The sequence below is a fragment of the Arachis stenosperma genome, chromosome 9 (genome assembly GCF_014773155.1).
Source record: "Arachis stenosperma cultivar V10309 chromosome 9, arast.V10309.gnm1.PFL2, whole genome shotgun sequence".
NCBI classification, from domain to species: domain Eukaryota; kingdom Viridiplantae; phylum Streptophyta; class Magnoliopsida; order Fabales; family Fabaceae; genus Arachis; species Arachis stenosperma.
In genome coordinates, this window is record NC_080385.1 from 62,463,234 (window position 1) to 62,535,322 (window position 72,089).

General features: G+C 39.4%; 2 non-coding genes across 2 annotated transcripts; one reads left to right on the forward strand and one right to left on the reverse strand.

Moving 5' to 3' along the window:
• Positions 1-41,996: 41,996 nt before the first annotated feature.
• LOC130952434 (small nucleolar RNA R71) lies at positions 41,997-42,104 on the reverse strand. Its single transcript, XR_009074614.1, has one exon. It is a non-coding gene; the product is annotated as a small nucleolar RNA R71 (small nucleolar RNA).
• A 19,656-nt stretch (positions 42,105-61,760) lies between these two features.
• Positions 61,761-61,868, forward strand: LOC130953117 (small nucleolar RNA R71). Its single transcript, XR_009075290.1, has one exon. It is a non-coding gene; the product is annotated as a small nucleolar RNA R71 (small nucleolar RNA).
• Positions 61,869-72,089: the final 10,221 nt, after the last annotated feature.

Genomic DNA, 72,089 nt, shown 5'->3' on the forward strand with positions numbered 1-72,089 from the left:
GAGAGGAAGCATGAAGAGCTTCTCTCAAAACAGAGTCAAACAGAGCCCCCACAGTCAAACTCTAAGTTTGGTGTTGGGAGACCACAACCAAATTCTAAGTTTGGTGTTGAACCCCCACATTCAAACTCTAAGTTTGGTGTTGGGAGGTTCCAACATTGCTCTGAGTATCTTTGAGGCTCCATGAGAGCCCTCTGTCAAGCTACTGACATTAAAGAAGCGCTTATTGGAAGGCAATCCAATGTTATATTTATCTATTTTCCTTTGTTATTTTATGTTTTCTGTAGGTTGATGATCATGGAAAGTCACAAAATCAATTAAAAAAGCAAAAACAGAATGAAAAACAGAAAGAAAAATAGCACACCCTAGAGGAAGACCTTGCTGGCGTTTAAACGCCAGTAAGGGTAGCAAATGGGCGTTTAACGCCCAGTCTGGCACCATTCTGGGCGTTTAACGCCAGAATGGGGCACCAGACTGGCGTTAAATGCCAGGAAAGGGCAAGAAGCTGGCATTAAACGCCAGAAATGGGCACCAGCCCGGCGTTTAACGCCAGAATTGGCATAGAGAGCATTTTTGCTCGCCACTTGGTGCAGGGATGACTTTTCCTTGACACCTTAGGATCTGTGGACCCCACAGGATCCCCACCTACCCACCACCCTCTCTCTTCTTCTTTAACCATTCACCAACCACCTCAACCACTCTTCCCCAAAAACCCCTCACCTATCAAATCCCATCTTTCTCTTCACCACTCACATCCATCCTTCATAAAATCACACTTACCTCACCATTCAAATTCAAACCACTTTCCCTCCCAAACCCACCCTCCCATAACCGAACGCTACCCCTCTCTCCACCCCTATATAAACCCATCTTCACTCCTTCATTTTCACACAACCTAAACACTACTTCTCCCCCTTTGGCCGAACCTAAAAGCCATCTCCATCTCCTCTATTTCTTCTTCTTCTACTCTCTTCTTTCTTCTTTTGCTCGAGGACGAGCAAACCTTTTAAGTTTGGTTGGTAAAAGCATTGCTTTTTGTTTTTTCATAACCATTTATGGCATCCAAGGCCGGAGAAACCTCTAGAAAGAGGAAAGGGAAGGCAAAAGCTTCCACCTCCGAGTCATAGGAGATGGAGAGATTCATCTCAAGGGTGCATCAAGACCACTTCTATGAAGTTGTGGCCTTGAGAAAGGTGATCCCCGAGGTCCCTTTCAAACTCAAAAAGAGTGAATATCCGAAGATCCGACATGAGATTCGAAGAAGAGGTTGGGAAGTTCTTACCAACCCCATTCAACAAGTTAGAATCTTAATGGTTCAAGAGTTCTATGCTAATGCATGGATCACCAAGAACCATGATCAAAGTGTGAACCCGGACCCAAAGAATAGGCTTACAATGGTTCGGGGGAAATACTTAGATTTTAGTTCAGAAAATGTAAGGTTGGCATTCAACTTGCCCATGATGCAAGGAGATGAACACCCTTACACTAGAAGGGTCAACTTTGATCAAAGGTTGGACCAAGTCCTCATAGACATTTGTGAAGAGGGCGCTCAATGGAAGAGAGATTCAAGAGGGAAGCCGGTTCAACTGAGAAGGCATGACCTCAAGCCCGTGGCTAGGGGATGGTTGGAGTTTATATTACGCTCAATCATTCCCACTAGCAACCAGTCCGAAGTTACTATAGACCGGGCCATCATGATCCATAGCATCATGATTGGAGAAGAAGTAGAAGTTCATGAGGTTATATCCCAAGAACTTTATAAGGTGGCGGACAAGTCCTCTACCTTGGCAAGGTTAGCCTTTCCTCATCTCATTTGTCACCTCTGTTATTCAGTTGGAGTTGACATAGAGGGAGACATCCCCATTGATGAGGACAAGCCCATCACTAAGAAAAGGATGGAGCAAACAAGAGATCCCACTCATCATGAAATCCCTGAGATACCTCAAGGGATGCACTTTCCTCCACAAAACTATTGGGAGCAAATCAACACCTCCCTAGGAGAATTGAGTTCCAACATGGGATAACTAAGGGTGGAGCACCAAGAACATTCCATCCTCCTCCATGAAATTAGAGAAGATCAAAGAATCATGAGAGAGGAGCAACAAAGGCAAAGAAGAGACATTGAGGAGCTCAAGCACTCCATAAGATCTTCAAGAGGAAGAACAAGCCGCCATCACTAAGGTGGACCCGTTCTTTAATTTCCTTGTTCTTTACTTTCTTGTTTTTCAAATATTATGCTTACGTTTATCTATGTTTGTGTCTTATGATCATTAGTATCTTAGTGTCTATGCTTTAAAGTTATGAATGTCCTATGAATCCATCACCATTCTTAAATAAAAAAATGTTCTTAATTGAAAAAGAGAAGAATTGCATGAATTTTGAATTTTATAACAGATTAATTATTTTGATGTGGTGTCAATATTTTTGTTTTCTGAATGTATGCTTGAACAGTGCGTATGTCTTTTGAATTTGTGGTTCATGAATGTTAGCTCTTGAAAGAATGATGAAAAAGGAGACATGTTACTGAGGATCTGAAAAATCATAAAAATGATTCTTGAAGCAAGAAAAAGCAGTGAATATTAAAAAAAAAAAAGAGAAAACGAAAAAAAAGAAAAAAGAAAAAAATAATGAAGTTGTGATCCAAGGCAAAAAGAGTGTGCTTAAGAACCCTGGACACCTCTAATTGGGGACTCTAGCAAAGCTGAGTCACAATCTGAAAAGGTTCACCCAATTATGTGTCTGTGGCATGTATGTATCCGGTGGTAATACTGGAAGACAGAGTGCTTTGGGCCACGGCCAAGATTCATAAAGTAGCTGTGTTCAAGAATCATCATACTTAACTAGGAGAATCATCTAATTAATACGGATCTTCATAGATGTTTTTGGAATTCATTGTATATTCTCTTCTTTTTATCCTATTTGATTTTCAGTTGCTTGGGGACAAGCAACAATTTAAGTTTGGTGTTGTGATGAGCGGATAATTTATACGCTTGTTGGAATTGTTTTTAGTATGTTTTTAGTATGTTTTAGTTAGTTTTTATTATATTTTAATTAGTTTTTATTTAAAATTCACTTTTTTGGACTTTACTATGATTTTGTGTGTTTTTCTGTGATTTCAGGTATTTTCTGGCTGAAATTGAGGGACCTGAGCAAAAATCTAATTCAGAGGCTGAAAAGGACTGCAGATGCTGTTGGATTCTGACCTCCCTAAACTTGAAGTGGATTTTCTGTAGCTACAGAAGCCTAATTGGCGCGCTCTCAATGGAGTTGGAAAGTAGACATCCTGGGCTTTCCAGCAATATATAATAGTCTATACTTTTCACGAGATTTGATGGCCCAAACTGGCGTTCCAAATCAGCTCAAGACTGTCCGGCGTTAAACGCCGGAACTAGCACAGAAGTGGGAGTTAAACGCCCAAACTGGCACAAAAGCTGGCATTTAACTCCAAGAAAAGTCTCTACACATGAAAGCTTCAATGCTCAGCCCAAGCACACACCAAGTGGGCCCGGAAGTGGATTTTTATGTCATTTATTCATTTTTGTAAACCCTAAGCTACTAGTTCTCTATAAATAGGACCTTTTGCTATTGTATTTTCATCTTGGTTCTTCTGGTTCCCTCTCTGGGGCCGAAGCCAATGATCACCATTATCACTTATGTATTTTCAACGGTGGAGTTTCTACACACCATAGATTAAGGTGTGGAGCTCTGCTGTACCTCGAGTATTAATGCAATTACTATTGTTCTTCTATTCAATTCAGCTCATTCTTGTTCTAAGATATTCATTTGCACCCAATAACATGATGAATGTGATGATTATGTGACGCTCATCATCATTCTCACTTATGAACGCGTGCCTGACAACCACTTCCGTTCTATATGCAAACAAGGCTTGAATGTGTATCTCTTGGATTCCTTAATCAGAATCTTCGTGGTATAAGTTAGAATTGATGGCGGCATTCTTGAGAATCCAGAAAGTCTAAACCTTGTCTGTGGTATTCCAAGTAGGATTCAAGGATTGAATGACTGTGACGAGCTTCAAACACGCGATTGTGGGGCGTTAGTGACAGACGCAAAAGAATCACTGGATTCTATTCCGACATGATCGATAACCGACAGATGAATTGCCGTGCTGTGACAGAGCGCGTTGAACATTTTCACTGAGAGGACGGGACTGTAGCCATTGACAATGGTGATGCCCAACATACAGCTTCCCATGGAAAGGAGTAAGAAGGATTGGATGAAGACAGTAGGAAAGCAGAGAGACGGAAGGGACAAAGCATCTCCATACGCTTATCTGAAATTCTCACCAATGAATTACATAAGTATCACTATCTTTATTTTATGTTTTATTTATCTTTTAATTATTAATCCTCCATAACCATTTGAATCCACCTGACTGAGATTTACAAGATGTCCATAGCTTGCTTCATACCAACAATCTCCGTGGGATCGACCCTTACTCGCGTAAGGTTTATTACTTGGACGACCCAGTGCACTTGCTGGTTAGTTGTGCGAAGTTGTGATAAAGAGTTGAGATTGCAATTGAGCGTACCATGTTGATGGCGCCATTGATGATCACAATTTCGCGCACTAGTGACCTTAATGATATCAGAGATGTTAGTGAGAAAAAAAGAGCTCTGTTGAAATAATTCCGCAAGGAAGATCATCAAGCACTAATATAAATACACTAGAGCACCCAGGTATAACTCATACTCCAATTCTACAAAAAACCTGCCTAGAGCCCATACTGACTTAAGCATCGGAGTCTCTTGTAGGTACCACCCCCTCTGGTGAATGAGGACCAGTAGCGCCTTCCACTCCAACAAATCGGATACGGCAGCTGTTCCGAGCGTTACCTGAAACTATTGGTCGATCTCGGACGAGATTTTCTGTGATGGTTGGAATGGTTGTGTTCGACTTGTTGGACTTGGTGGTGGTGCTGATTCCTTCGTCCCCGGAGGGTGGGGGGTACCTGCAAGGGACTCCGATGCTTAAGTTAGCAAGGGAATTAAGCAGGTATTGAGTAGAATCAGAGTATGAGTTATACCTGGGTGCTCCAATGTATTTATAATAGTGTAGAGAGACCTTCCTTAGATAAGATAAGTTAGTTATCTTATCTTATCTTTATCTTCGAGCGAGGTCATCTTATCTTTAAGAGAACCGCCTTTATCTCTACAGGCTTGGGCTGCCCTTGGATTCGGGTTGTGTTCCTCTGTTTGGGCCCTTTATTGGGCTTTCCTGGTAGTTTGGCCAAGCTCTTTGAGAAGTGGTCGGATTGTCATGACCTGAAGAGGTTGGTCGCTTTGTGGGTAGAACATCCCGGGTCGAACAGCTCAACCCAGGGTATGAACAGTGCCTCTGCTCGAGCTCAGTCTTCCTTTCGAGGTCGAGTCTTTAGTTTGTAAGAATTTGGACCTTCTCGGGTGAAGCCGAACTCGAGCATTTTGTCAATTTCTTCTTTGTAGAGTTCTCCTTTGAATGCGGAACGTTTCTTTTGAATTTTATTCTTTTGAAAACGCGCGTCTCCTTGCCTTGGGAATGTGCGAGGGTTTAATAACCTCATTAATTCTTTTAATGCTCCGTCTCTTCATTCGTTTTGAACTTTTTCACAAAAAACGGTTTCTCTTCTCTTGCTTCTTTGCTGTAACTTCCCCTTTTCTTTCTCCCTTTCTGTTTTAGTCTGATATTTGCATTTTTGCATTTCTCTTGTGACGTCTCTTGGTAACTGTTGATGCTTTTGCTTCGAGGAATGTCTTTCGTCGCTTCGTCTTTCAGCCTTTCCAAGCTTTTCTCCTTTTTCCAGGTTGGCTCTGCTTTCTGCTCCTTTATTCCTTTCGTTGCTTTACCTTCGATTTTTGATAAAGCTTTGATTTTTAAATACAGGCTGGAAAGTTTGATCTTTTTCGTATTATTGTGCGCCTGGTGATATTCAGAGAGCTCTCATGGAGCTTTTTTTATTTTTGACAGTGAGCTCTCATGGAGTTTCACAGATGTTCAGAGCATGATGAGGGCCTCCTAACACCAAACTTAGAGTTTGAATGTGGGGGCATCTCAACACCTAAATTAGAGTTTGGTTGTGGCCTCCCAACACCAAACTTATAGTTTGATTGTGGGGATTTTGTTTGACTCTGTATTGAGAGAAACTTTTCATGCTCTCTCTCCATGGTTGCAGAAGAAGATCCTTGAGCTTTAAACACAAGGTAGTCCCCATTCAATTAAAGGACTAGCTCTCCTCTGTCAACATCAATCATAGCTCCTGCTGTGGCTAGGAAAGGTCTTCCAAGGATTATGCATTCATCCTCATCCTTCCCAGTGTCTAGGATTATGAAATCAGCAGGGATGTAAAGGCCTTTAACCTTCACTAACATGTCCTCTACCAATCCATAAGCTTGTTTTATTGACTTGTCTGCCATCTCTAATGAGATTCTTGCAGCTTGTACCTCAAAGATCCCCAGTTTCTCCATTACATAAAGTGGCATAAGATTTATACCTGACCCCAGGTCACACAGAGCCTTCTCCAAGGTCATGGTGCCTATGGTGCAGGGTATTAAGGATTTACCAGGATCTTGTTTCTTTTGAGGTAAAGTTTGCTGAACCCACGTATTTAGTTCACTAATGAGCAAGAGAGGTTCATCTTCCTAAGTCTCATTACCAAACAACTTGGCATTCATCTTCCTCATTGGGATTCACGTCCTCCCCTTCCTCCTTGGATTCGGCCAATTTAATAATATTAATGGCCTTGCACTCTCTTTTTGGATTCTCTTCTGTATTACTTGGGAGAGCACTAGGAGGAGTTTCAGTGATTTTCTTACTCAGCTGACCCACTTGTGCCTCCAAGTTTCTAATGGAGGACCTTGTTTCATTCATTAAACTTAAAGTGGCTTTAGATAGATCAGAGACTATGTTTGCTAAGCTAGAGGGGCTCTACTTAGAATTCTCTGTCTGTTGTTGAGAAGATGATGAAAAGGCTTGCTGTTGCTAAGCCTGTTTCTTCCACCATTATTAAAGCCTTGTTGAGGCTTGACGTTAGGATTTTTGCTATTAAAGAATTTTACAAAAATATAATCACGTTGTGAGTATAGATTCTAAACCAATAGAAAATCCCTTCGTACAAACGTTTTGGTTGTCACAAGTAACAAAACCCAATAAATTTATAAACCGAAGTATTTAAACCTCGGGTCGTCTTCTCAAGGAATTGTAGGGAGGTATGTTCTTATTATTGGTTATGCAAAGGTATATTTTGGGTTTTAAAAAGGATTGAACAAGTAATTTAATTGACAAGAAAAATAAATAAATGATTATAAAATAAACTCTTGGCAAGCTATGAAAACTGGAAGTCCTATCCAGTTGTCCTTATCAATTGTGATGAGAATTGGATTTTTCTCCCACTTAGTTAACCTTTACTAAAGCAAAGGAATGTCAAGTGGACTAATTAGTTTGATCCTCAAGTCCTAGTCAACCACTGCTGAGTTCGACAACTCAAGAGTTACCAATTAATCAACCAAAGCCAAAAGGGAATAAAATCTAGTTGAATGAAAATAATTTGGATAGAGCCCAAGCATCAATAACATGTAAGTCTGAAATACCTCAATTGCATTAATAAAATAAAATCAATCCAAATATGAAGAGTCATAAGCCAAATAAACAACATCAATAATCAACAATTAAGAGAAGTCGAAATAAAAAGATATTGAACCTGATAGAAAGATGAGATAAAAATATTCCTAAGTTTTAAAAATCCTAATCCTAATCCTAAGAGAGAGGAGGGAACCTCTTTCACTAAAAACTACATCTAAATCCTAAAAAGTGTGTATTTCTCTCTTCCTTCCATGAATGGGTGGATTCCTCCATTTATAATCCTTCAATCTGTGTTTTCTGGGTTTGGATCTGGGCCAAAAAGGCCCAGAAATTGCTGAGGACAACTTCTGCAAATTCTGCAGATCGCGCACGTCACGCGTCTGCGTAGGTCACGCGGTCGCGTCATCTGGAGTGTTGCTCTTCCACGTGGTTGCGTCAGTCATGCGCCCGCATCAGTTGTATTTCGCGAGTCACGCGTTCGCCTCATCCATGCGCTCGCGTTGATCCCTTTTTGTGCGAGCCACGCGTCCGCGTCGTCCATGCCGATGCGTAACTGCCAGTTTCTTCAAAAATTCTATTTTATGCTTTCCTTCCTTTTTTGTATGTCTCCTTTCCATCCTTTGAATCATTCCTGCCTTAGAAGATCTGAAAATACTTAACACACAAATCACGACATCGAATGGCAATACAAGGTAATTAAAATTAATATTTTTAAAGCCTAGGAAACATGTTTTTCACATACATCACATAATAAGAAGGGAAAGTAAAACCATGCAATTTCACATGCATAAGTGGGTGAAGGATTGAATAAATCACTTAAATTCAGCACAAAATATGTCATAAAATATGGGTTTATCAACCTCCTCACACTTAAACAATAGCATGTCCTCATGCTAAATCCAAGAGAAGGAATAAGGTAAAATGGTGGAATCTCATGCAATGCAATCTATCCTAGATGTAACTACCTAAATGAGTTATGCAAATCTAGTTATTATTCACCTATATATAAAGCTTTACATGTAGTCAAAGTAATTCACATTCTCAAGGAATCATATATGCATAGCCAACCTTAGATAATGTTAAAACACATTCTCAAGGAATCATATATACTTTTACATTGAACCCTCATTGGATTTTATGTTTATTCTCTAGTCACTCAGTGTTTATTAGGTTAATCACTCTATTCTTCTTTTTATCCTTACTTTCGATAACTTTGTTCTTCATCTAACCAATCAATAATCATAGAATATAGGCATACAAAAATCATGAGGTCTTTAATTAAGGTTGTAATGGGGCCAAAGTAAAGGTAAGGGTACATGTATAAGGCTAAGTGAGCTAATTAAGTGAACCCTTGATTAGTCTAAGATCTCACCTAACATACATATTTTGTAGAGCAAAGCTTCTTTACCTATTTTCCCATATTTGTCGCACTTTTTATATTACATGCTCATATTTTAATTTTTATTTATTTTTATCCCATGTGCATCGCTTTTTGTATTTGGGGAAATTAATTATTTTTTTTATCCCCTTAGTGAAATAATGCACATGGTAATTTAATTATTTTGATTTCACATTAGCATGCTTTCCAAATTTTTACATAACTTGTTCAATTTAATTTCCTATTTTTTCTATCATCCCATGTTCCCGTAAAATTCCCCACACTTAAATTATACACAATTTCTATCTTAAGCTAACCAAGGATTCAACTTGGGATTTTTATTTTGTTTTTCTGCTTAAGGCTAGTAATGTGGTTATAAAACAAGAGGGGATTTAAAGGCTCAAGGGGGCTAACAAGGGTGATGTAGAAGGTAGGCTAATTTGGGAATGGTGAGCTAGAATCAAACAGTGGCCTCAATCACTTTCTTGGTATGCATCTATATTCTATAATCGGACATATTGATTAAAACAAAGTAAAGAACACCAGAATAAATAAAAAGGGCAGAACACACAGTAATAAAATATTATGGTTTAAATGTAACCATACAATTAAGCTCAAAACTCACAGGCTGTGTGTTCTCTAACTCAAAAATCATATATCACTTAAGTATGTCATGCAAGTAGAAATTAAGAGTTCCCATTATTCTCAATGTAAAATATATTGGATGGCTTTAAAGTTTTAGTGTTCCTCCTTGATGAAATGTTGTTAACTAACTAACATGTAATGCTATATATATAAGGTGTGGATTGTTTTTATTCTGTTAAAGTCTCTAGCTTACGTCCTTTTTCTTTTCAATCTAAGCTAAACTATCATATGCTAAAAAGGGTAAACTATACTAATTAATCCACTTAATAAATAACTAGTAAACTAAGGTGCAAATCAAGCTAAAATATCCAAGATGTATACATATAGCTCAAAGTGCATAATGCAAAAAGTACAATAAAAAAGCAAAAAGAGAAAAATATGTAAAAATACAGAAAATGGACAAAATAAGAAGAGTTTGTAGTGGTTCACCAAAATAAATAGATGCCTGGTGGACGAAATTGTGATCATATGTTCTTTGATTTGATTCATTGTAATTGGATTTTAGAAATTGGCACTGAGTGGAAGCACAACTCCGTTCAACTAACCAGCAAGTGTACTGGGTCGTCCAAGTAATAACCTTACGTGAGTAAGGGTCGAATCCACAGAGATTGTTGGTATGAAGCAAGCTATGGTCACCTTGCAAATCTCAGTTAGGCGGATTAAATATTGATTTATGGGTTTCGAAAATAGAAAGAAATAAATAATAAAAAGGATAGAAATACTTATGTAGATTCATTGGTAGGAATTTCAGATAAGCGGAATGGAGGTGCTGTAGAGCTCACGGACGCCTGCTCTCCTATTCCTTCTACTCAATCCTTCTTACTCCTTTCCATGGCAAGCTGTGTATAGGGGTTCACCATCAGCTGTGGCTACTTTCATCCTCACGGGGAAATATCCTATGCGGCTGTCACTCGCACAGCTAACCAGTCTTGAGGCATCACCCATGGTTGATAGCTACATCCCATCCTCGCAGTGAAAGCTAATGCTCACGCACTCTGTCACAGTACGGCCAATCACCGGTTGGTTCCCTCCCCTACTGGAATAGAATCCATTGATTCTTTTGCGTTGCCACTACGCCCAGCAGGTTACAAGTTTGAAGCACGTCACAGTCATTCATTACCGGAATCCTACTCGGACACCACAGACAAGGTAGACTTTCCGGATTCCCAGGATCCTACTCGGAACACCACAGACAAGGTTGGACTTTCCGGATCCTCATAAATGCTGCCATCCATCTAGCTTATACCACGAAGATTCTGTTGGGGAATCTAAGAGATACACATTCAAGCTTGTGTTGCATGTAGAACGAAAGTGGTTGTCAATCACGCGCGTTCATAAGTGAGAATGATAATGAGGGTTATCTAACTCATCACATTCATCATGTTCTTGGGTACTAATGAATATCTTGGAATAAGAATAAGATAGAGACCGAAGAAAAGAAAATAGAACTTCATTAATCTTTGAGGTACAGCAGAGCTCCACACCCTTAATCTATGGTGTGCAGAAACTCCACCATTGAAAATACATAAGTGAAGGGTTCAGGCATGGCCGAATGGCCAGCCCTCTCCTAACGTGATCAATGATCTCCTAAGATGAAGAATAAAACAAAACTGAGACCAAAGATGAAACGTGGTCAAAAGACATCTAATACAATAGTTAAATGTTCTATTTATAATAAACTAGCTCCTAGGGTTTACATGAGTAAGTAATTGATGCATAAATCCACTTCCGGGGCCCACTTGGTGTGTGCTTGGGCTGAGCTTGATCAATCCACGAGCTGAGGCTTCTCTTGGAGTTGAATTTCGAGTTATGACGTGTTTTGGGCGTTCAACTCCGGATCATGACGTTTTTCTGGCGTTTAACTCCAGACAGCAGCATGAACTTGGCGTTTAACGCCAAGTTACGTCGTCATTCTTCGAATAAAGCATGAACTATTATATATTGCTGGAAAGCCCTGGATGTCTACTTTCCAACGCCGTTGAGAACGCGCCAATTGGAGTTCTGTAGCTCCAGAAAATTCATTCCGAGTGCAGGGAGGTCAGAATCCATCAGCATCAGCAGTCCTTTTGTCAGCCTTTTTCAGAGTTTTGCTCAAATCCCTCAATTTCAGTCAGAATTTACCTGAAATCACAGAAAAACACACAAACTCATAGTAAAGTCCAGAAATGTGAATTTAACATAAAAACTAATGAAAACATCCCTAAAAGTAGCTTAAACTTGCTAAAAACTATATAAAAACAATGCCAAAAAGCGTATAAATTATCCGCTCATCACAACACCAAACTTAAATTGTTGCTTGTCCCCAAGCAACTGAAAATCAAATAGGATAAAAAGAAGAGAATATACTATAAAGTCCAAAATATCCATGAATATTAATTTAATTACATGAGCGGGACTTGTAGCTTTTTGCTTCTGAACAGTTTTGGCATCTCACTTTTTCCTTTGTAGTTTAGAGGTATTGGCGTCTCTGGGGGAACTTAGAATTTGGGATAGTGTTATTGACTTTCTTAGTTAAGCATGTTGATTCTTGAACACAGCTACTTATGAGTCTTGGCTGTGGCCCTAAGCATTTTGTCTTCCAGTATTACCACCGGATACATAAATGCCACAGACACATAACTGGGTGAACCTTTTCAGATTGTGACTTAGCTTTGCTGAAGTCCCCAGTTAGTGGTGTCCAGAGCTCTTAAGCACACTCTTTTGCCTTGGATCACGACTTTAACCACTCAGTCTCAAGCTTTTTACTTGGACCTTCATGACACAAGCACATGGTTAGGGACAGCTTGATTTAGCCGCTTAGGCCTGGATTTTATTTCCTTGGGCCCTCCTATCCATTGATGCTCAAAGCCTTGGATCCTTTTTACCCTTGCCTTTTGGTTTTAAGGGCTATTGGCTTTTTCTACTGCTCCTTCTTTTTCTATATACTCTTTTTAGATCTCTTTTTTTTTTTTTTTCACTGCTTTTTCTTGCTTCAAGAATCAATTTCATGATGTTTTTCAGATCATCAATAACATTTCTCTTTGTTCCTCATTCTTTCAAGAGCCAACAATTTTTAACACTCATAAACAACAAGATCCAAAGACATATGCACTGTTCAATCATTCATTCAGAAAACAAAAAGTATTGTCACCACATCAATATAATTAAACTAAATTCAATAATAATTTCGAAAATTATGTACTTCTTGTTCTTTTGAATTAAAACATTTTTCTTTTAAGAGAGGTGAAGTACTAATGGATTTTATTCATAGCTTTAAGGCATGGTTACATACTAATGATCATGAAATAAAGACACAAAACATAGATAAACATAATAATTAAAAACCAAAAACAGAAAGAAATAAAGAACAAGGAATGAATCCACCTGAGTAAGGGTGGCGCCTTTTTGAAGGTCCAATGGTGCTCTTTGAGCTCCTCTATGTCTCTTCCTTGCTTCTGTTGAATGATTCCTAGTAATTTTCGTGTTCCTCCCCTTTGTTGCTTCCAATATTTTTGTGGAGGATAACTTATCCCCTGAGGTATCTCAGGGATCTCTTGATTTGTAGCCACATGTTCTACCCAACTGAGCTATTCCAGTTTACATGAGTCTTTTCATCTTCCATGACTCAGAGGTGGAAGCTTTTGTCTTCCCTTTGAGGTTTCTCTGGCTTTAGGTGCCATTAATGGTAATGGAAAAGCAAAAAAAGCTATGCTTTTACCACACCAAACTTAAAATATTGCTCGCCCTCGAGCAAGAGAAGAAAGAAGAGAAGAAGAAGAAGAAAAATGGAGGTGAGTGAGGGGAGATGGATTTGGCTATATGGGTGGGATTGGGTGGGAAAGAGAAGATGAATTGTAAAGGTAGGTGGGGGTTATGGGGAAGAGGAGGTTGATGTGAATGGTGAATGGGGTGATTGGAAAGAGGAATTGAGGTGATTGGTGATGGGTGTTGGTTAAGTGTGACATGGGGAGTAGTCATCACAAAAACTAGGATTAGGAGGTAAGGTGGGGATCCTGTGAGGTTCACAGATCCTGAGGTGAGGATCCTGTGGGGTCCACAGATCCTGAGGTGAAAACAAATACCATTCCTTCACCATATAGGCATGTAACATGCCTTCATGCATCATTCTGGCGTTCAAACGCCCATTGGTGCATGTTCTGGGTGTTTAACGCCCATGTAATGCATGTTTCTGGCGTTGAACGCCAGTTTCATGCTTGTTCCTGGCGTTCAGCGCCAGTTTATCCTCTCTGTGCACCATCCTGGCGTTTAACGCCAGGTTGTTGCTTGTTTTGGGCGTTCAGCGCCAGAATGGTGCTCTGTTCTGGCGTTGAACGCCGGCCAGATGCACCTTCTGGGCGTTGAACGCCAGCCCGTGCGTCCTCCAGGGTGAAAATTTTTTTCTTCTGTTTTTGACTCTGTTTTTAATTTTTTTGATTTTTTTCGTGACTCCTCATGATCATGTACCTAATTAAACACAAAATTAACGAAGAAACAAAATAAAATAAAATTAGATAAATAAAATTGGGTTGCCTCCCAACAAGCGCTTCTTTAATGTCAATAGCTTGACAGTGGCTCTCATGGAGCCACAAGATGATCAGGTCAACTTAAGTGTGGTATTCCCAACACCAAACTTAGAGTTTGGATATGGGGTTTGAACACCAAACTTAGAGTTTGGTTGTGGCCTCACAACACCAAACTTAGTGTTTGACTGTGTGGGCTCTTCTTGACTCTGAACTGAGAGAGGCTCTTCATGCTTACTCTCTTTTGTCACAGAGGGATGGCCATGTGCCTTAAACACAAGGTAGTCCCCATTCAATTGAAGGACTAACTCACCTCTGTTGACATCTATCACAGCTCCTGCTGTGGCTAGGAATGGTCTTCCTAGGATGATGCATTCATCATCTTCCTTCCTAGTGTCTAGGATTATAAAATCAGTAGGGATGTAAAGGCCTTCAACCTTTACTAGCACGTCCTCTACTATTCCATAAGCTTGTCTCATTGACTTGTCTGCCAATTGTAATGAGAACAAGGCTGGTTGTACCTCAATGATCCCCAGCTTCTCCATTACAGAGAGTGGCATCAGACTTATCCCTGACCCCAGATCACATAGAGCTTTTTCAAAGCTCATGGTGCCAATGGTGCAAGGTATTAAGAACTTGCCAGGATCTTGTTTCTTTTGAGGTAGAGTTCTCTGAATCCAAGTATCTAGTTCACTAATGAGTAAGGGAGGTTCACTTTCCCATGTCTCATTACCAAACAGCTTGGCATTCAGCTTCATGATAGCTCCTAAATATTGAGCAACTTGCTCTCCAGTCACATTTTCATTCTCTTCAGAGGATGAATATTCTTCAGAGCTCATGAATGGCAGAAGGAGATTTAAAGGAATCTCTATGGTCTCTGTATGAGCCTCAGATTCCTCAGGATCCTCAATAGTAAACTCCTTCTTGCTTGAGGAACGTCCCAGGAGGTCTTTCTCACTAGGATTTTCGTCCTCCTCCTCCCTTGTGCATTCGGCCATATTGACTATGTCAATGGCCTTGCACTCTCCTTTTGGATTTTCTTCTGTATTGCTTGGGAGAGTACTGGGAGGAGTGTCAATGACTTTCTTACTCAGCTGGCCCACTTGTGCCTCCAGATTTCTAATGGAGGATCTTGTTTCATTCATGAAACTGAAAGTGGCTTTTGACAGATCAGAGACTATATTGGCTAAATTAGAATTGTTTTGTTCAGAATTCTCTGTCTGTTGCTGAGAAGATGATGGATATGGCTTGCTATTGCCCAGCCTATTACGTCCACCATTGTTAAAGCCTTGTTGAGGCTTTTGTTGATCCTTCCAGGAGAAATTTGGATGATTTCTCCATGATGAGTTATAGGTGTTCCCATAAGGTTCACCTAAGTAATTAACCTCTGCCATGGCAGGGTTCTCAGGATCATAAGCTTCTTCAGAAGCTGCCTCTCTAGTACTATTGGATGCATGTTGCAATCCATTCAGATTTTGAGAGATCATGTTGACCTGTTGAGTCAACATTTTGTTCTGAGCCAATATGGCATTCAGAGCATCAATTTCAAGAACTCCTTTCTTCTGAGGTATCCCATTATTCACGGAATTCCTCTCAGAGGTGTACATAAACTGGTTGTTTGCAACCATGTCAATGAGTTCTTGAGCCTCTTCAGGCGTTTTCTTCAGGTGAATGGATCCACCTGCAGAATGATCCAATGACATTTTCGAAAATTCAGAGAGACCATAATAGAATATATCTAATATGGTCCATTCTGAAAACATGTCAGATGGACATCTCTTGGTCAGCTGCTTGTATCTTTCCCAAGCTTCATAGAGGGATTCACCATCTTTTTGTTTGAAGGTTTGAACATCCACTCTTAGCTTGCTCAGCTTTTGAGGAGGAAAGAATTTATCCAAGAATGCAGTGACAAGCTTATCCCATGAGTCCAGGCTATCCTTGGGTTGTGAATCCAACCATACTCTAGCTCTGTCTCTTACAGCAAAAGGGAAAAGCAAGAGTCTGTAGACTTCAGGATTAACTCCATTTGTCTTTACAGTGTCACAGATCTGCAAGAACTCAGTTAAAAACTGATAAGGATCTTCAGATGGAAGTCCATAAAACTTGCAGTTTTGTTGCATTAAAGCAACTAGTTGAGGCTTAAGCTCAAAGTTATTGGCTCCAATGGCAGGAATGGAGATGCTTCTTCCATCAAATTTAGACGTTGGTTTTGTGAAGTCACCAAGCATTTGCATTATTATTATTATTTTCTTCTGCCATCTCTTTCTCTTGTTCGAAATTTTCTAGAAGGTCTCTTCTGGATTGTTGTAATTTAGCTTCTTTTAATTTTCTCTTCAGAGTCCTTTCAGGTTCTGGATCAATTTCAACAAGAGTGCCCTTATCCCTGTTCCTGCTCATATGAAAGAGAAGAAAACAAGAAAAGAAAAAGGAATTCTCTATGTCACAGTATAAAGATTCCTTTATGTTAGTAGAAGAAGAAAGGGGTAAAAGAAGAGGGGGAGACAGAGAATGTAATGTAATGGAAGAAACACAACTGTGAGGATGGCAAAGATGTGAGATGAGATGTTAGGATATGAATGAAGAGAGGTGAAGAGAAGTGTTAGTAATTAAATAATAAAATAGAAGAAGAAAAGAGAAGGGAATTTTCGAAATTAATTTTAAAAAAGGGGTTAGTGATTTTCGAAAATTAGAGATAAAATGTAATTAAAATTAAACATGAAACAATTAATTAATTAAAAAGAATTTTTGAAAAAGGGAGAGATATTTTCGAAAATAGAAGAGAGAAAAGTAGTTAGGTGGTTTTGAAAAAGATAAGAAACAAACAAGAAGTTAGTTAGTTGATTGAAAAAGATTTGAAATCAAATTTGAAAAAGATAAGAAGATAGTAAGTTAGATAAGATATTTTTGAAATCAAATTTTGAAAAAGATAAAATTTTTTGAAAAAGATCAAATAAAAGATAAAAAGATTTAATTCAAAAATTTTGAAATTATTCACTTCACTAACAAGAAACTACAAGATAAGATTCTAGAAATTAAAGATTGAACCTTTCTTAACAAGAAAGTAACAAACTTCAAATTTTTGAACCAATCACATTAATTATTAGTGAATTTTCGAAAAATTACATGTAAAGATAAGAAAAAGATTTTGAAAATATTTTGAAAAAGATTTTTGAAATTTTCGAAAAATAGAAAAAAAATGAAAAAGATATGATTTTTGAAAAAGATTTTGAAAAGATAAGATTTTTAAAATTGAAATTTTGACTTGACTTGTAAGAAACAACTAATTTTGAAAATTTTTGACCAAGTCAATCCCAAAATTTCGAAATTTTGGAGGGAAATAAGGAAAAGATATTTTTTTGATTTTTGAATTTTTAAAGATGAGAGAGAAAAACAACAAAATACTCAGTGCATGAAATTTTGAGATCAAAACCATGAATGCATGCAAGAACACTATGAATGTCAAGATGAACACCAAGAACACTTTGAAGATCATGATGAACATCAAGAACACAATTTTGAAAAATTTTTAATGCAAAGAAAACATGCAAGACACCAAACTTAGAAATCTTTGATGCATGGAAAATATGAATGCAAAAATGCATATGAAAAACAACAAAAGACACAAAACAAGAAATCATCAAGATCAAACAAGAGGACTTATCAAGAACAACTTGAAGATCATGAAGAACACTATGAATGCATGGGATTTTCGAAAAATGCAAGAAAAATTTTTAAAGCATGCAATTGACACCAAACTTAAAAATTGACTCAATACTCAAACAAGAAACACAAAATATTTTTGATTTTTATGATTTTCTAATTTTTTTTGGATTTTTATTAATTATTTTTGAAAATAATGTGAAGAAAAACGAAAAATAAAAGAAAAATTTTGAAAAAGATTTTTGAAAAGAAAATTACCTAATCTGAGCAACAAGATGAACCGTCAGTTGTCCATACTCGAACAATCCCCGGCAACGGCGCCAAAAACTTGGTGGACGAAATTGTGATCATATGTTCTTTGATTTGATTCATTGTAATTGGATTTTAGAAATTGGCACTAAGTGGAAGCACAACTCCGTTCAACTAACCAGCAAGTGTACTGGGTCGTCCAAGTAATAACCTTACGTGAGTAAGGGTCGAATCCACAGAGATTGTTGGTATGAAGCAAGCTATGGTCACCTTGCAAATCTCAGTTAGGCGGATTAAATATTGATTTATGGGTTTCGAAAATAGAAAGAAATAAATAATAAAAAGGATAGAAATACTTATGTAGATTCATTGGTAGGAATTTCAGATAAGCGGAATGGAGGTGCTGTAGAGCTCACGGACGCCTGCTCTCCTATTCCTTCTACTCAATCCTTCTTACTCCTTTCCATGGCAAGCTGTGTATAGGGGTTCACCATCAGCTGTGGCTACTTTCATCCACACGGGGAAATATCCTATGCGGCTGTCACTCGCACAGCTAACCAGTTTGGAGGCATCACCCATGGTTGATAGCTACATCCCATCCTCGCAGTGAAAGCTAATGCTCACGCACTCTGTCACAGTACGGCCAATCACCGGTTGGTTCCCTCCCCTACTGGAATAGAATCCATTGATTCTTTTGCGTTGTCACTACGCCCAGCAGGTTACAAGTTTGAAGCACGTCACAGTCATTCATTACCGGAATCCTACTCGGACACCACAGACAAGGTAGACTTTCCGGATTCCCAGGATCCTACTGGAACACCACAGACAAGGTTGGACTTTTCGGATCCTCATAAATGCCGCCATCCATCTAGCTTATACCACGAAGATTCTGTTGGGGAATCTAAGAGATACACATTCAAGCTTGTGTTGCATGTAGAACGAAAGTGGTTGTCAATCACGCGCGTTCATAAGTGAGAATGATAATGAGGGTTATCTAACTCATCACATTCATCATGTTCTTGGGTACGAATGAATATCTTGGAATAAGAATAAGATAGAGACTGAAGAAAAGAAAATAGAACTTCATTAATCTTTGAGGTACAGCAGAGCTCCACACCCTTAATCTATGGTGTGCAGAAACTCCACCGTTGAAAATACATAAGTGAAGGGTTCAGGCATGGCCGAATGGCCAGCCCTCTCCTAACGTGATCAATGATCTCCTAAGATGAAGAATAAAACAAAACTGAGACCAAAGATGAAACGTGGTCAAAAGACATCTAATACAATAGTTAAATGTTCTATTTATAATAAACTAGCTCCTAGGGTTTACATGAGTAAGTAATTGATGCATAAATCCACTTCCGGGGCCCACTTGGTGTGTGCTTGGGCTGAGCTTGATCAATCCACGAGCTGAGGCTTCTCTTGGAGTTGAATTTCGAGTTATGACGTGTTTTGGGCGTTCAACTCCGGATCATGACGTTTTTCTGGCGTTTAACTCCAGACAGCAGCATGAACTTGGCGGTTAACGCCAAGTTACGTCGTCATTCTTCGAATAAAGCATGAACTATTATATATTGCTGGAAAGCCCTGGATGTCTTCTTTCCAACGCCGTTGAGAGCGCGCCAATTGGAGTTCTGTAGCTTCAGAAAATCCATTCCGAGTGCAGGGAGGTCAGAATCCATCAGCATCAGCAGTCCTTTTGTCAGCCTTTTTCAGAGTTTTGCTCAAATCCCTCAATTTCAGTCAGAATTTACCTGAAATCACAGAAAAACACACAAACTCATAGTAAAGTCCAGAAATGTGAATTTAACATAAAAACTAATGAAAACATCCCTAAAAGTAGCTTAAACTTGCTAAAAACTATATAAAAACAATGCCAAAAAGCGTATAAATTATCCGCTCATCAATGCCAGAGATGGCAACCTCCCCAAACTTAAATAATAGCATCGTCCTCGATGCTCACTCAAGCATGGTGTGACAAAGTGTCATCTCCGGAAGGATGGCTGCTGGTGTCTCGATGGTAGGCTGAGGATCTGCAGTCACTGAGAGAATCGGAGGAGTGGTCTGATGCAGAGGGGGCTCTGTCCGTAGAAGAACCTCCGGATCTACAGTTTGTAGTTGGTGGTGCTCCTCATGATGTGGTGTAGTGTGGCTGGGACCTCTCTGCTCAGCCTGGGTAGGTGCCTCCTCCTCGTGATCGCTCACCTCCTCCTCAGATGTGTCGGAGGGAGTGTCGGGCTCGGAGGGAATGTCACCACCAGAGTGGATCATCAGCTTGAGGTGCTCATAGCGTCGCTAGTGGCGACGCTCAAACCTCTAAAAAAGTTGCCTGGTGCGACAGTCAGATCGCTCAAACTACTGCTGGTGATGGCGCTCCATCTGATCTAGGCGGTCAAAGAGGCGGTGCACCAAACGGTAGACGGGCTCAAGAGCAGGTGGGGGCGCAGTGGGTGGTGCTGGACCAGTGGAGGCAGAAGGGGTAGCTGAAGATGTAGCTGCTTCAGTAGTGTCAGTGATAAATGGAGGGCGGTAGCCGAAAGCCAGGAACTTCCGACTATGCAGGATGATCTTTCAACACTCTGCTGCGGGGGGCCTTTTATCAATAGCCTCCCAAGGGACCTCAGCTCGGCGACCCAACTGAGTAATCAGGTAAGGAAAAGAGAGGGTGCCTCTAATATGAACCCTAGCCATGTAATGCCGGATGAAGCGAGGTAGATAGAGGTCCTTACCCGTTATCACACACCAGATAAGGGTAATCATGGCAGCTGGCACCTCCGTCTCATGAGTACTCGACATCACATAGTTGCTCAGAATCTGTTGCCATAGCCAAGCCTTGTCATTCAGATATATAAGCCTGATTCCTTTGGGTACCAATGTGCTAGTTCCCATGACCCAAGGAACAGTAGGATCAAGAGTGATATCCTTCTTTACTGTATCCCAATCAAACCTCATAAATCTCATATCTTCCTCAGCTTTCTGATAACCATCTTGTTGATCTGATTTAGGTGGAAGATGGAGGATTTCTTCAATTGCTTCCTCAGTAACCAGAATCTGTTTGCCTCTAAGTTGTATTGCATCCAGGGAAGAGAGAAAGTAGTTACAGTAGAATTCTCTAACCCAGGATGAGTTGACCTCAGTTAGGTTCCTTTCCTGGAAGAACCAGCCTCTCTGTTTGATCTGTTATGAGGTGTACTACTAGAGTTCTTCCGAAATTTTGAGGGTCCTTTCCATGTGTAGGTTCCTTGCGGTAGCAAAGGTTGGGTATTTCAGCTCACAGTATTTGTTTGCAAATTTTACCAGGTCAGCTGAAGGTACCAACTGATCAGCCTTTTCCTGCAGGGTAAAGTTCTTCTGCCGCCAGGAATCATCATGTAAGATGCCAAGGATGGAACCAGAGGATTCTCCTCTTTTCCGTTTGCCAGTGGTGACTTTGCCCTTTCCCCTGCCTTGAGATTCAGACATCCTGAAAAGACAGAATTTCCAAGATATAATTGAGGATTAAAAGCAAGAAAACAAGTAGGCAAATAACAAGATAAGCAGTAAGTGGCAAAGGATCAGTAAAAGAATGAAATGAGTTAAGGAAATGTATATTTTGGATTGTGTTGGAGTTGAAAAGCTGAGATGAGAAATCACATTCCAAAATATGTGAGAAGTGGAAAGCTTGTTAATTTAGGAAAAAAAAACAATTATCATGCCATGAGTGAAATTAATTTAAAGAAGTAGTGAAAAGGGAAAGTGTGAAGTTAGAAAGTTAAAAATGGTTAAAATTGAAAAATAGTTTAGAAAGCGAAAATCAGTGAGCTAGTAAAAAGGAAGTCAGAGTAAGTGGCATGATGATTGGTTTCCAAGTAACAAGAATTTCACAATTTAAAGCAACAGTTAGCTCATATTCAAGCAGGAAAAACATGGTATTGATGATGATTTAGATAGATATAGAAGTAGTGAAAAGGAAAATCAAACCATCAATAAATCATTTTATTAACCAGGAGATCAAAAGTAATAAGAATGCTGGCCCGTGCATTCAAGAATAAGTTTGGTATGCGTGGAGCAGATCAAAAATGAAAAACGCCAAAACCAATACTTGAATGTAGAAAGAAAAGTAATTTGCAAAAAATTGGGCAGCATTCCGGCTAAAATTAGAGGTTCCCAGAAAATAAATAACAAGAATAAGTTCATATGAATTGAAATAAGGCTGCACAAATAGCAAAAATAAGAAAGAGCAGTGGAACACCAGCATGCAACATGTAAGAGCAACATATGAACAGGATCAACATCATAGCCAGAATAAATTGCAGAATAGATAAACAGATAACAGGAACGGTGCAATTATTAGGCCTAAATCCACTATCCAGATCCTAGCTACCTAACCACCTAGAATCCACTACAACATGCATATCTAACTAGCCTAATGATGAACATAAACAGAAAAATATGAAATTAACTAGGAATTGAAAGAAAATGGTGTTCGGTGGAATCTGGGAGGTGTGGGAAAGAGAGTGGGGGCAGAGAGACGGCTGGGGGATAGTGGTGGTGGCTGACGCAGTGGTTGAGGGTGGCGCGGTGGTCGTGGTGGTCACGGAGGGGGGTTAAGAGTGGTGGAGGGGCGAAGAAGAAAGAGAGGGAAAAGAGAGAAGGGGGCGGTGTTGCGGTAGGGTCTGGGTGGTCGTCGGAGGTGCGGCGGCGAAGGACAGAGAGAGAGGGGGGTGGTTGCAGGGAAGAAGAAGAAGAAAGGGGTTGGGGGCGCGTGATGGGTAGGGTTCGCATCACAGGGGGTTAATAATTTGCAATCCACGCGATCGTATGGCTGGTGTGGAATGGGGTTGACGCGGATGCGTGGTTGACGCAATCGCGTGGGTTAGGTGTAAGATAGGTGACGCGGACGCGTGAAGTACGCGACCGCGTCGCTGGAATTTGTGCTAGACGCACGATTCCAGCGTCATTTTAGCGCAACTCTCTGTTTGATATAGGAGGTCATAATATCCACGCGACGCGATTGCGTCGCTCACGCTTTCGCGTGGGATGAGTGTTGTGTAAGTAACGCGTTCGCGTCAGAGACGCGCACGCATGGGTGTTTTGTGCTAAACGCACACTAGCCACACGATTCTAGCCCAACTTTCTGGGCGTTACATCTTTACGCCGATATCCAGATCACGCGTTCGCGCGAGTAATGCGGACGTGTGGGAGGTATTTTCCGCAAATGACGCGATCGCGTGGGGCACGCGGTTGCATGGAACAATTTTTGAGCCAAAGGCATACTTCTAGCCTTGCTTCAGCATATCTCTCTTTTCACTTTCTTTTTCTTTTACTGTACTTGTGACGCGGACGCATCAGCGACGCTGTCGCGTCGCGTGCTCTCTCCTCTCTTTTTTTTATTTTTTTATGCAGTATGCAAAATGCAAAATGCAGTGAATGTCATGCAAAAACTTCAGGTTCAAACAAAATTCAGAAACAGAGCAAAACAGAGGGGGAACAATCATACCATGGTGGGTTGTCTCCTACCTAGCACTTTTAATTAAAGTCCTTAAGTTGGACATTTGATGAGCTTCCTATTATGGTGGCTTGTGCTTGAATTCGTCCAGAAATCTCCACCACTGTTTGGAATGCAAGCATCCTCCGAGGTCCCAAACAAGGCATGCAAAGCCCTTAAGTGAGTTCCAACAGGCTTTAAGGCTCCCGGGGTGTTGAATGTCAGAACAGACTCCAGGATCCCAAACTTTTCTTGTACACCCGTCTTTGTCTTGATCTACATTTTTCCAATTGGGTGGTGAGTAGTCTAAAGTCTCACTGCAGTGACCAAACAGCTTCCAGGATCCTTTCAATTGAGCTAGACACCAATCCTTGCACCTCAAATTGAAGTTGAAACCTCAGTGAATCTTGTATACCAGCTCTGAGTGCGAGTCATTTCCCGTTTGCTTTTAAAGCCGCAAAGAGCTCTAAGCTGGCCATCTGTCTCAAGCAAACCATATTCAAGTGGAAAAGTAAAGATGAAAGTTAAGGATTTACCCACTTGAAGTTCGTATTGGGTGGTAATGGCCGTGGGATAGGTGTTTCCGGTGGTTCTGCAAGCTCTACTCCCTTGTGGTCTTCTGTGAGTTCCTCCAGTTCTTGGCAAATTTCTTCCACTTCAACCATGTCTTGATCAAGGTCACCGATATCTTCTTCATCACTCGAGTCATAATTGGGAGGTTGAGAGAAGTCGACCTCTGCATCATCTTTGTATTCACTTGGGAAAGATTCTTCTGTCTCAAAGAGCATTACTAGGAAAACTTGAGTGGTGACTATCATCATCAAGAAAACTTGAGTCTTGGGTCATTCCATCCAGTTCCTCATAAGATACCTGCCTTGGGGATTGTGCACTATCCTCATTAGCATTAATTGTAACGTCCTTGATGGAATTCTCCATAACTCTGGCTTCCTGCGGAGGTTCAGCATCTCCTAAATCTTCATCAAACTCTTCTTTTTTTACAATGATAGCGTCCTCTACTTGTTCTAGTACGAAGTTATGCTCTATGTTGTCTACTGGAGCTTGTGTCTTCTTCACAATACATTCTTCATTAGATTCTCCACATGAAGCCAGGGGAGTTTGTTGAGTGTCCAAACGTTTGGAAGATAATTGATTTATTGCTTGCTCTAGTTGATGAAGGGTTGCATTGAATTGGTTTACTGATTCTTTGAAGCGAACCTGTGATTCTTGGCTTGATGGATATGGACATGGTGTGTAGGAGAGTGGTGGTTTTTGGGAGTAATTGGATTGGCGTTGGGGCGGATAAGGATCATATGGTAGTGAATGGTGAAAAGAAGCTTGTGAGTGTGGTGGTTCGAAGTTATGTCGAGAGGATGGTCTCTGAGCACAGGGTGGGGCTTGTTGGTAGTTACAAAGCGGTCCACCAAATCTATCAGTTGGGCATGCATTGTAAAATGGTCTTTGTCCATGATATCTAGGAGGATGTTGTTGCCTAAAGGGGTGATCAGATCCTCGTGGCTCCATCCATTTTTGATTGCTTAGACCTTGATGCATAGTCCTGTTATATCTTTCATTCCTTGCAACAAAATTAGAACCAAACTCAAAGCGAGAGGGGTGAGAGTTCATAATAGCTATCAGAAATAAGAGGGAAGAGAGAAATATAAGTGGGAGAAAAATATTACAATCCCTGTGGGAAGACTAGTTTTTGAAAAATATTTACAATAACCAATAATAAGGCACACGTTTGCAATTCCCCGGCAACGGCACCATTTTGACGTTAGGATTTTTGCTAGTAAAGGATTTTACAAAAATATAATCGCGATGTGAGTATAGATTCTAAACCAACAAAAAATCCCTTCGTACAAACGTTTTGGTTGTCACAAGTAACAAAACCCAATAAATTTATAAACCGAAGTATTTAAACCTCGAGTCGTCTTCTCAAGGAATTGCAGGGAGGTATGTTCTTATTATGGGTTATGCAAAGGTATATTTTGGGGTTTTAAAAAGGATTGAACAAGTAATTTAATTGACAAGAAAAATAAATAAATGACTATAAAATAAACTCTTGGCAAGATATGAAAACTGGAAGTCTTATCCAGTTGTCCTTATCAATTGTGATGAGAATTAGATTTTTCTCCTACTTAGTTAACCTTTACTAAAGCAAAGGAAAGTCAAGTGGACTAATTAGTTTGATCCTCAAGTCCTAGTCAATCCCTGTGGGAAGACTAGTTTTAGAGCGATCTATATCAATTAGAATCTGCCAATTTCAACCACTGCTGAGTTTGACAATTCAAGAGTTACCAATTAATCAACCAAAGCCAAAAGGGAATAAAATCTACTTGAATGAAAATAATTTGGATAGAGCCCAAGCATCAATAACATGTAAGTCTGAAATACGTCAATTGCATTAATAAAATAAAATCAATCCAAATATGAAGAGTCATAGGCCAAATAAACAACATCAATAATCAACAATTAAGAGAAGTCGAAATAAAAAGATATTGAACCTGATAGAAAGATGAGATAAAAATATTCCTAAGTTCTAAAAATCCTAATCCTAATCCTAAGAGAGAGGAGGGAACCTCTCTCACTAAAAACTACATCTAAATCCTAAAAAGTGTGTATTTCTCTCTTCCTTCCATGAATGGGTGGATTCTTCCTTTTATAATCCTTCAATCTGTGTTCTCTGGGTTTGGATCCGGGCCAAAAAGGCCCAGAAATTGCTGAGGACAACTTATGCAAATTCTGCAGATCGCGCACGTCATGCGTCCGCGTGGGTCACGGTCGCGTCATCTGGAGTGTTGCTCTTCCACGCGGTTGTATCAGTCATGCGCCCGCGTCAGTTGTATTTCGCGAGTCACGCGTTCGCCTCATCCATGCGCTCACGTCGATCCCCTTTTGTGCGAACCACGCGTCCGCGTCGTCCATGCGGACGCGTCACTGCCAGTTTCTTCAAAAACTCCATTTTATGCTTTCCTTCCATTTTTATATGTCTCCTTTCCATCCTTTGAATCATTCCTGCTTTAGAAGATCTGAAAATACTTAACACATAAATCACGGCATCGAATGGCAATACAAGGTAATTAAAATTAATATTTTTAAAGCCTAGGAAACATGTTTTTCACATACATCACATAATAAGAAGGGAAAGTAAAACCATGCAATTTCACATGCATAAGTGGGTGAAGGATTGAATAAATCACTTAAATTCAGCACAAAATATGTCATAAAATATGGGTTTATCAAGGCTTTTGTTGATCCTTCCATGAGAAATTTGGATGATTTCTCCATGAGGGATTATAGGTGTTTCCATAGGCTTCACCCATGTAATTCACCTCTGCCATTGTAGGGTTCTCAGGATCATAAGCTTCTTCTTCAGAAGATGCTTCTTTAGTACTGTTGGATGCATTTTGCAATCCATTCAGACTCTGAAAAATCATGTTGACTTGCTGAGTCAACATTTTGTTCTAAGCCAATATGGCATTCAGAGCATCAATTTCAAGAACTCCCTTCCTCTGAGGCGTCCCATTACTCACAGGATTCCTCTCAGAGGTGTACATGAATTGGTTATTTGCAACCATGTTAATGAATTCTTGAGCTTCTGCAGGCATTTTCTTTAGGTGAATGGATCCACCTACAGAATGGTCTAGTGACATCTTAGAGAACTCAGATAGACCATCATAGAATATATCCAAAATGGTCCACTCTGAAAGCATGTCAAAAGGACACTTTTTGGTCAACTGCTTATATCTTTTTCAAGCTTCATAGAGGGATTCACCATCTTTTTGCTTGAAGGTCTGAACATCCGCTCTAAGCGTGCTCAGCTTTTGAGGAGGAAAGAACTTGGCCAAGAAGGCCGTGACCAGCTTATCCCAAGATTCCAGGCTATCTTTAGGTTGTGAGTCCAACCATGTTCTAGCTTTGTCTCTTACAGCAAAAGGGAAGAGAATGAGCCTGTAGACTTCAGGATTTACTCCATTAGTCTTAATAGTATCACAGATCTACAAGAACTCAGTTAAAAACTGATAGGGATCTTCTGATGGAAGTCCATGAAACTTGCAGTTTTGTTGCATTAGAGCAACTAGTTGAGGCTTCAGCTCAAAATTGTTTGCTCCAATGGTAGGGATTGAGATGCTTCTTCCATAAAAGTTGGAAGTAGGTGTAGTATAATCACCAAGCGTCCTCCTTGCATTATTATTGGGTTCGGCCATGTCTCCTTCTTTTTCGAGATTCTCTGTAAGGTTTTCTCTGAATTGTTGTGCTTTAGCTTCTCTTAGCTTCTTCTTCAGAGTCCTTTCAGGTTCAGGATCTGCTTCAACAAGAATGTCCTTGACCTTGCTCCTGCTCATATGAAAAAGAAGAGAACAGAAAAGAAGACGAATCCTCTATGTCACAGTATAGAGATTCCTTTATGTCAGTAGAAGAAGAAAAGAATAGAAGAAGAAAAATTCGAACACAAAGAGAGAAGAGAAGAGGGTTCGGATTATGAGTAGAAGAGAAGTGTTAGTGGATAAATAAATAAATATAAGGAGATGAGAGGGAGAGAATTTTAAAAATTGTTTTCGAAAAATGGTTAGTGATTTTCAAAAATTGAGATAAGAAATAAAATTAAAATTAAAATCTGAAACAATTAGTTAATTAAAAAAAGAGAATTTTGAAAAAGAGGGAAGTGATTTTCGAAAATTAGAGAGAAAAAAGTAGTTAGGTGGTTTTGAAAAAGATAAGAAATAGCAAAACAAAAAAAAAATCAATTTGTTAGTTGAAAAAGATTTGAAAATCAATTTTGAAAAGATAAGAAGTTAGAAAAAGATTTTGAAATCAAATTAAAATAGATATGATTGAAAAGATATGATTGAAAAAGATTTAATTTTTAAAATTAAAATTAATTACTTGACTAACAAGAAACTAAAAGATATGATTCTTAGAATTTAAAGATTGAACCTTTCTTAACAAGAAAGTAACAAACTTCAAATTTTTTAATCAATCACATTAATTGTTAGTAAAGTTTTTGAAAATTATGAAATAAAATTAAGAAAAAGATTTTGAAATCAATTTTTTAAATTTTCGAAAACCATAAAAGAAAAATGAAAAAGATTTGATTTTTGAAAAAGATTTTGAAAAGATAGGATTTTTAAAAATGAAATCTTGACTTGACTAACAAGAAACAACTAATTTTAAAATTTTTTGACTAAGTCAACCCAAAGATTTCGAATTTTTGAGTAAAATAAGAAAAAGATATTTTTTATTTTTGAATTTTTAAAGAGGAGAGAAAAAAACACAAATATGACCCAAAACATGAAAATTTTGGATCAAAACCAATGATGCATACAAGAACACTATGAATGTCAAGATGAATACCAAGAACACCTTGAAGATCAAGATGAACATCAAGACTTATTTTTGAAAAATTTTCAAGAAAAGAAAACATGCAAGACACCAAGCTTAGAAATTTTTTAATGCTTAGATTCTATGAATGCAAAAATGCATATGAAAAACAACAAAAGACACAAACCAAGAAAATATCAAGATCAAACAAGAAGGCTTACCAAGAACAACTTGAAGATCATGAAGAATGCAATGCATGAATTTTTCGAAAATTTTTAGAAAATTAAAAATATGCAATTGACACCAAACTTAAAATTTGACTCAAGACTCAAACAACAAACACAAAAAATATTTTTTTGATTTTTTTGATTTTATTAATTTTTTTTCGATTTTTCGAAATTTCTTTTTGGAAAAACGAAAAAGAAGAAAAATTTTGAAAGATTTTTGAAAACTTTTTGAATAGAAAATTACCTAATCTGAGCAACAAGATGAACCGTTAGTTGTCCAAACTCAAACAATCCCCGACAACGGCGCCAAAAACTTGATAGGCAAAATTGTGACTCATACATTTCACAACTCGAACAATTCCTAGCAATGGCTCCAAAAACTTGGTGCATAATACTATGGTTCACACACATTCTTCACAACTTCGCACAACTAACCAGCAAGTGCACTGGGTCGTCCAAGTAATAAACCTTAGATGAGTAAGGGTCGATCCCACGGAGATTGTTGGTATAAAGCAAGCTATGGTCATCTTGTAAATCTCAGTCAGGCGGATTCTAATGGTTATATTGGTTTTCGAATATAAAGATAAATAAAGCATAAAATAGAGATAGAGATACTTATGTAATTCATTGGTGGGAATTTTAGTTAAGCGCATGAAGATAATGTGTCTCTTCTGAATCTCTGCTTTCCTACTGCTTTCATCCAATCATTCTTACTCCTTTCTATGGCAAGCTGTATGTAGGTTTTACCGTTGTCAATGGCTACCTCTCGTCCTCTCAGTGAAAATGGTCCAAATGCGCTGTCACAGCACGGCTAATCATCTGTCGATACTCGATCATGTTGGAATAGGATCCATCGATCCTTTTGCGTTTGTCACTACACCTAACACTCGTGAGTTTGAAGCTCGTCACAATCATCCCATCTCAGATCCTACTCGGAATACCACAGACAAGGTTTAGACTTTCCGGATCTTAGGAATGGCCGCCAATAATTCTAGCTTATACCACGAAGACTCCGATCTTTCGGAATGGAGGCTAAGAGATACGCGCTCAATCTAAGGTAGAACGGAAGTGGTTGTCAGGCACGCGTTCATAGGTGAGAATGATGATGAATGTCACGGATCATCACATTCATCGGGTTGAAGTGCAGCGAATATCTTAGAATAAGAATAAGCTGAATTGAATAGAAGAATAATAGTAATTGCATTAATACTCGAGTAACAGCAGAGCTCCACACCTTAATCTATGGTGTGTAGAAACTTCACCGTTGAAGATACATAAGAGAAAATAAGGTAGGCATGGCCGTGAGGCCAGCCCCCAATGTCTAAGGACTAACAATAATCAAAGATGTAAAGATCCAAAGATTGATCAAAAGATTGATCAAAAGATTGATCAAAAGATTCAAATACAATAGTAAAAAGTCTTATTTATACTACACTAGTTACTAGGGTTTACAGAAATAAGTCTTAGTGCTGAAATCCACTTCCGAGGCCCACTTTGGTGTGTGCTTGTGCTGAGCTTGAGCTTTACACGTGCAGAGGCTTCTCTTGGGGCTAAACGCCAAGTTGTAACATGTTTTTGGCGTTTAACTCTGGTTTGTGACGTGTTTCTGGCGTTTTACTCCATAATGCAGCATGAAACTGGTGTTGAACGCCAGTTTGCATCGTCTAAACTCGAATAAAGTATGAACTATTATATATTTCTGGAAAGCCCTGGATGTCTAATTTCCAACGCAATTGAGAGCGCGCAATTTGGTGTTCTGTATCTCCATAAAATCCATTTCGAGTGCAAGAAGGTCAGAATCCAACAGCATCTGTAGTCCTTTTTCAGCCTCCTATCAGATTTTTGCTCAGGTCCCTCAATTTCAGCCAGAAAATACCTGAAATCACGGAAAAATACACAAACTCATAGTAAAGTCCAGAAATGTGAATTTTGCATAAAAACTAATGAAAACATCCCTAAAAGTAGCTAGATCCTACTAAAAATAATGTCAAAAAGCGTATAAATTATCCGCTCATCACCTGACACGCTTGTTCCGAGGATATAGGGCCTGGCACACTATCGTTCTGAGAATATAGTGCCTTGCACACTTGCATGCTCATTCTGAGGATATATTGCCTGTCACACTCTTGTGGCAGAGAAGAAAAACAACAACAACATCTATTTTATCATAAATCATTCTAAGGCTATAGTGCCTGGCACACTATCCACATCCAACAAGTCCATCGACCTTAAATTATCACCAGTCATCACCATTTCCCATCTCAAATCACATTCAATTATCAATTCTCAACATTCCTAGGATATAGTGCCTGTCACACTTTCCTTCAATATCCATCAAGCTCATAATAACCATCATCAGTTCTTAATTCCATTCCGAACTCATTAGTTCATCAGTTTCTCAATTCATTGTCAGTAATCACCAAGTTCAATACTCTTCCTTCTCTCTCAACCAAACTCATCCTCAATACACCAGAAACTTAAACCTCCGTTCTCTAACATTTCAAGGTAATACCCAAAAATTCTACCCAAGATCTTCTCTAAGGTTAACTTGCAAAAACAAGCTAAAAACTCTTAAATAGGTGTCACAGAAGTTTACAAGCTTGTTGGGATGGTGAAATAGTTAAAAACAAGATTTTTAGTTGAAAAATAGGGCATGTGTGTATGCATAGGGGTGTGCGTGCACACGCCTAGGAAATTTTTCAAAATGTGTGCGTACGCATAGAGGTGTGCGTACGCAAAGGAGTAAAAATTTCAACTCTGTTCATCCGCACAAGGTATGCGAATGCCCTCATCAGAGTGCACCTTCCAACGTGTGTGTGCGCACAGGTCTATGCATGCGCACAGATTGCAAAACTTCGTTGGTTGTGTGTGCGCATAGGTTGTGCTAGCGCTCTCAACGTGTGTGTGCATGAGCACAGGTTCAAAAGCTCACAGGGGTGTGCGTGCGCACACAAACCAGAAATCACAAATTCTGCAGCATTCACAGAATTCAGATTTCAGATAGCAAGTAGCAACGATCATGTCTTTCTCTACGAAATTTGGATTTCTACAAAATTGATACCGTTCTAAAGCTCTTTAAATTATCTTTGATTTGATATAAAATTCATTCCATTTAACAAATTGTAGCTCAAGATATGATCCGTTGAAGTTCATCAAAAATCCATGTTTACCAAAAATCACTAAACCTCAATTTTATCCAACTCTCAATCCAAAACCAATTCAATCACATTTTAACCATACCAAAACAACCCAAAATTCATACCAACCACTGCTTCAACTATTTTCTCAATCACACAACCTTCTAAACCATTCAATAAGTCTAAATCCAACCTAATTCACATTTTCCAATTTCCATTAACCTTATTAACATCAATATGACCACTCACCATTTCCATCCATCATCAACGTCAGATATTTCTAAACCTCCATCCAATAAATACATTATCATCAATTCATCATCATTAATACTCAAAATTATTATTTACAATTCTCACCAATCCATTCAATTCATCAAACCTCCTCACTCATTTATGACTTGGGGAAAGGACCCGAGGAGGTCGAGTCCCCACTTTGCAAATGGCCAAGGGGATGTTATACTGATGAGTTCCTCTGGTAGGGTGATGTGGAAGTTGGCATGTTTTTGACATGGTGGACATGTCATAACGAACTCGATGGCTTCTTTATGCAAAGACGGCCAAAAGAATCTGACTCGGAGTACTTTCTTGGCAAGAGCCCATAATCCGAGATGGTTGCCGCATGTGCCACTGTGTATTTCTTCCAAGACCTCTTTTGTGTTAGAGGTCGGTACACATTTTAGTAGAGGTGTCGAAATCTCTCTCTTGTATAAGATATTGTTTATGATGGTGTAATACTTTGCCTCCTTCTTATCTGTAGGGAGTATCTCGGATTTGAGGTAGCTGATTATGGGAGTCATCCATCCTTGATCCTGACCGGATATGGCTATGACTTTTTCTTCTTCTAAGATTGACCGATTCTGCAGTATTTCCTGGAAGAGGCTAAGATTATTTCCCTCTGGTTTGGTGCTGGCTAATTTTGAGAGTGCGTCATCTCGAGCATTCTGTTCCCGAGGTATATGTTGGATCTCATATTCTTAGAATTGTCCGAGTTGTTCCCTGGTTTTGTCCAGGTACTTTTTCATGGCAGGATCTCTGGCTTGGTAGGTTGATAAACCATTATTTTATGATTTATATTGTGTTTAATTGAGTGGTTTTATCAAGTCTTTACCCACTTATTCATATGATTAGCATGTATTTACAATTCCTTTCCAAAATTGTTCCATGGTTGAAAACTTACTTCCTAGAGATCTTTTAATTACGTATTTTAATTCTCCTTTATACCATTCGATGCCGTGATCCATGTGTTAAGTATTTTAGGCTTCATAGGACAAGAATGGCTTAGAGAATGGAGAGGAAGCTTGCAAAAATAGAAGGAACACAAGAAACTAAGGAGAGGACCAGCAAACAGCGACTCGCACGCATGGCTGACGCGTGCGCGCGAAATGAAGAAAATCACAACGACGCGAGTGCGTACCTGACATGCACGCATGGATGGGAAATTGTCAAACGACGCATACGCGTGACCGACGCGTACGCGTGCCAAGTGCGATCTGCAGAATTAACAGAAATTGCTGGGGGCGATTTCGGGCCGCGTTTTGACTTAGTTTTCAGCCCAGAAACACAGAATAAAGCCAAGGAACATGCAGAGACTCAAGACATACATGACACACCATTCATAATACAAAATTTTAGGTTTTAGATGTAGTTTTTAGAGAGAGAGGCTCTCTCCTCTCTCTTAGGTTTTAGGATTTAGGATTTCTTTTAGGATTAGGATTTCTACTTCTCAATTTCCAGGTTCAATGTTCCTTTTATTTATTTTCCCAATTTAATTTATGAACTTTTCCATGTTAGATTTGAATATTCTATTTAATGCAATTTGAGGTATTTCAGATATATGATTTTTATTTAGCTTTCTTTATTCTTGGCTTTGGTTGAGTAATTAGAGACTCTTGAGTTATCAAACTCTTTTGTTGATTGATAATTGGAAGTTGCTAATTGACTTGAATTCTACTAACTCTAGTCTTTCTTTGGGGATTGACTAGGACTTGAGGATTCATATTGATTTATCCACTTGACTTACCTTCATAGTTAGAGGTTGACTGATGCATGGGAATTTGTCTCTCAACAAATTTTCTTCGGCAAGTATACCGAATTGTTGTCAAGTAAAAACTCACAATAGAGTGAGGTCGAATCCCACAGGGATTGATTGGTCAAGGAATTTTAATTGGAAGAATGATCTAGTTGAGCTAAGCAGAAAGTGGATGTAGAATTGCAGAAAATTAAATGGCGGGAAAGTAAATGATAGAAAATAAAGTGCAAAATCTTGAATGGGGAATTGGGGTGATTAGCATGAAAGTAAATGACAGAAAGTAAAGAGAATGGGTAAGATCAAAAATGGAGAAATCATTGGGTTCAGAAGGTATTGCATTCTCCGGATCAAGTTCATTCTCATCTCTTCCTCAATCAATGCATTCATTGATCTCCTTGGCAATCTTAAGTGATTGAATCCCAATTCCTTGGCAATCCAATCTCTCTAAACTTGAACAATTGCCCAATTCCTTGATTTAATTGTTCATGAGAAGAGATGAGGTATGGTCACTGATTATACCACATGTATTTCCAAATCAAAGTGTTGGTAGGGTTACATGTCACTATACCCATCCAAACCCCAATTTGGTCCAACATGAGAAAGCATTTCTAGCATGATCTCCTCATCCCTTTTCCAAGACTCAGAGGAAATCCAATTATAGAGAGTTTCTTTCCCCAGATAACAATCCAATTAGATGAATATCGCAAGCTTTCTAGTAAGATCAAGAGAAAAGAAAGAAGAAGAATAATGAAAACTATGATTGATCCATCAAATTACAACAGAGCTCCCTAACCCAATGAAAGAGGTTTAGTTGTTCATAGCTCTGGAAAATGAAAATGAAGAAGAAGAAAGATACATTCTAAATCTAGAAGTTGCAGAAAAGTAAAATATATAGAGTGTAGTTTTCTCTAATATGCCAATCTCCCTTCTTGTTCAAAACTACTCCTATATATACTACTCTTCTTGGTCTTCTAGTCAATTCTGCAAGTTTTGGATATAGGCCTTTGATCTTAAGTTGAAGCAGTTGGGAATCTTCAGTGGGCTCAGCTTTAGTTGTAGAGAGAAAGTGATGTAAGCATGGACTTTGGCTTGGGGCGTTAGTGGCATTAACGCTGAGTGACATTACGGGTTCGAGAACGTTAGTGGCAATCACTTTTCTCACTAACGTTCCCACCACATGGCCCACGTTAACTCCAATGTTAGTGGTACTAACGTGACCACTAGCGTTGCCTTACAAACCTTCGCAAGCGTTATTGGGACTCACTTTTCCCAATAACGTTGCCTTGTGCCCCTAGTCCCCACGATAGAGCTCACGTTAACTAAGTTAACGTGGCTCTTAACATGGTTATGTCTCATCTTCGCAAGCGTTATTGGGACTCACCTTTCCCAATAACGTTGCCTTGTGCCCCTAGTCCTCACATTAGAGCTCACGTTAACTAAGTTAACGTGGCTCTTAATGTGGTTATGAATGCCATCCCAACGTTAGTGACAAAGGTGAGTGTCACTAACGTTGACTTATCAACTTCAACTCCATGTTAACTTTCACGTTAGTGGTCTTAACGTGACCTCTAACGTGGGCAATGCAAGCTTAATCCAACGTTAGTGACAAAGGTGAGTGTCACTAACATTGGCATTGTTCCTCTCTTCCACGTTAGAGTCCACGTTAACTTAGTTAACGTGGCTCTTAACGTGGTTCATTACCACATCTTGGAGCGTTAGTGGTGATCACAATTACCACTAACGTTGGAGTCTTTTTTGTCTCCACGTTAACTACCACGTTAATGTAGTTAACGTGGCAATTAACGTGGCTCATGATGGCTTCGAGGGCGTTACTGGTGTCCACTTTTCTCATTAACGCTGCAGGCTTATCCCTATTCCACGTTAGTACCTACGTTAACTAGGTTAACGTGGATGCTAACGTGGCTCTTCCTTGCTTCCTTTGTCCTGAAATTACACAAATAAAGTGCATCAAAGCTCTAATCCAAGTCATGAAATCATGCATTATCCAATCTAACATTCATTCCTTGCATAATTCTCATGAAATAATGTAAAATTCACAATATTTGTCTAAATCAAGATGTAAGTGTTCTTTTATCTAAAACATGCTTATTTCCTAAGAAAATGCATGAAACTACACTAAAACAGTAAAGAAAAGGTCAGTGAAACTGGCCTAGATGCCCTGGCATCACAACACCAAACTTAAAGCTTGCTTTTCCCTAAGCAAGTACTGAAACATGAATGATGAATGAAAAGGCAAGAGGAATGAATCATTATTGTGGAAGTCAAATCCTTAGTTTTATGGAGTTTCATGCATAGCAACTTAGTTTCGTTCCTTTACCAGGTTTCAGACCTTTATCATGTCCTTGAACACTTGCTTGTTTACATCCCTTGAGACTTCCTAGTTATTGATCCTTCCTTTTTTTTGTTTTCTCAAGATTTATTGCATTCTTCCTTTGGCTAAGTGCTCCGTAAGAGGGTGACTCTTTATGATAAGCTTTCAGTCAACACTCCCGAACCAGTTGGTTCAAGGTGCTAGGTGTTGAGACACCCCTAAGGACTTACTCCCTCAAGTCTCTTTCCCTCATACATACACACCACATGCACATGGTTTGTTATTTTTCTTTCTTGAGAGCTTGGTGTCCAGCACCTCTTTGGGTTACTAAGTGTTCTGTAGCAAGGGTTACTCTTGATAGTGGACTTTCAGCTGATAATTCCAAGTTAGTTAACCCAAGTTATCAAGTGATAAGGCACTCATGAGAGCTTATTCATCCAAGGATATCCCCTATACATGAGCACCACAGACACATGCCTCCATCTTAAAACCCTTGGTGCCTAGCATTATTTCTTATTGTGTTCTCTTCCCTTTTTTATTGCTCTTTTTCTTTTCTTATCATAGGATGTGTTTCAATCATAGGATTCAGGATAGATAGTTGCCTTCTTTCCTTGTTGGTGAACCAACTTAGCTAACTAATCTTCCTACCACAAACATATAGAATTCACTTCACAAAATAACTCCACTCTTGTTTTTCATATCGTTTCTTTTCATTTGGCTTAAGGGACAATCATACAAGTAAGCAAGATGAAGTTGAAAACTAGGGACACTAGACTAGCAATCATAGACTTTAACAACAATAAAACTTAAATGCGGAATTGAAAATCCTAAACTACTATGGAAGCATGTTCTATTTCATACATGATTTTCCTTATTTAAAGCTTGAAAAGGTAGAGAACAAGAAGGAACTCCACCACCTTTTACTCATGAGGTTGATCATGCTCTTTTGCTTCCTTGTCTTCCTTGTGTTCACTTGTGCTTCCCTACATTCTTGTCATTCTGGCTTTCTTCCAATCTTCTAATGCCTTGCTTACTGATTCATGGCTCTTTTCAGCCCTTTCTCTTTCCTCTCGTGCTAGCTAATCTTTTACATCCTCATACTTTGTAATTCCTGGATGCAGCACAGGCAGTTGTCCAACTAAGTATCCGAGCCTAGCTTGAGTGTTTATGTGATATCTTGTCTCGCTCATATACACTCCTTCAGAAAAAGCTCTGTACTCATCGAATATATCTGCTTGCTTTTTTTGTCTTCCATGCATATCATGAATGTGTGCACCTTGGTGTGCTTGGATGTGGATTAGCCTTTGGATGGCTTCTTGCTGTTGATCTTGTTTTTGGCTTATTAAATTGAAAGCTTCTCCCCACTGCCCCCCTTGTTCTAGTTGTTGCTCCATCAATTGTTTCTGCCACTCATTCTGCTGACTTCTCCAATTGGAAAATGATTCCTCTTGGTGACTCATCATTTGTAATTGAAGCTCTTTCTGTGCCCCTTGGTTTTCCAAGTATTGCCTGGATAGGTTATTGATGAGCGGATAATTTGTATGCTTTTTGGCATTGTTTTTAGTATATTTTTAGTATGATCTAGTTAGTTTTTAGTATATTTTTATTAGTTTTTAGTTAAAATTCACTTTTCTGGACTTTACTATGAGTTTGTGTGTTTTTCTGTGATTTCAGGTATTTTCTGGCTGAAATTGAGGGACCTGAGCAAAAATCTGATCCAGAGACTCAAAAGGACTGCAGATGCTGTTGGATTCTGACCTCCCTGCACTCGAAGTGGATTTTCTGGAGCTACAGAAGCCCAATTGGCGCGTTCTCAACGGCATTGGAAAGTAGACATCCTGGGCTTTCCAGAAATATATAATAGTCTATACTTTGCCCAAGATTTGATGGCCCAAACCGGCGTTCAAAGTCACCTCAAGAAATTCCAGCGTTAAACGCCGGAACTGGCACCTAATTGGGAGTTAAACGCCCAAACTGGCACTAAAGCTGGCGTTTAACTCCAAGGAGAGTCTCTACACGAAAAAGCTTCATTGCTCAGCCCAAGCACACACCAAGTGGGCCCGGAAGTGGATTTTTATGTCATTTACTCATCTATGTACTAGTTTTCTATAAGTAGGACCTTTTACTATTGTATTAGAGACTTTTGGGGGTAGCTATCTTTGTTTTATGCTATCTTAGACCATTGGGAGGCTGGCCATTCGGCCATGCCTGGACCTTGTTCTTATGTATTTTCAACGGTGGAGTTTCTACACACCATAGATTAAGGTGTGGAGCTCTGCTGTACCTCGAGTATTAATGCAATTACTATTGTTCTTCCATTCAATTCCGCTTGTTCTTTGTCCAAGATATCACTTGTTCTTCAACATGATGAAGGTGATGATTGACGCCCATCACCATTCTCACCCATGAACAAGGTGACTGACAACCATTCTTGTTCTACAAGCATCTGAGGCTTAGTGAATATCTCTTGGATTCCTGATTGCACGATGCATGGTTGATCGCCTGACAACCGAGTGCTCGCCTGACAAACGAGCCAACCATTCCGTGAGCTCAGAGTCTTCGTGGTATAGGCAGGACCTGATGGCGGCATTCAAGAGAATTCGGAAGGTCTAAACCTTGTCTGTGGTATTCTGAGTAGGATTCAATGACTGAATGACTGCGACGTGCTTCAAACTCCTGAGGGCGGGGCGTTAGTGACAGACGCCAAAAGAATCAATGGATTCTATTCCGGTCTGATTGAGAACCGACAGATGAATTCCGCTATGCTGTGACGGAGCATATGCAATCGCTTTCACTGAGAGGATGGGAGGTAGCTGCTGACAACAGTGAAACCCTACACGAGCTTGCCATGGAAAGGAGTAAGAAGGATTGGATGAAGGCAGTAGGAAAGCAGAGAGACGGAAGGGAAGGCATCTTCATACGCTTGTCTGAAGCTCTTACACCAATGATATACATAAGTATCACTATCTTTATCTTTACATTATTTTCGTTCATCATCATATACAATTGAGTTTGCCTGACTAAGATTTACAAGATGACCATAGCTTGCTTCAATGCTAACAATCTCCGTGGGATCGACCCTTACTCACGTAAGGTATTACTTGGATGACCCAGTGCACTTGCTGGTTAGTTGTGCGAAGTTGTGTAATGCCATGGAATTGAACCACCAAGCTTTTGGAGTTCATGACCAGGGATTATGAGAGTTGTGAAAAGTATTGTTCACAATTTCGCGCACCAAGTTTTTGGCGCCGTTGCCGGGGATTGTTCAAGTTTTGAGCAAGCTTTTGGTAACAATGCCTGGGATTGTTCTAGTTTGGACAATTGACGGTTCATCTTGTTGCTTAGATTAGGTATTTATTTTTTTCGAAATTCTTGAAGATGAATTCTAGAGTTTCATGATGATTTGTTGAAATCTGGCTGGCTGAGAAGCCATGTCTAATCTGATTGGACCGAGGTTTCAACTTATCACCACAAGAGCTTGTTGATTTTCATCAATTTTGCTTTTGGAGCAGTGATCTGCTAAGGCTTGGCTGACCTTTGGTCATGTCTAGTGTTTTGGACCGAAGCTTTCCTTGAAAGCTTGGCTGGCTGTGAAGCCATGTCTAATGCCTGGACCGGAGTCTTAGACTAGCATTGCACTGATTCCTGGAATTCTCATTAAGAATTTTGATACCTTTTCCCACTTAATTTTCGAAAAAAAAAACACAAAAAAAAAATTTACAAAATCATAAAAACCAAAAAAAAAATTATTTGCTGTTTCTTGCTTGAGTCTAGAGTCTCATCTTAAGTTTGGTGTCAAATGCATGTTTTTGTTACATTTTTCGAATCCATGCATATATTTCTTTGTTTTGATCTTTAAATTCTATTGACTTGAGTGTTCATGTGTCTCATATAGTGTCAGTAGCACACAAACTGCTAAGTTTGGTGTCTTGCATGCATTGTTAATTGATTCCTGTTGCATTTTGATTATTAAAAATCCAAAAATATTTTTAATTTGTGTCTTTTCAAGTCAATGATACAAAGAATTGAAGATTCAGAACATACTGCAGAGGAATTATACAGAAAAAGCTGAGCATTCAAAAATGCCCAGTGAAGAAGGCAGACTGGCGTTTAAACGCCAGCCAGGGTACCTGGTTGGGCGTTTAACGCCCAAAGAGGTAGCATTTTGGGCGTTAAACGCCAGAATGTATACCATTCTGGGCGTTTAACGCCAGGATGGTGCCAGGAGGAAGATTTTGTTTTCAAATCAATTTTTTTTCAAGTTTTCAAAGTTTTTCAAAACCAAATCTTTTTCAATCATATCTTTTCAATCAAATGTTTTCAAAATTAATTTCTTTCCTTTTTCAAAGATACTTACCAACAATTAATGATTTGATTGAACATTTTTTGCCTTTTCTATTAAGAAAGGTTTTATGTTTGAATCATATCTTTTCTTGTTAGGCAAGCCATTAATATTTTTTTTAAAAATCATATCTTTTCAAATTGTTTTCAAATCATATCTTTTAAAATTGTTTTCAAATCATATCTCCTCAATCACATCTTTTTAAAACCATAACTTTTTAATCAAATCTTTTTTTTACCTCATCTTTTTCAAAATAGTTTTCAATCAAATCTTTTTGACTTCTAATTTCAAAATCTTTTTCAAAAATCACTTTAATTCTTCCCCACTTTCAATTTTCGAAAATTATCAATCAATTTTTAAAATGTTTTTGACATCTTTCTAATTAATTTTCGAAAATCCTCTTCCCTCCTTCTCACATCCTTTTATTTATGGAGTACTACTCCTTCTTAATGCATAATTCGAACTCTAACTAATCAAGTTCGAATTCTTCTACCTTCTTTTCTTCTATTTTTCTTTTCCTCTGACACTTCAAGGAATCTCTGTACTGTGACATAGAGGATTCCACATTTCTCTTGTTCTCTTCTCTTTCATATGAGCAGGAGCAGAGACAAAGGCATTCTTGTTGAAGCTGACCCTGAACCCGAGAGAACCTTGAAGAGAAAGCTAAGAGAAGCCAAGGCACAACTCTCTTTAGAGAACCTGACCGAATTCTTCAAAGAAGAAGAACACATGGCAGCCGAAAACAATAACAATGCCAACAATGCAAGGAAGGTGCTGGGTGACTTCACTGCACCTACTCCTGATTTCTATGGGAGAAGCATCTCTATCCCTGCCATTGGAGCAAACAACTTTGAGCTTAAGCCTTAATTAGTTTCTCTAATGCAACAGAATTGCAAGTTCCATGGACCTCCAATGGAAGATCCTCATCAGTTCTTAGCTGAATTCTTGCAAATCTGTGACACAGTCAAGACTAATGGGGTTAACCCTGAGGTCTACAGACTGATGCTATTCCCTTTTGCTGTAAGAGACAGAGCTAGAATATGGTTGGATTCTCAACCTAAAGAAAGCCTGGACTCTTGGAAAAAGCTAGTCAATGCCTTCTTGGCAAAGTTCTTTCCACCACAAAGATGGAGTAAGCTTAGAGTGGAAGTCCAAACCTTCAGACAGAAGGATGGAGAATCCCTCTATGAAGCTTGGGAAAGATACAAACAATTAATCAGAAAATGTCCCTCAGACATGCTTTCTGAATGGAGCATCATAGGTATTTTCTATGATGGTCTCTCTGAACTATCTAAGATGTCCTTGGATAGCTCTGCTGGAGGATCTCTTCATCTGAAGAAGACGCCTGCAGAAGCTCAAGAATTGATTGAAATGGTTGCAAATAACCAATTCATGTACACTTCTGAAAGGAATCCTGTAAACAATGGGACTAGTCAGAAGAAAGGAGTTCTTGAGATTGACACTCTGAACGCCATATTGGCTCAGAACAAGATATTGACTCAACAAGTCAATTTGATTTCTCGAAGTCTGTCTGGAATGCAAAATGCACCAAACAGTACTAAGGATGCTTCATCTGAGGAAGAAGCTTATGATCCTGAGAACCCTTCCATGGAAGAGGTGAATTACCTAGGAGAACCCTATGGAAACACCTATAATTCTTCATGGAGAAATCACCCAAATCTCTCATGGAAGAATCAAGAGAGACCTCAACAAGGTTTCAATAACAATAATGGTGGAAGAAACAGGTTTAGCAATAGCAAGCCTTTTCCATCATCTTCTCAGCAACAGACAGAGAGTTCTAAGCAGAGTACTTCTGACTTAGCAACAATGGTCTCTGATCTAATAAAGACCACTCAAAGTTTCATGAATGAAACAAGGTCCTCCATTAGAAATTTGGAAGGACAAGTGGGTCATCTGAGCAAGAAAGTTACTGAACTCCCTCCTAGCACTCTCCCAAGTAATACAGAAGAAAATCCAAAAGGGGAGTGCAAAGCCATAGACATGGCCGAATATGGAGAGGAAAGAGAGGAGGAGGACGCCACTGAGGAAGACCTCAGTGGGCGTGTACCAATCTCCTCTGAGTTCCTCAATGAGGAACAATGGGAATCTGAGGCTCAAAATGAGACCATAGAGATTCCATTGGACTTACTTCTGCCATTCATGAGCTCTGATGAGTATTCTTCCTCTGAAGAGGATGAGTATGTCACTGAAGAGCAAGTTGCTAAATACCTTGGAGCAATCATGAAGCTAAATGACAAGTTATTTGGAAATGAGACTTGGGAGGATGAATCTCCCTTGCTCACCAAAGAACTAGATGACTTGTCTAGGCAGAAACTGCCTCAAAAGAGGCAGGATCCTGGGAAGTTTTCTATACCTTGTACCATAGGCACCATGACCTTCAAGAAGGCCTTGTGTGACTTAGGGTCAAGTGTAAACCTCATGCCCCTCTCTGTAATGGAGAAATTAGGGATCTTTGAGGTGCAAGCTGCAAGAATCTCATTAGAGATAGCAGACAATTCAATAAAACAAGCTCATGGACTTGTAGAGAATGTTTTGGTGAAGATTGAAGACCATTACATCCCTACTGATTTCATAGTCCTAGAGACTGGGAAGTGCATGGATGAATCCATCATCCTTGGCAGACCCTTCCTAGCCACAGCAAAGGCTGTGATTGATGTTGATAGAAGAGAATTGATCATTCAAGTGAATGGAGAATCCTTGGTGTTTAAGGCCCAAGGACATCCCTCTATCATCATGGAGAGGAAGCATGAAGAGCTCCTCTCAAAACAGAGCCAAGCAGAGCCCCCACAGTCAAACTCTAAGTTTGGTGTTGGGAGGCCACAACCAAACTCTAAGTTTGGTGTTGAACCCCCACATTCAAACTCTAAGTTTGGTGTTGGGAGGTTCCAACACGGTTCTGAGCATTTCTGAGGCTCCATGAGAGTCCTCTGTCAAGCTAATGACATTAAAGAAGCGCTTGTTGGGAAGCAACCCAATGTTTTATAGTTAACTATTCTCTTTTGTTATTTTATCTTTTTTGTAGGTTGATGATCATAAGAAGTCACAAAAACAATGAAAAAAGCAAAAACAGAATGAAAAAACAGGAAGAAAAACAGCACACCCTGGAGGAGAAGAAGCTGGCGTTCAAACGCCAGTAATACTAGCTGTTGGGCGTTTAACGCCCAGTCTGGCACCATTCTGGGCGTTTAACGCCAGAAAGGGGCACCAGACTGGCGTTAAACGCCAGTAAAGGGCAACAACCTGGCGTTAAACGCCAGGAATGGGCACCAGCCCGGCGTTTAACGCCAGAAATAGCTCAAAACGTGATTTTGAGCAACATTTGGTGCAGGGATGACTTTTCCTTGACACCAAAGGATCTGTGGACCCCACAGGACCCCACAGGACCCCACCATCACCTTCTCTCTTCTTCCCCCATTCACCAATCACCTCAATACCTCTTCCCCAAAAACCCTTCACCTATCAAATCCCATCTTTATCTTCACCACTCACATCCATCCTTCATAAATCCCCACCAACCTCACCCTTCAAATTCAAACCACTTTCCCTCCCAAACCCACCCATCATGGCCGAACCATTACCCCCCTCTCTCCTATATATACCCTTCTTCAACCCTTCATTTTCACACAACCTAAACACCCCTTCTTTCCCTTCTTGGCCGAACACACCACCTTCCCCCTCTTCCTCATTTCTTCTTCTTCTACTATCTTCTTTCTTCTTTTGCTCGAGGACGAGCAAACATTTTAAGTTTGGTGTGGTAAAAGCGTTGCTTTTTCGTTTTTCCATAACCATTTATGGCATCCAAGGCCGGAGAAACCTCTAGAAAGAGGAAAGGGAAGGCAAAAGCTTCCACCTCCGAGTCATGGGAGATGGATAGATTCCTCTCAAGGGTGCATCAAGTCCACTTCTATGAAGTTGTGGCCTTGAAGAAGGTGATCCCCGAGGTCCCCTTTTCACTCAAAAAGGGTGAATATCCGGAGAGTGTGAGGGTGGCGTTCAACTTGCCTATGATGCAAGGAGATGAGCATCCTTACACTAGAAGGGTCAACTTTGATCAAAGGTTGGACCAAGTCCTCACAATCATATGTGAAGAGGGCGCACAATGGAAGCAAGATTCAAGAGGAAAGCCGGTTCAATTGAGAAGGCATGACCTCAAGCCCGTAGCTAGAGGATGGTTAGAGTTCATACAACGCTCAATCATTCCCACTAGCAACCGGTCCGAAGTTACCATAGACCGGGCCATCATGATCCATAGCATCATGATTGGAGAAGAAATAGAAGTTCATGAGGTTATAGCCCAAGAACTCTACAAGGTGGCGGACAAGACCTCCACTTTGGCAAGGTTAGCCTTTCCTCATCTCATCTGTCACCTCTGTTATTCAGTTGGAGTTGACATAGAAGGAGATACCCCCATTGATGAGGACAAGCCCATCACCAAGAAAAAGATGGAATACACAAGAGACCCCTCTCATCAAGAAATCCCTGAGATACCTCAAGGGATGCACTTTCCTCCACAAAACTATTGGGAGCAATTAAACACCTCCCTAGGAGAATTGAGTTCCAACATGGGACAACTAAGGGTGGAGCATCAAGAACACTTCATTCTCCTCCATGAAATTAGAGAAGACCAAAGAATCATGAGGGAGGAGCAACAAAGACAAGGAAGAGACATTGAGGAACTCAAGCACTCCATAGGATCTTCAAGAGCAAGAAAGAGCCGCCATCACTAAGGTGGACCCGTTCCTTGATTTCCTTGTTCTTTATTCTTCTGTTTTTCGATTTTTATGCTTTATGTTTGTCCATGTTTGTGTCTTGTGATCATTAGTGTCTTAGTGTCTATGCCTTAAAGTTATGAATTTCCTATGAATCCATCACCTTTCTTGAATAAAAACGTGCTTAATTGAAAAGGAAAGAATTGCATGAATTCTGAATTTTATAATAGTTTAATTATTTTGATGTGGTGGCAACACTTTTGTTCTCTGAATGTATGCTTGAACAGTGCATATGTCTTTTGAATTTGTGGTTCATGAATGTTGGCTCTTGAAAGAATGATGAAAAAGGAGACATGTTACTGAGGATCTGAAAAATCATTAAAAATGATTCTTGAAGCAAGAAAAAGCAGAAAAAAAAGAGAGAGAAAAAGCAAACGAAAAAAAAAATTTCGAAAAAAGAAAAAGAAAGAAATAAAGTTGTGATCCAAGGCAAATAAGAGTGTGCTTAAGAACCCTGGACACCTCTAATTGGGGACTTTAGCAAAGCTGAGTCACAATCTGAAAAGGTTCACCCAATTATGTGTCTGTGGCATGTATGTATCCGGTGGTAATACTGGAAGACAGAGTGCTTTGGGCCACAGCCAAGACTCAATAAATAGCTATGTTCAAGAATCATCATACTTTACTAAGAGAATCATTAACACTATCTGGATTCTAAGTTCCTAAAGAAGCCAATCATTCTAAATTACAAGGGATAGAGTGAGATGCCAAAACTATTCAGAGACAAAAAGTTAAAAGCCCCGCTCATCTAATTAATACTGATCTTCATAGATGTTTTTGGAGTTCATTGCATATTCTCTTCTTTTTATCTTATTTGATTTTCAGTTGCTTGGGGACAAGCAACAATTTAAGTTTGGTGTTGTGATGAGCGGATAATTTGTATGCTTTTTGGCATTGTTTTTAGTATATTTTTAGTATGATCTAGTTAGTTTTTAGTATATTTTTATTAGTTTTTAGTTAAAATTCACTTTTCTGGACTTTACTATGAGTTTGTGTGTTTTTCTGTGATTTCAGGTATTTTCTGGCTGAAATTGAGGGACCTGAGCAAAAATCTGATCCAGAGACTCAAAAGGACTGCAGATGCTGTTGGATTCTGACCTCCCTGCACTCGAAGTGGATTTTCTGGAGCTACAGAAGCCCAATTGGCGCGATCTCAACGGCGTTGGAAAGTAGACATCCTGGGCTTTCCAGCAATATATAATAGTCCATACTTTGCCCAAGATTTGATGGCCCAAACCGGCGTTCAAAGTCACCTCAAGAAATTCCAGCGTTAAACGCCGGAACTGGCACCTAATTGGGAGTTAAACGCCCAAACTGGCACTAAAGCTGGCGTTTAACTCCAAGGAGAGTCTCTACACGAAAAAGCTTCATTGCTCAGCCCAAGCACACACCAAGTGGGCCCGGAAGTGGATTTTTATGTCATTTACTCATCTATGTACTAGTTTTCTATAAGTAGGACCTTTTACTATTATATTAGAGACTTTTGGGGGTAGCTATCTTTGTTTTATGCTATCTTAGACCATTGGGAGGCTGGCCATTCGGCCATGCCTGGACCTTGTTCTTATGTATTTTCAACGGTGGAGTTTCTACACACCATAGATTAAGGTGTGGAGCTCTGCTGTACCTCGAGTATTAATGCAATTACTATTGTTCTTCCATTCAATTCCGCTTGTTTTTTGTCCAAGATATCACTTGTTCTTCAACATGATGAAGGTGATGATTGACGCCCATCACCATTCTCACCCATGAACAAGGTGACTGACAACCATTCTTGTTCTACAAGCATCTGAGGCTTAGTGAATATCTCTTGGATTCCTGATTGCACGATGCATGGTTGATCGCCTGACAACCGAGTGCTCGCCTGACAAACGAGCCAACCATTCCATGAGCTCAGAGTCTTCGTGGTATAGGCAGGACCTGATGGCGGCATTCAAGAGAATCCGGAAGGTCTAAACCTTGTCTGTGGTATTCTGAGTAGGATTCAATGACTGAATGACTGCGACGTGCTTCAAACTCCTGAGGGCGGGGCGTTAGTGACAGACGCCAAAAGAATCAATGGATTCTATTCCGGTCTGATTGAGAACCGACAGATGAATTCCGCTATGCTGTGACGGAGCATATGCAATCGCTTTCACTGAGAGGATGGGAGGTAGCTGCTGACAACAGTGAAACCCTACACGAGCTTGCCATGGAAAGGAGTAAGAAGGATTGGATGAAGGCAGTAGGAAAGCAGAGAGACGGAAGGGAAGGCATCTTCATACGCTTGTCTGAAGCTCTTACACCAATGATATACATAAGTATCACTATCTTTATCTTTACATTATTTTCGTTCATCATCATATACAATTGAGTTTGCCTGACTAAGATTTACAAGATGACCATAGCTTGCTTCAATGCTAACAATCTCCGTGGGATCGACCCTTACTCACGTAAGGTATTACTTGGACGACCCAGTGCACTTGCTGGTTAGTTGTGCGAAGTTGTGTAATGCCATGGAATTGAACCACCAAGTTTTTGGAGTTCATGACCAGGGATTATGAGAGTTGTGAAAAGTATTGTTCACAATTTCGCGCACCAGTTATCTATGGCTTCTTGTAGTTGATGCATGTTCAAAGTGGTTGGGTCTTGTTCCTCTTGGTTTTATCCTTCTATAACTTGATGAGCCGCTCTTTTTCTTTGCCTTCGCTAAGGTAGAGGAGTTGCAACAGCATGCATCTGTCGAATTGTAATTGGAATGCCCACCTTTATCCATTCAGGGTCTGCCTCTTCAAACACTACCCCAGCCTTTTAACACAAACGGAATATGGTCCTTGGATAGCCTAACTTTCCTGCAGAGTCACTCTTCTCAGTAGCTTTTTGAATCCCTTGAGATATGAGTTCATGAACCTTGATTTCCCTACCTTTCATTATACATTGCACCATTGTTGCTCTCTTAAGGTTCACTTCTGAGTTGTTTCCAGCAGGGAGGATGCTTCTCCTCACAATGTCAAACCACCCTTTGGCCTCCAGAAGAAGATCTCCTCTTTTTATAAATTTGGGTTTCTTATCTGAATACCTTTCCGAGTCAGATCCCACAATACATATGTCACCTACAATTTCTTCTAGTTCATCATTGATGGTGTTTTTGCGGAAAACGAATTTTCCAACACACAAATCCAACCGGCAAGTGTACCGTGTCGCATCAAGTAGTAATAACTCACTTAGAGTGAGGTCGATCCCACAGGGATTGATGGATCAAGCAATTTTAGTGGGTGATTAGTTTAGTCAAGCTAACATTGAAGTGAATTTGGATGAAGTGTAGCCAACAGAAAGTAAATGACACGGAATTAAAAGTGCAGAATAATTAAATTGCTGAAACTTAAAGAACAAGAAAGTAAAATAGCTGAAACTTAAATTGCAAGAAATATAAATTGCATGAAATATAAAGGGGAGTGGGTGCTGGAAATTAAAATTCAACAAGAAAGTGTAAATAGCAATCAAACAGAGAAGTAAAAGGTGCAAAATCATGCAACAGATCTAAACAGAAAATGGAAATTGCTTGAAGAATTCTAAACAGAAAAGCAGTGCTTAATTTGCAGCAATTTAAAAGAATGTTGAAGATCTCAGGGAATCAATGAGACTACAGAACAAGTCTAGATCTCACTCCCTTCCTTGATCCAACAAGAGAGAAGTTGCAGAAAATTTAAAAGAACAGATTGCAGAAGGAGAAGATTTAAAACAGCAAATGAAAATTGAGTTATGCAGTAAGAGAACAAGATGAATCTCAAATCAGGAATGAAACAGAATTCCTTCCTTCCCAATCCAAAATTCCAAAACAGCAATAAAAACTAAGAGAGAGCTCTCCAATCCTAATATTCCCTAGTGGGTCTCGCCTCCTTTCTTCTTTTTTATCGAGCTCTAATTGATGCCTTTATATAGGCTTTATAAAGTGAAAATGAAAATGAAATTAAAACAAAATAAAAATCCTAATCTAATTGATCCATGTGCCTTTGAGTCATGTTGAGTGGGCTTTGCTTGCTTTGGATTTGAGGGAAATGGGTCTTGGATGGCCTTGGTTCAATTGGTGAAGATTTGAGTTCAAAGGGAATTTGAATTGAATTTTGATTGAATTTGGCCCATGACACTCCCAGGAGGCTGCCCTGCCCTTGTGGAGGGCAGGGCAAAAAATGCTGCTTGCGCCCTTGGTGCGTGCGTGATGCGGGCTTGGTGTGTGAAGATGCTGCCCTGCCCTTGTGGAGGGCAGAGCAGAAAAATCTGGTGCGCCAGTTTGGTGCTTGTGCGTGCTGCTGGTGCTGCCGAAGGATGCCTTGGTGCGCCAGAATGGTGCGCCTGTGTGCACCACAAAATGCTGCCCTGCCCTTGCGGAGGGCAGGGCAATGTTTCCAAAAAATGAAGCTCCGCGTTCGATACTTGGTGGATGCACACGCTACTTCTTTTCCTTGGTTTATTTTTGCTTATTTTTGGCCCTTAAAGATGCCTCTCGTTCCTGCCTCAATTGTTCGCCAAATATGGATTGCTATATATCGTTGGAAAGCTCTGAATGTCAGCTTTCCAACGCAACTGGAAGCACATCAATTGGACGTCTGTAGCTCAAGTTATAGCCCATTGAAGGAGGCATGGTCATGCTGTGAGCGCCCAGATTTTACCTTAGCGAAATTCTTGCTTCCAATCCTCAATGTGCATCACGATTCTGCCCTGCCCTTGGCAAGGGCAGGGCAGTGTGCGTGCTGGCTGCTTCCTTCCTTGATTTGGTCATGGGCCACGCTTTTAGAAGCGTGGCCTAAGGCTCCAAAGTGTACTCCAACTTCAAAGTGTACCCCAAAGCTCTTTTTTTCTCCTTTTTTTGTGCTTCTTTGCTTCTTTTTCTTCTTATTTCCTACAAGATTTATAAAATTAAAATATCAAGAAAATATATCATTTAAGTACAAAAAGCATTCAATATTTAAGCACAAATCATCAATTTCTTGTATGAAAAAGCATAGAAAATGGGTATATGATGACATGTCATCACAACACCAAACTTAAATCTTGCTTGTCCCCAAGCAAGAAAAAAATCATGCAATAAAGATTGACAATCCAAGGTAAGAAGAATAGCAACTCAATGTTCATGGCAAGCTAGTTTTCTATGCATGCTACAATTACAAAAGAGATGTAAATGATTGATGCTTCTATCTAGCTTATTTTATGAAATCATTTTCTTATAATTCTTCCTTGAAACAAGCTTTTGATTTTTTTTTTCTCCTTTTGGGTGCTTTGCCCCATGAGTTAATAACAAAGCTACGACTTCTAAATGCTTTGTTTTCAAGTATTACCACTTGATACATAAGCACCACAAGCATTTAATTAGAGGACTTCATTAAGCTCATTTTTTTCTTTTCTTTTCTTGACTCTCTAATCATTGATGCTCAGAGCCTTGAGCTTTGAGGGAGTGCTTTTGCACTTGAGCCTAGCCTTGACTTCTAAGTGTTTTGTTTTCAAGCATTTGGCTTGATACATAAACACCACAAGCACTTAGCAAATAAATTGCCATTGGTACTCAGAGCCTTCAGCTTTCTCATTCTTTCCCTTTTTCTTTTCTTGCTTTAATTGTATTTGCTTCTTCAAGGTTTTTATGATTTCAAAAGATTTCACAAAATGTACTAGATAAAAAACTTCAATTAAATAAAATCCAATGCAATTGAGCAACAATCAATCATACTAGCTTTCCAATACTTGTATGCACATGCTAAATTCTTCTTTAATTCCTTGTTTGTTTATGATCATGATGCTTTACTGCTTTTGAATTCACAGGATTCAAGTTGGTAGTTATAATGTCACAGCACCATATTTCAATCAAAATTCAAGCTATGCTTAGTCATACCACATATGCATACAGAGAATATAAAGACAATCATGCAATTTAGAGTGCTGGAAATAAATTAGAAGAAAAGGAACTCTACAACCTTGTAGTTCATCTTCATTATTGTTGTCTTTTTTCCTCTATTCTTCCTCTTTCCCTTGCCAAACTCAAAATGCTTGCTCATCCTCAAGCAACAATTAGAACAATGGCTATGGGGCTAAGATAGATCATGAATGTCTTACATAATGAAATGTTAGCGTTACATGTGTTGCAAGCAAGCAAAAATGAAAAATAACAATCAAGGCACAAGAGACAGCGACATTTTGATTGCAAGCATAAGAAGGTGAGCACAATACATTGCATAAAAGATAAGTGGCACACCAAACTTAGTGTGACACTTTCACTTGGAATTAATGCAAGTATCTAGTAAAGATTGGAAGCAAATTTTTATTGCATAGCAACACCAAACATAGAATGCAATCATATGTCAATTTTATTTAAAACAAAACTAAATGAAACTGTTGTATGTTAAAGACAATCACCAAGCCAATAATCTGTCATGAATAAAGCTCTCTTGGTAAAGTATTAACAAACACAGTAAATAAGCAAACTAAAATGAAAGCAAACAGAAAAATGACTAAAGAAAGTAGAATGAAAAAGTGTCAAATTAAAAGAAAAAAAATAAAACTGCAGAGGCATTATGATTATGCAGACAAGTAGTGTTGCTTGAATGAATTGCATAGAAAAATAAGTGGCACACCAAACTTAGAATCTTGGTGTGTCACTTTCATTTTTGATTTGATGCAATCATCCAAAAAGATTGAAAACAATTTTGTTGCAAGGCAACACCAAACTTAGAATGTAACCATATGCCCATTTATTGAATTTAAACAAAGTAAAGAACAAAAACAAAGCAGAGAAGAAATTATACCTACGGTTGGGTTACCTCCCAACAAGTGCTCTTTTAGTGTCATTAGCTTGACATGTTGTTCTTCACTTTCTTCCTCTTCTTCCAATTAGTTAAGAGGAATGACTTCATGGGGGGAGAAGTTTCAGCTTTTGTTCCCTTTCTTGGTTTCCTCTCAGCAAGCTTTCTTTTGAAATTGGCTTGGTTGAGCTTGCTTGCTGACTTAGGGACAGAATTGGTGCTCTTGTTAGTTGCCTTCACTTCTTTGTTGTTAAGACATGGTTGCTGTGTGATTTTTGGAGTTTGATCTTCATCTAGAGCCTTTTGAATTGGTGGTTCCATGACCACTTCCTTCATGTGATTTTCTGCTTTACTTGAGTTTGACTTCTCTTGAGTGTCTTCCTCCCTTTCTCCTTCATGATTTTCCATTAATGCCTCTGGGAGGGAATCTTTATGTTTCATTGTCACCTCAAGTGGCTCTTGTGAATGTAAAAGTTCAGGATCCAATGCCTCCTCCACCTCATTTTTCATTAAAATTTTGCTTGACACATAGGCTTCTCCATCTTGCCTTTCCACTTTCTTCGTTGCACTCAACAATTGAGCTACGTACACTTTCATGTTTGTGAAGAAGTTCTCTTTCTTTTTCCAGAATATCTGTGCCTCCCTCTCATATTTTTCAAACATGGTCTCAAGCTTTGAGAGGCTTTGGTTCAAGGAAGTTTGTGTGGGTGGTGAATTTTGATAGAGGCTTTCTGTTGAAGCATGGTCAAGTGATGATATCTTTGGATGAATATCATATGGAGCATTAGAATTTCCTTCCCAGCCACCAGTAGAATCATGACTAGCATCATTTTGTGGTGGAAGAAAATGTCCCATATGGTTTTCTTGCTCATCTTGTGGTTCTGAAGCAAATCTCCATGAATTAGAGTGCTCAGAATGTGTATTCTCTTGGTGATAGTCCCAGCCACCATTAGAGATTGGTGATGGTGGGTAATATCCCATAAAATTTGTTTGATCATAAGATGAGTTGAACTCCATTTGAATTTTGTAAAACACAACACCAAGGGAGATTGAAATTCATATCTCAAAGATGAATTTCTTAGTGAGGCAATAACTCAAACACCTTGGTTTCAACTTAGAACAGAGAACAAAAATAAAGAAAATGCTTGATCTAGACTTCTCACCCACTTAATCATTGTTGATCTAATCAATCCCCGGCAACGGCGCCAAAAACTTGATGGTGTTTTTGCGGAAAACGAATTTTCCAACACACAAATCCAACCGGCAAGTATACCGGGTCGCATCAAGTAGTAATAACTCACTTAGAGTGAGGTCGATCCCACAGGGATTGATGGATCAAGTAATTTTAGTGGGTGATTAGTTTAGTCAAGCTAACATTGAAGTGAATTTTGATGAAGTGTAGCCAACAGAAAGTAAATGACAGGGAATTAAAAGTGCAGAATAATTAAATTGCTGAAACTTAAAGAACAAGAAAGTAAAATAGCTGAAACTTAAATTGCAAGAAATATAAATTGCATGAAATATAAAGGGGAGTGGGTGCTGGAAATTAAAATTCAACAAGAAAGTGTAAATAGCAATCAAACAGAGAAGTAAAAGGTGCAAAATCATGCAACAGATCTAAACAGAAAATGGAAATTGCTTGAAGAATTCTAAACAGAAAAGCAGTGCTTAATTTGCAGCAATTTAAAAGAATGTTGAAGATCTCAGGGAATCAATGAGACTAGAAAACAAGTCTAGATCTCACTCCCTTCCTTGATCCAACAAGAGAGAAGTTGCAGAAAATTTAAAAGAACAGATTGCAGAAGGAGAAGATTTAAAACAGCAAATGAAAATTGAGTTATGCAGTAAGAGAACAAGATGAATCTCAAATCAGGAATGAAACAGAATTCCTTCCTTCCCAATCCAAAATTCCAAAACAGCAATAAAAACTAAGAGAGAGCTCTCCAATCCTAATATTCCCTAGTGGGTCTCGCCTCCTTTCTTCTTTTTTATCGAGCTCTAATTGATGCCTTTATATAGGCTTTACAAAGTGAAAATGAAAATGAAATTAAAACAAAATAAAAATCCTAATCTAATTGATCCATGTGCCTTTGAGTCATGTTAAGTGGGCTTTGCTTGCTTTGGATTTGAGGGAAATGGGTCTTGGATGGCCTTGGTTCAATTGGTGAAGATTTGAGTTCAAAGGGAATTTGAATTGAATTTAGATTGAATTTGGCCCATGACACTCCCAGGAGGCTGCCCTGCCCTTGTGGAGGGCAGGGCAGAAAATGTTGCTTGCGCCCTTGGTGCGTGCGTGATGCGGGCTTGGTGTGTGAAGATGTTGCCCTGCCCTTGTGGAGGGCAGAGCAGAAAAATCTGGTGCGCCAGTTTGGTGCTTGTGCGTGCTGCTGGTGCTGCCGAAGGATGCCTTGGTGCGCCAGAATGGTGCGCCTGTGTGCACCACAAAATGCTGCCCTGCCCTTGCGGAGGGCAGGGCAATGTTTCCAAAAAATGAAGCTCCGCGTTCGATACTTGGTGGATGCACACGCTACTTCTTTTCCTTGGTTTATTTTTGCTTATTTTTGGCCCTTAAAGATGCCTCTCGTTCCTACCTCAATTGTTCGCCAAATATGGATTGCTATATATCGTTGGAAAGCTCTGAATGTCAGCTTTCCAACGCAACTGGAAGCACATCAATTGGACGTCTGTATCTCAAGTTATAGCCCTTTGAAGGAGGCATGGTCATGCTATGAGCGCCCAGATTTTACCTTAGCGAAATTCTTGCTTCCAATCCTCAATGTGCATCACGATTCTGCCCTGCCCTTGGCAAGGGCAGGGCAGTGTGCGTGCTGGCTGCTTCCTTCCTTGATTTGGTCATGGGCCACGCTTTTAAAAGCGTGGCCTAAGGCTCCAAAGTGTACCCCAACTTCAAAGTGTACCCCAAAGCTCTTTTTTTCTCCTTTTTTTGTGCTTCTTTGCTTCTTTTTCTTCTTATTTCCTACAAGATTTATAAAATTAAAATATCAAGAAAATATATCATTTAAGTACAAAAAGCATTCAATATTTAAGCACAAAACATCAATTTCTTGTATGAAAAAGCATAGAAAATGGGTATATGATGACATGTCATCACAACACCAAACTTAAATCTTGCTTGTCCCCAAGCAAGAAAAGAATCATGCAATAAAGATTGACAATCCAAGGTAAGAAGAATAGCAACTCAATGTTCATGGCAAGCTAGTTTTCTATGCATGCTACAATTACAAAAGAGATGTAAATGATTGATGCTTCTATCTAGCTTATTTTATGAAATCATTTTCTTATAATTCTTCCTTGAAACAAGCTTTTGATTTTTTTTTTCTCCTTTTGGGTGCTTTGCCCCATGAGTTAATAACAAAGCTACGACTTCTAAATGCTTTGTTTTCAAGTATTACCACTTGATACATAAGCACCACAAGCATTTAATTAGAGGACTTCATTAAGCTCATTTTTTTCTTTTCTTTTCTTGACTCTCTAATCATTGATGCTCAGAGCCTTGAGCTTTGAGGGAGTGCTTTTGCACTTGAGCCTAGCCTTGACTTCTAAGTGTTTTGTTTTCAAGCATTTGGCTTGATACATAAACACCACAAGCACTTAGCAAATAAATTGCCATTGGTACTCAAAGCCTTCAGCTTTCTCATTCTTTCCCTTTTTCTTTTCTTGCTTTAATTGTATTTGCTTCTTCAAGGTTTTCATGATTTCAAAAGATTTCACAAAATGTACTAGATGAAAAACTTCAATTAAATAAAATCCAATGCAATTGAGCAACAATCAATCATACTAGCTTTCCAATACTTGTATGCACATGCTAAATTCTTCTTTAATTCCTTGTTTGTTTATGATCATGATGCTTTACTGCTTTTGAATTCACAGGATTCAAGTTGGTAGTTATAATGTCACAGCACCATGTTTCAATCAAAATTCAAGCTATGCTTAGTCATACCACATATGCATACAGAGAATATAAAGACAATCATGCAATTTAGAGTGCTGGAAATAAATTAGAAGAAAAGGAACTCTACAACCTTGTAGTTCATCTTCATTATTGTTGTCCTTTTTCCTCTATTCTTCCTCTTTCCCTTGCCAAACTCAAAATGCTTGCTCATTGGTGCACGAAATTGTGATCACTACAATTTCGCACAACTAACCAGCAAGTGCACTGGGTCGTCCAAGTAATACCTTACGTGAGTAAGGGTCGATCCCACGGAGATTGGTGGTATGAAGCAAGCTATGGTCATCTTGTAAATCTCAGTCAGGCAGACTCAAATGGGTATAGTGATAAACGAAAATACATAAAGATAAAGATAGAGATACTTATGTATATCATTGGTGTAAGAGCTTCAGACAAGCATATGAAGATGCCTTCCCTTCCATCTCTCTGCTTTCCTACTGTCTTCATCCAATCCTTCTTACTCCTTTCCATGGCAAGCTCGTGTAGGGTTTCACTGTTGTCAGCAGCTACCTCCCATCCGCGCAGTGAAAGCTAATGCACACACTCTGTCACAGTGCTGCCAATCACCGGTTTGGTTCCCTCCCCTACCGGAATAGAATAACTCTTTTGCGTCTGTCACTAACGCCCAGTAGGTTACAGGTTTGAAGCACGTCACAGTCATTCAATCATTGAATCCTACTCAGAATACCACAGACAAGGTTTAGACCTTCCGGATTCTCTTGAATGCCGCCATCAGGTCCTGCCTATTCCACGAAGACTCCGAAGAATCCAAGAGATATTCACTAAGCCTCGGATGCTTGTAGAACAAGAATGGTTGTCAGTCACCTTGTTCATGGGTGAGAATGGTGATGGGCGTCAATCATCACCTTCATCATGTTGAAGAACAAGTGATATCTTGGACAAAGAACAAGCGGAATTGAATGGAAGAACAATAGTAATTGCATTAATACTCGAGGTACAGCAGAGCTCCACACCCTTAATCTATGGTGTGTAGAAACTCCACCGTTGAAAATACATAAGAACAGTGTGATCATTGGTTTCGGCCCCAAAGAGGGAACCAGAAGAACCAAGATGAAAATACAATAGTAAAAGGTCCTACTTATAGAAAACTAGTAGCCTAGGGTGTACAGAAGTGAGTAAATGACATAAAAATCCACTTCCGGGCCCACTTGGTGTGTGCTTGGGCTGAGCAATGAAGTAATTTTCGTGTAGAGACTCTTCTTGGCGTTTAACTCCCGTTTTAGTGCCAGTTTGGGCGTTTAACTCCCATTCTTATGCCAGTTTGGGCGTTTAACGCTGGGAATTCTGAGGGTGACTTTGAACGCCGGTTTGGGCCATCAAATCTTGGGCAAAGTATGGACTATTATATATTGCTGGAAAGCCCAGGATGTCTACTTTCCAACGCCGTTGAGAGCGCGCCAATTGGGCTTCTGTAGCTCCAGAAAATCCACTTCGAGTGCAGGGAGGTCAGAATCCAACAGCATCTGCAGTCCTTTTCAGTCTCTGAATCAGATTTTTGCTCAGGTCCCTCAATTTCAGCCAGAAAATACCTGAAATCACAGAAAAACACACAAACTCATAGTAAAGTCCAGAAAAGTGAATTTTAACTAAAAACTAATAAAAATATAATAAAAACTCAACTAAAACTAGCAAAAACATACTAAAAACAATGCCAAAAAGCATACAAATTATCCGCTCATCACAACACCAAACTTAAATTGTTGCTTGTCCTCAAGCAACTGAAAATCAAATAAGATAAAAAGAAGAGAATATACTATAGACTCCAAATTATCAATGAAATATAGCTCCAAATTAGATGAGCGGGACTAGTAGCTTTTTGCCTCCAAACAGTTTTGGCATCTCACTTTATCCTCTAAGGTTCAGAATGATTGGCTTCTTTAGGAACTCAGAATCCAGATAGTGTTATTGATTCTCCTAGTTAAGTATGATGATTCTTGAACACAGCTACTTATTGAGTCTTGGCCGTGGCCCAAAGCACTCTGTCTTCCAGTATTACCACCGGATACATACATGCCACAGACACATAATTGGGTGAACCTTTTCAGATTGTGACTCAGCTTTGCTAGAGTCCCCAATTAGAGGTGTCCAGGGTTCTTAAGCACACTCTTATTGCCTTGGATCACAACTTTATTTCTTTCTTTTTCTTCTTTTTTCTTTCTTTTTCTTTTTCGTTTTTTTTTTTTTTTGTATTCACTGCTTTTTCTTGCTTCAAGAATCATTTTTATGATTTTTCAGATCCTCAGTAACATGTCTCCTTTTTCATCATTCTTTCAAGAGCCAACAATTTTAACATTCATGAACAACAAATTCAAAAGACATATGCACTGTTCAAGCATACATTCAGAAAACAAAAAGTATTGTCACCACATCAGACTAATTAAGCTAGTTTTAAAGATGAATTTGAAATCCTGTACTTCTTGTTCTTTTGTGATAAAAACAGTTTTCATTTAAGAAAGGTGATGGATTCATATTGATAGCTTTAAGGCATAGACACTAAGACACTAATGATCATAAGACACAAACATAGATAAACATAAAGCATAATTTTCGAAAAACAGAAAAGCAAAGAACAAGGAGATTAAAGAACGGGTCCACCTTAGTGATGGCGGCTTGTTCTTCCTCTTGAAGATCCTATGGAGTGCTTGAGCTCCTCAATATCTCTTCCTTGTCTTTGTTGCTCATCTCTCATGATTCTTTGATCTTCTCTAATTTCATGGAGGAGGATGGCATGTTCTTGGTGCTCCACCCTTAGTTGTCCCATGTTGGAACTCAATTCTCCTAGGGAGGTGTTTAGTTGCTCCCAATAGTCTTGTAGAGGAAAGTGCATCCCTTGAGGTATCTCAGGGATCTCATGATGAGAGGGGTCTCTTGTTTGCTCCATCTTTTTCTTAGTGATGGGCTTGAGGTCATGCCTTCTCAGTTGAACCGGCTTTGGATGCCATAAATGGTTATGGAAAAACAAAAAGCAATGCTTTTACCACACCAAACTTAAAAGGTTTGCTCGTCCTCGAGCAAAAGAAGAGGGAAGAGAGTAGAAGAAGAAGAAATGGAGGAGAGGGAGATGGCTTTGTGTTCGGCCATGTATGGGGAGAAGTGGTGGTTTATGAAGGATGGATGTGAGTGGTGAAGAGAAAGAGATGTTGAGGTGATTGGTGAATGGGTGAAGAAGAAGAGAGAGTGGTAGGGTTGTTTGGGGATCCTGTGGGGTCCACAGATCTTGTGGTGTCAAGGAAAAGTCATCCCTGCATCAATTGGCATCAAAAATCACGTTTTGACCCATTTCTGGCGTTAAACGCCGGGCTGATGCCCATTCCTGGCGTTTAACGCCAGGTTCTAGCCCTTTTCTGGCGTTTAACGCCAGTCTGGTGCCCCTTTCTGGCGTTAAACGCCCAGAATGGTGCCAGACTGGGTGTTAAACGCCCAACTGCTAGGCTTACTGGCGTTTAAACGCCAGCAGCTTCTTCCTCCAGGGTGTGCTGTTTTTCTTCCTGTTTTTCATTCTGTTTTTGCTTTTTCAATGGATTTTGTGACTTCTCATGATCATCAACCTACAAAATAAAGTAAAATAACAAAAGAAAATAATTAATTATAAAACATTGGGTTGCCTCCCAACAAGCGCTTCTTTACTGTCATTAGCTTGACAGAGGACTCCCATGGAGCCTCAGAAATACTCAAAACCGTGTTGGACCCTCCCAACACCAAACTTAGAGTTTGAATGTGAGGGTTCAACACCAAACTTAGAGTTTGGTTGTGGCCTCCCAACACCAAACTTAGAGTTTGACTGTGGGGGCCCTGTTTGGCTCTGTTTTGAGAGAAGCTCTTCATGCTTCCTCTCCATGATGATAGAGGGATATCCTTGGGCCTTAAACACCAAGGATTCTTCATTCACTTGAATGATCAACTCTCCTTTATCAACATCAATCACAGTCTTTGCTGTGGCTAGGAAGGGTCTGCCAAGGATGATGGATTCATCCATGCACTTCCCAGTCTCTAGGACTATGAAATCAGTAGGAATGTAATGGTCTTCAACCTTAACCAGAATATCCTCTACAAGTCCATAGGCTTGTTTTCTTGAATTGTCTGCCATCTCTAGTGAGATTTTTGCAGCTTGCACCTCAAAGATCCCTAATTTCTCCATTACAGAGAGGGGCATGAGGTTCACACTTGACCCTAAGTCACACAAGGCCTTCTTGAAGGTCATGGTGCCTATGGTACAAGGTATAGAAAACTTCCCAGGATCCTGCCTCTTTTGAGGCAATTGTTGCCTAGACAAGTTATCCAGTTCTTTGGTGAGCAAAGGGGGTTCATCCTCCCAAGTCTCATTTCCAAATAACTTGTCATTTAGCTTCATGATTGCTCCAAGGTATTTAGCAACTTGCTCCTCAGTGACATACTCATCCTCTTCAGAGGAAGAATACTCATCAGAGCTCATGAAAGGCAGTAGTAAGTCCAAGGGAATCTCTATGGTCTCAGTATGAGCCTCAGATTCCCAAGGTTCCTCATTAGGGAACTCATTGGAGGCCAGTGGACGTCCAGTGAGGCCTTCCTCAGTGGCGTTCACTGCCTCTTCTTCCTCCCAGAATTCGGCCATATTTATGGCTTTGCACTCTCCTTTTGGATTTTCTTCAGTGTTACTTGGGAGAGTGCTTGGGGGAAGTTCAGTAATTTTCTTGCTCAGCTGACCCACCTGTCCTTCCAAATTCCTAATGGAGGATCTAGTTTCAGTCATGAAACTTTGAGTGGTTTTGATTAGATCAGAGACCATGGTTGCCAAGTCAGAGGTATTCTGCTTAGAGCTCTCTGTCTGTTGCTGAGAAGATGATGGAAAAGGCTTGCTATTGCTAAACCTGTTTCTTCCACCATTATTATTATTGAAACCTTGTTGAGGTCTCTCTTGATTCTTCCATGAGAGATTTGGGTGATTTCTCCATGAAGAATTATAGGTGTTACCATAGGGTTCTCCTAGGTAATTCACCTCTTCCATTGAAGGGTTCTCAGGATCATAAGCTTCTTCCTCAGATGAAGCATCCTTAGTACTGCTTGGTGCATTTTGCATTCCAGACAGACTTTGAGAAATCAAATTGACTTGTTGAGTCAATATTTTATTCTGAGCCAAAATGGCATTCAGAGTGTCAATCTCAAGAACTCCTTTCTTCTGACTAGTCCCATTGTTCACAGGATTCCTTTCAGAAGTGTACATGAATTGGTTATTTGCAACCATTTCAATCAATTCTTGAGCTTCTGCAGGCGTCTTCTTCAGATGAAGAGATCCTCCAGCAGAGCTATCCAAGGACATCTTAGATAGTTCAGAGAGACCATCATAGAAAATACCTATGATGCTCCATTCAGAAAGCATGTCTGAGGGACATCTTCTGATTAATTGTTTGTATCTTTCCCAAGCTTCATAGAGGGATTCTCCATCCTTCTGTCTGAAGGTTTGGACTTCCACTCTAAGCTTACTCCATCTTTGTGGTGGAAAGAACTTTGCCAAGAAGGCACTGACTAGCTTTTCCCAAGAGTCCAGGCTTTCTTTAGGTTGAGAATCCAACCATATTCTAGCTCTGTCTCTTACAGCAAAAGGGAATAGCATCAGTCTGTAGACCTCAGGGTTAACCCCATTAGTCTTGACTGTGTCACAGATTTGCAAGAATTCAGCTAAGAACTGATGAGGATCTTCCATTGGAAGTCCATGGAACTTGCAATTCTGTTGCATTAGAGAAACTAATTGAGGCTTAAGCTCAAAGTTGTTTGCTCCAATGGCAGGGATAGAGATGCTTCTCCCATAAAAATCAGGAGTAGGTGCAGTAAAGTCACCCAGCACCTTCCTTGCATTGTTTGCATTATTGTTGTTTTCGGCTGCCATGTCTTCTTCTTCTTTGAAGAATTCGGTCAGGTCCTCTAAAGAGAGTTGTGCTTTGGCTTCTCTTAGCTTTCTCTTTAAGGTCCTCTCGGGTTCAGGGTCAGCTTCAACAAGAATGCTTTTGTCTCTGCTCCTGCTCATATGAAAGAGAAGAGAACAAGAAAATATGGAATCCTCTATGTCACAGTATAGAGATTCCTTGAAGTGTCAGAGGAAGAAAAATGGAAGACAGAGGTAAAAAATTCGAACTTATCAAAGAAGATGAAGTTCGAATTTTGCATTAAGGGATAGTGTTAGTCCAAAAATAGAAGGATGTGAGAAGGAGGAAAGTAATTTTCGAAAATTAAGTAAAAGATTTTGAAAACATTTTGAAAAACACTTAATTGATTTTCGAAAATAAGAGTGGAAAAGAAATCAAGTGATTTTTGAAAAAGATTTTGAAATTAGAAGTTAAAAAGATTTGATTGAAAACTATTTTGAAAAAGATGTGATTAAAAAGATTTGATTGAAAAGTTATGGTTTTAAAAAGATGTGATTGAGAAGATATGATTTGAAAACAATTTTTTTAAAAGATATGATTTGAAAACAATTTTAAAAGATATGATTTGAAAACAATTTGAAAAGATATGATTTTAAAAATTAATGACTTGCCTAACAAGAAAAGATATGATTCAAACATAAAACCTTCCTAAACAGAAAAGGCAAAAAATGTTCAATCAAATCATTAATTGTTAGTAAGTATCTTTGAAAAAGGAAATAAATTGATTTTGAAAACATTTGATTGAAAAGATATGATTTGAAAAAGATTTGATTTTGAAAAACTTTGAAAACTTGAAAAAAATTGATTTTGAAAACAAAATCTTCCCCCTTTGCCATCCTGGCGTTAAACGCCCAGAATGGTGCACATTCTGGCGTTTAACGCCCAAAACTATACCCTTTTGGGCGTTAAACGCCCAGCCAGGCACCCTGGCTGGCGTTTAAACGCCAGTCTGTCTTCTTCACTGGGCATTTTTGAATGCCCAGCTTTTTCTGTGTGATTCCTCTGCAGTATGTTCTGAATCTTCAATTCTCTGTATTATTGACTTGAAAAGACACAAATTAAAAATATTTTTGGATTTTTAATAATGAGGAATAATCAAAATGCAACTAAAATCAAATAACAATGCATGCAAGACACCAAACTTAGCAGTTTGTATACTATTGACACTAACAAAATGAGAATGCATATGAGAAACAACAAAACACTCAAGTCAATAGAATTCAAAGATCAAAACAAGGAAATCATCAAGAACAACTTGAAGATTAATTAAGACACATGCATAAATTCGAAAAATGCAAGAAGAACAGAAACATGCAATTGACACCAAACTTAAAATGAGACACTAGACTCAAACAAGAAATATTTTTGGATTTTATGATTTTGTAATTTTTTTTGGATTTTTTCGAAAATTATGTAGAAAAGGAAAATAAAGGTATCAAAATTCTTAATGAGAATTCCAGGAATCATGCAATGTTAGTCTAAAGCTTTAGTCTAAAGGAATTAGACATAGCTAGCTAAGCTTCAGCAAGACATTGCATTCAAGAGCTAAATTGATGATGATCAATCAGCTTTGGTGATGATAAGAACATCACCTTGAAACACTAGAATTCACTCTTAAGAACTCTGAAGAAAAATAATGCCTAATCTAAGCAACAAGATGAACCGTCAGTTGTCCATACTCAAGAACAATCCCCGGCAACGGCGCCAAAAACTTGGTGCACGAAATTGTGATCACTACAATTTCGCACAACTAACCAGCAAGTGCACTGGGTCGTCCAAGTAATACCTTACGTGAGTAAGGGTCGATCCCACGGAGATTGGTGGTATGAAGCAAGCTATGGTCATCTTGTAAATCTCAGTCAGGCAGACTCAAATGGGTATAGTGATAAACGAAAATACATAAAGATAAAGATAGAGATACTTATGTATATCATTGGTGTAAGAGCTTCAGACAAGCATATGAAGATGCCTTCCCTTCCATCTCTCTGCTTTCCTACTGTCTTCATCCAATCCTTCTTACTCCTTTCCATGGCAAGCTCGTGTAGGGTTTCACTGTTGTCAGCAGCTACCTCCCATCCGCGCAGTGAAAGCTAATGCACACACTCTGTCACAGTGCTGCCAATCACCGGTTTGGTTCCCTCCCCTACCGGAATAGAATAACTCTTTTGCGTCTGTCACTAACGCCCAGTAGGTTACAGGTTTGAAGCACGTCACAGTCATTCAATCATTGAATCCTACTCAGAATACCACAGACAAGGTTTAGACCTTCCGGATTCTCTTGAATGCCGCCATCAGGTCCTGCCTATTCCACGAAGACTCCGAAGAATCCAAGAGATATTCACTAAGCCTCGGATGCTTGTAGAACAAGAATGGTTGTTAGTCACCTTGTTCATGGGTGAGAATGGTGATGGGCGTCAATCATCACCTTCATCATGTTGAAGAACAAGTGATATCTTGGACAAAGAACAAGCGGAATTGAATGGAAGAACAATAGTAATTGCATTAATACTCGAGGTACAGCAGAGCTCCACACCCTTAATCTATGGTGTGTAGAAACTCCACCGTTGAAAATACATAAGAATAGTGTGATCATTGGTTTCGGCCCCAAAGAGGGAACCAGAAGAACCAAGATGAAAATACAATAGTAAAAGGTCCTACTTATAGAAAACTAGTAGCCTAGGGTGTACAGAAGTGAGTAAATGACATAAAAATCCACTTCCGGGCCCACTTGGTGTGTGCTTGGGCTGAGCAATGAAGTAATTTTCGTGTAGAGACTCTTCTTGGCGTTTAACTCCCGTTTTAGTGCCAGTTTGGGCGTTTAACTCCCATTCTTATGCCAGTTTGGGCGTTTAACGCTGGGAATTCTGAGGGTGACTTTGAACGCCGGTTTGGGCCATCAAATCTTGGGCAAAGTATGGACTATTATATATTGCTGGAAAGCCCAGGATGTCTACTTTCCAACGCCGTTGAGAGCGCGCCAATTGGGCTTCTGTAGCTCCAGAAAATCCACTTCGAGTGCAGGGAGGTCAGAATCCAACAGCATCTGCAGTCCTTTTCAGTCTCTGAATCAGATTTTTGCTCAGGTCCCTCAATTTCAGCCAGAAAATACCTGAAATCACAGAAAAACACACAAACTCATAGTAAAGTCCAGAAAAGTGAATTTTAACTAAAAACTAATAAAAATATAATAAAAACTCAACTAAAACTAGCAAAAACATACTAAAAACAATGCCAAAAAGCATACAAATTATCCGCTCATCACTCATCCTCAAGCAACAATTAGAACAATGGCTATGGGGCTAAGATAGATCATGAATGTCTTACATAATGAAATGTTAGCGTTACATGTGTTGCAAGCAAGCAAAAATGAAAAATAACAATCAAGGCACAAGAGACAGCGACATTTTGATTGCAAGCATAAGAAGGTGAGCACAATACATTGCATAAAAGATAAGTGGCACACCAAACTTAGTGTGACACTTTCACTTGGAATTAATGCAAGTATCTAGTAAAGATTGGAAGCAAATTTTTATTGCATAGCAACACCAAACATAGAATGCAATCATATGTCAATTTTATTTAAAACAAAACTAAATGAAACTGTTGTATGTTAAAGACAATCACCAAGCCAATAATCTGTCATGAATAAAGCTCTCTTGGTAAAGTATTAACAAACACAGTAAATAAGCAAACTAAAATGAAAGCAAACAGAAAAATGACTAAAGAAAGTAGAATGAAAAAGTGTCAAATTAAAAGAAAAAAAATAAAACTGCAGAGGCATTATGATTATGCAGACAAGTAGTGTTGCTTGAATGAATTTCATAGAAAATTAAGTGGCACACCAAACTTAGAATCTTGGTGTGTCACTTTCATTTTTGATTTGATGCAATCATCCAAAAAGATTGAAAACAATTTTGTTGCAAGGCAACACCAAACTTAGAATGTAACCATATGCCCATTTATTGAATTTAAACAAAGTAAAGAACAAAAACAAAGCAGAGAAGAAATTATACCTACGGTTGGGTTACCTCCCAACAAGTGCTCTTTTAGTGTCATTAGCTTGACATGTTGTTCTTCACTTTCTTCCTCTTCTTCCAATTAGTTAAGAGGAATGACTTCATGGGGGGAGAAGTTTCAGCTTTTGTCCCCATTCTTGGTTTCCTCTCAGCAAGCTTTCTTTTGAAATTGGCTTGGTTGAGCTTGCTTGCTGACTTAGGGACAGAATTGGTGCTCTTGTTAGTTGCCTTCACTTCTTTGTTGTTAAGACATGGTTGCTGTGTGATTTTTGGAGTTTGATCTTCATCTAGAGCCTTTTGAATTGGTGGTTCCATGACCACTTCCTTCATGTGATTTTCTGCTTTACTTGAGTTTGACTTCTCTTGAGTGTCTTCCTCCCTTTCTCCTTCATGATTTTCCATTAATGCCTCTGGGAGGGAATCTTTATGTTTCATTGTCACCTCAAGTGGCTCTTGTGAATGTAAAAGTTCAGGATCCAATGCCTCCTCCACCTCATTTTTCATTAAAATTTTGCTTGACACATAGGCTTCTCCATCTTGCCTTTCCACTTTCTTCGTTGCACTCAACAATTGAGCTACGTGCACTTCCATGTTTGTGAAGAAGTTCTCTTTCCTTTTCCAGAATATCTGTGCCTCCCTCTCATATTTTTCAAACATGGTCTCAAGCTTTGAGAGGCTTTGGTTCAAGGAAGTTTGTGTGGGTGGTGAATTTTGATAGAGGCTTTCTGTTGAAGCATGGTCAAGTGATGATATCTTTGGATGAATATCATATGGAGCATTAGAATTTCCTTCCCAGCCACCAGTAGAATCATGACTAGCATCATTTTGTGGTGGAAGAAAATATCCCATATGGTTTTCTTGCTCATCTTGTGGTTCTGAAGCAAATCTCCATGAATTGGAGTGCTCAGAATGTGTATTCTCTTGGTGATAGTCCCAGCCACCATTAGAGATTGGTGATGGTGGGTAATATCCCATAAAATTTGTTTGATCATAAGATGAGTTGAACTCCATTTGAATTTTGTAAAACACAACACCAAGGGAGATTGAAATTCATATCTCAAAGATGAATTTCTTAGTGAGGCAATAACTCAAACACCTTGGTTTCAACTTAGAACAGAGAACAAAAATAAAGAAAATGCTTGATCTAAACTTCTCACCCACTTAATCATTGTTGATCTAATCAATCCCCGGCAACGGCGCCAAAAACTTGATGGTGTTTTTGCGGAAAACGAATTTTCCAACACACAAATCCAACCGGCAAGTATACCGGGTCGCATCAAGTTGTAATAACTCACTTAGAGTGAGGTCGATCCCACAGGGATTGATGGATCAAGCAATTTTAGTGGGTGATTAGATTAGTCAAGCTAACATTGAAGTGAATTTGGATGAAGTGTAGCCAACAGAAAGTAAATGACAGGGAATTAAAAGTGCAGAATAATTAAATTGCTGAAACTTAAAGAACAAGAAAGTAAAATAGCTGAAACTTAAATTGCAAGAAATATAAATTGCATGAAATATAAAGGGGAGTGGGTGCTGGAAATTAAAATTCAACAAGAAAGTGTAAATAGCAATCAAACAGAGAAGTAAAAGGTGCAAAATCATGCAACAGATCTAAACAGAAAATGGAAATTGCTTGAAGAATTCTAAACAGAAAAGCAGTGCTTAATTTGCAGCAATTTAAAAGAATGTTGAAGATCTCAGGGAATCAATGAGACTAGAGAACAAGTCTAGATCTCACTTCCTTCCTTGATCCAACAAGAGAGAAGTTGCAGAAAATTTAAAAGAACAGATTGCAGAAGGAGAAGATTTAAAACAGCAAATGAAAATTGAGTTATGCAGTAAGAGAACAAGATGAATCTCAAATCAGGAATGAAACAGAATTCCTTCCTTCCCAATCCAAAATTCCAAAACAGCAATAAAAACTAAGAGAGAGCTCTCCAATCCTAATATTCCCTAGTGGGTCTCGCCTCCTTTCTTCTTTTTTATCGAGCTCTAATTGATGCCTTTATATAGGCTTTACAAAGTGAAAATGAAAATGAAATTAAAACAAAATAAAAATCCTAATCTAATTGATCCATGTGCCTTTGAGTCATGTTGAGTGGGCTTTGCTTGCTTTGGATTTGAGGGAAATGGGTCTTGGATGGCCTTGGTTCAATTGGTGAAGATTTGAGTTCAAAGGGAATTTGAATTGAATTTTGATTGAATTTGGCCCATGACACTCCCAGGAGGCTGCCCTGCCCTTGTGGAGGGCAGGGCAGAAAATGCTGCTTGCGCCCTTGGTGCGTGCGTGATGCGGGCTTGGTGTGTGAAGATGCTGCCCTGCCCTTGTGGAGGGCAGAGCAGAAAAATCTGGTGCGCCAGTTTGGTGCTTGTGCGTGCTGCTGGTGCTGCCGAAGGATGCCTTGGTGCGCCAGAATGGTGCGCCTGTGTGCACCACAAAATGCTGCCCTGCCCTTGCGGAGGGCAGGGCAATGTTTCCAAAAAATGAAGCTCCGCGTTCGATACTTGGTGGATGCACACGCTACTTCTTTTCCTTGGTTTTTTTTTGCTTATTTTTGGCCCTTAAAGATGCCTCTCGTTCCTGCCTCAATTGTTCGCCAAATATGGATTGCTATATATCGTTGGAAAGCTCTGAATGTCAGCTTTCCAACGCAACTGGAAGCACATCAATTGGACGTCTGTAGCTCAAGTTATAGCCCTTTGAAGGAGGCATGGTCATGCTGTGAGCGCCCAAATTTTACCTTAGCGAAATTCTTGCTTCCAATCCTCAATGTGCATCACGATTCTGCCCTGCCCTTGGCAAGGGCAGGGCAGTGTGCGTGCTGGCTGCTTCCTTCCTTGATTTGGTCATGGGCCACGCTTTTAAAAGCGTGGCCTAAGGCTCCAAAGTGTACCCCAACTTCAAAGTGTACCCCAAAGCTCTTTTTTTCTCCTTTTTTTGTGCTTCTTTGCTTCTTTTTCTTCTTATTTCCTACAAGATTTATAAAATTAAAATATCAAGAAAATATATCATTTAAGTACAAAAATCATTCAATATTTAAGCACAAATCATCAATTTCTTGTATGAAAAAGCATAGAAAATGGGTATATGATGACATGTCATCAATCATTGTCGGGGCCATTACTTATTCTTTCTTGATAACCGAGCTCAACAAAACGTGGTGATTTCAGCTGGAGAGCCCTTGTTATGGCATTGGGGCTGAAATCCACCTCTGTTCCTCTTACGTAGCTCTTGAAGGTGGGGGCCATGGTCTTGTCTTCTCTAACCACATTTGCATAGAATTTCTTGATGAGGGTTGCATTAATCCTTGTTTCAGGATTGGTGAGCTTTTGCCAACCCCTTTGCTCAATCTTCTCTTGAATTTGTGGACCTTCATCTTCGTTGAACTGGAATGTCAACTCAGGTAGTATCTTTTTGTTCTTTATTTGTTCAAACTTGAGCTCATGGAAGGCCGTTTTGAATCTCCCTCCATCGAAGGGAATGCTCTCTACTGGTTCCTTCCTCTTTTACCTCTTGGAGCTTGATGATGCCATAAGTGAAAATTGGTTTGCGAAGGTGGTGAAGGATATGAGTTTGAAGATAGAGTTTGGTTGGTTTGAGGCGAGATGTGTCTTAGAGGAATGTGTTTTGAGAGAAGGAAGAGAGGTGAGTTGGATGAATAGTTGAGAAGGGCTAGAGTGGTGAGGGTTCCTTATATAGGCCGGTGGTGAGAGTTGAAGGGTGTAGATCAATGGTACGGTTTTGATAGTGAACGGTTAGGGTTTGGCACATGGTGAGCACAAGGATCATCATATTTATGAACTGATTGCTTCGGTTTCCAAGATATCCCTTTCTCATCCTTGCATAGCAACATTTTCCAAGGGGTTCTCCTTGAAGACAAGTGTATAACCCCCCTAACTGAAGTGGCCGAACCTCCTTCCATGGGTTGTTCCATCAATCTACTCCAACCCCCCTTTTTTCATTTCCTATACAAGACAAAAGGAGTACAAAAAGTTAATTGAATTTTTGGTAGGAGGATTTAAAATATGAACTAGCTACCGTAAAAAATTTATATTTTTTTTTTACTCTAGATATGATCTTCAGGAAAGACAAAACAACTGACTTCTTTAATGCTTATATATGCACATTGGTGACACGAAACTTAGTTTGTGATCATGTGGTGTTTAAGGGTTTAATCAAGACTCTTAGCCCAAAATGACATAAGTTGTGTTCATGCCATCTTAATGTGCTTTGAACACCAAACTTGTTGTTCACTATATGTTGCATATAAGGGTTCTGTTAAATGTTTGTCAAAGTTGTTTTGAAATTCATGATCATACTTTATTAACTAACACTAAACAATTTAAAAGAAGGGATAAGAATCATAGGTTGCCTCCTATGAAGCGCTTCTTTAACGTCATTAGCTTGACGGTTGACCCTTGTCAGGGTGGTTGGTGGTGCCTCAAATCCTCTCCTCTTGTAGTGTGTTTATCTCCAGTGGTTTTGTTGAGAAGCTCCACATGTTCCAAGGATAAGACTTTGTTGATGATGTACACTTGAGGTAGCTGAGATGGGATGGTAGGAAGATGAGGTGGGATGGTTGGATAGTGAGCAGAGATCACTTCATCTCCTGGGGAGAAATCCTTTGTAGGGATCTTCTTGTTTCTCCATCTTCTGGGTACTTTCCTCCTTGTTTCTCTTGATGCTGTCTTGATTTTTATAGATTTTTTCTCTAAGGGATCCTTGTTGCTAGCTTTGCATGACTCTAGTTGGCTCAGCTCCCTTTGAGTTACCTTTGAATGTGGTTCTTCCTGAATATATGGCTTTCCAACCAATGGGGTGTCCAATTGTGTTGTTTGTGCTTCACTGCTTGTTTCTTGCATCAATGTTTCATTATGCTCTTCTCTTGATTTTTTGTTTTCTTGACTTGCTTCTTGCCATGATTTGAAGACATTGAAGGTGAGTTGTTCATCATGTATCCTTAAGATTAGCTCTCCCCGTTCCACATCTATATGTGCCCTAGCAGTGGCTAAGAACGGCCTCCCTATGATGATTGGATGGAGATGACTTTCTTCCATCTCTAGGATAACAAAGTCTGTGGGAAGATAGTAGCTCGGAACCTTCACTAGCACATTTTCAACTACTCCTATTACCTGTTTTTAAGTTTTGTCAGCCAATCTGATTATTACATCAGTAGGAGTTAGTTCATTGATTTGGAGCTTCTTCATGAGGAAGAGGGGCATTAAGTTGATGCTTGCTCCCAAGTCACAAAGCCCTTTGTCACTTTTTGTTTTGCCTATAGCACAAGGGATGTGGAAGCTCCCTGGGTCTTTTCTTTTTATAGGTAGCTGTGGTTGAATGAGAGCACTGCACTCCTTGTTCATTAGTATTGTTTGCCCACCTTTCAATGAAATCTTCCTGGTCAGCAGCTCTTTTATGTACTTAATGTATGAGGGCATCTGTTGGAGAGCTTTAATGAATGGTATGTTTACATGAAGAGATGCAAACATATCAAGGAACCTTGAGTATATTCTTCTTGCTTCACCACCTTTTAGTCTTTGGGGAAGGGGTGCATATGGGTTCAGACCCTCTTCTTTCTCCTTCTGTGGAGGGTTGGGTTCCTGATTTCTCTCCTCATGCTTATCTTCTGGACTGTCTTGAAGATGTTTTGCTTGTGTGACTGCTTCCCCCACACTCACTTCATCACTAGTGGTGATCACCTTGCACTCTTCCCATCTTACTTTCTTAGCTTCATCCTCTGGGTTCTTTTCTGTGTCACTTGG